Genomic DNA, 72,089 nt, shown 5'->3' with positions numbered 1-72,089 from the left:
TTTGGTCCTTAAATCAATTTTATTGACATTTTAACACCAAAACTTATTGAAATTGATATTTTTCAGCATATTTTTCAATGAAAACAATTTAAGTCCCTGAAATTTCAGTTTTCTCGGTTATAACCCTTCTTTTTCGCAATTTTGACAATTTTGGCCCAAATTGTAAAATTTTTGCAACTTTGGTCCTTTTTAAATTTAAAAAGCATTTTAAACTTTTGAAAAGGACTTGGAACACTTATAGTCCACTGTTTTGCAGAAAAACACAGTTTTGGCCCTCCAAAACAGAAAATTTCGCATAATGGGCCTTATTGGGCCGAAAATGTCATTTTTAGCCCATTAAGCTTGAAACTTATGTTTTTAATCCTCCAAATGAGTATATTTCCAGAAATTGTTTTATTGAAACTGTTTTAACACACCTCATCCATCAGAATTCGTGGTATGTCAATTTGGGCCCTTAATTTTGTATTTTTCACATTTTAGGTCCAAAAATTTGTGGTTTTAGCCCAAAGAAATTGTTACTAAACCATTTAGCCATTTTTCTAGAAATACTTTGTATGTAGAAATATATTTGATGCTAAAATCATTTAACATAGGGTATATCTCGGTTTTGAGGGGTTTCATGGCTAGATCCAACATTATAACACACAAAAGCATACATATAAGCATGGAAATCATACAAGGCATACAAAACACATATAGATCTACACTTTCACTTGTATTCCCCCCCCCCCCCCCCCACAAAACTCATAAAAACAGAAAATAGGGGGTATGAAGCTCACCTTGGTGTGTGATTTCGGTTTTTGAAGAAAATATGGAAGAAAACTTGGTGATTTTTGGCCTTAGCACTCTTTCCTTGAAGATCTCGAGTTTGGTATGCTTCTAAGATGTAAGATCACGATTTTTGCATGGATTAGGAAAAGATTTTGATGTCAAAAAGAATCTAAGTCATAGATCCAAACATAATCTTACCTTAGATGAAGAATTTGTGGGAATTTCCTCTTGAATGCTCCCTAAATTTCGTGATCTTTAAGTGGAGAGGGAGGAGTGTTCTTGAGAGAGTTTGAGAGATTTTTGTGAGTGTGTGTGTGTGTTTGAAGTGGCCGAGAGTGAGAGAGAGAGAAAGGAAGAAGAGATGACCTTTGAAGTGATATGCATGGAGATATGGACTAAATTGCATGGATATCCAAGAGACAATAATGAGGTGGCAAACCAAAGTCAACTCTCTTCCTTTTCTTGGGTTTGGGCCTTGGGCCGAGATTTTGGGAGGGAAAGGAAAAAAAAATTGGGCCTTTGCCCCTAAGCCCAATATTAGAGTTAATCTTGGGTATGTTTTAAGTCTAAAGGAATGTGGTAGGATTTTTATATTTTCATTGGACTAGTTTAGGTTATTCATGTATCAAGGCTTTTAATTTATTTCATTCTAGGTCCAACATGACCTAAAATGTTGAAATAAATTAGTGTGGGTCCAATTAGAGCCCAATTAGGGTTCTAAGCCCATGATAGTCTAATTGAAAGCTTATTGGTCCATTTGGATCCAATAAGGGAGTCCTAGTCCAAAATGGACTTAAACAAGGACTTCTAGGGTCTCCAATTGTTTGATGACTATTTGTAATACTTATATGATGTATTTGATTGAAGTTTTTGATGTTATAATAGTAGGTGTCAATCATGTTCTTAAGTTTTTGATTCACATTAGCTTGAATGTATAGGTTACATGACACAAAATTCCGGTTGTGACACGTATGTTTCTAGAAAATCCAATAATTTCTTATATATGAATTATAGTCTTAAACCCTAAGACCAAAATGTAGTAATGTTGTACTGAAAATAGTATGTAGTTTCATTTCGTTTATAACACCAACGAAGTCTAAGTTACTCTGTAAACCAAGTCGTTTTGTTAATCCCTATGTGAGTTATTATAATCATGCTTAATATGACTGATATGCATGAACGACATTCTTCAGGTGTCGAAGCTAGTAGACTTTTGTAACCCTAGACTTGCCGGTCTAACTATAGTGAACAACTGAGGTGTGGGGTTGTCAATCCCATATAGATCTACACACAACTATCTCGCTCTCCTTCAAGGAGACTCTGGTTATAATGTAGGAATTTAGGTGTACACTAGGTAACGATGAAGGAAACGTCTCACAAAAGCATCAACAGATTTACATGAACTATGACTTCTTTTTCTTGTAATATAATTATACCTTTGAAAAATTAAATGGTTCTTCTGTAACGAAAGTGTGGTTTTGTGACTCCCAAACTATACCAATTATAGTTTATCTTGTACGTTTGTTGAGACTATTTATATAATCTTTTATATAAATATAAGGATGCTATCTTGTCTAGTGTCAAAATATGAAAGTAAAACTTGGTATCTTTGGGTTGAAACCCACCAAAATAGTAAATGACTAATTTGTAACTATTTTTGCTAGAAAAACTATCTTTTAGTAAAAAGTTTCCAAAACCTTGTAGTTTTACAATCATATTTTCTTGATGATATTTGTAACATAATATAAGTTGTGTTTTTGGTTGACTTTGCATATCAAAACTAATTTATCACAAATATTGTATAAAAGTGGTGATAATCCTAACTTAAACAACTAATGGTCTATACTTCAACATGAAGAAGTAACAAGTATTTATGTAGTAAATCAATTTTGACTTGTATTCCCTCCCTAAAAACATGGAAAAGCTTGAAAATGTGGGGGTGTGAACTCACCTTGAGTGGATTTGTGGGTTGTGTTGAAGTGATGAAGTGAAGATTTCAAGCCTAAACTCTTGCTTGGAGTCGATGAACTACCTTGCAAATGGCTTTATCCTACGAGTTTAACATATTTTAATGTGTGTAAATAGAGTGAAATCAACAAAAAAAAATGTATAGATTCACTAGGAATCTCGAAAATAGTTACAAAGATCTAAGGATGACTTGAAGGATTATTGAACTTGAAAGCTTGGAATTTCCTCTTGAGAGGAAATGAAGTTTACTGGAAGTTTGAATTGAAAACGGGGAAGGTCCTAAGTGGTGATCTCGTCCTTAATAGAAGAAGGGAATGATATGATGTTTACTTGGTAATCTGGGGTTAATACATGGATATTTGGTGGGTAATACGTGAGATACCGTTATTATATTGGAAATGGGTGTGATATCAAGTCATAAAGTCAACTAACCCTATCTTTTTCCTTCCCTAGACCGAATCACATTGATAAGGGATCATAGGGATGATTTCGGCCAAAACCATGACCAGTTAAGGGTGATTTTGGCCAAAGTGTGGCCTATTAAGGTGATTTCGGTCCTAGTGCTTTGGATCTTGGGTGTTTTCGGCCTTAGTAGTGTTCTAGGTAGTGTTTTCGGTTTTGTAGTGCCTACTAGGAGATGATTTTGGCCTAGGCAAGCCGAAATCCCTTTCTTGGTGGGGTACTAGGCCATAAATCATAGAACAATGTTTTAATTCCATGATTTTATGTTCCAACCATTTAGCTTTTAATGGTTAATTACATCATGGCTTTCAAAGTTTACATATATAAATATCATTATATTTAATCTCGAAAATAATGTACCTTTAGCTTTCAAGCTTTATTGCATTAAAGTTACATAGCTATACATTGTGGGTACACTTCTACACAAGACCTCTTAGACCTTGTTTGACCCAAAATTTCCTAGTTGTCACATAACGTAACAAGGTCGCTTAAATAAAACCTTAAAAAATAGAGTTAATGTTATGGAATTAGGTAGGCATGCTGTTAAGCTATCATAAAAGAACCTAAAACATTATTTCATGTATAACAAGATGGGATAGGTTGAAATAGTATTGAGTGGAAACAAGTACTAAGATAAATCCATACTAGAGGATCAAGAGGCGACCTAGGAATCTATATTCAAAGCTATTATTGTTGTTTTATGATTCTGGGACGTAATCATCCTACGTGGGAGGTAAATATAATGCCATTAATTTAGAGCTAAATGATTAAGGTATGATAATAATAATTATACATTTCAACGAACAATTAAAATCTTTGATTAGGGTAATTGTTCTTCATATGTGTTACGAGCTATTAAATAGTTACTGTATACACAATATGTATGAAAATATTAAAATAATATAATATTTGTAGAAAACCTTAATATATGTATTATCTCCGAAACAATAAATTAGAGAATAAAAATTAAAGATTATTTAGGACAAATAATCTTAACGGAAGTTGTAGTAGTCGTGATGATGAGCACGTGGATATAAAGAACTCTTAAATATGACTTTGTATTATGAAGTTATGATTTATCTAAGTTTTACGTTCGATACGATACAATATATGTGTCATAAAAAGTGAATCGGAGATAGGTTGCTTATTAGCCTAAGTGATCTAAATGAAAGTTGTACTACGCATCAATAGGAACACGTCAATATAAAAAAATGCCAAAATATGACTACATATGAAGACGTCATGACTTTTCAAATTTCTGAGCACGAGCGACACAGTACAATAGTGTGCAAGATAAATAGAAATGAAAATCTATTGATTATTAGCCAAAAAATGTAAATGAGAGTTCAAGATCTCGTAAATACGAATCTGTCCATATAAAGATAGTCAAGAACGGAGCTCGAATACGAAAGATATGAGCGAAACTAGGTCCCTAAATTTCGAACACGATGAAATTTATACAGATTTCTAATATTGAAACAAAATGAGAATTAGCTAACTGAGTCTAAATGAAAGTTGTAGTACCCATCGATACAAAGTCAACGATATAAATTACGTTGAAAACTGAGTTCCTATGAAGAAGTTATAAAATACATAAGGAAAAGTAATGCTTGCATTTTTTTTAACTCTTTTACCTTAAAAAAGACATAAAAATCATGCCTTTCTATCTCCTATCCCTCTTGCTCTCTTTTGAAGCTAGTTGCAAGTTTTGGTGGTATAGAAGTGCTTATCCTTAAGTACTTAAGTGTGTTAAAGTACTTAATGGCTTAAGAAGTTCAAATACAAAAGAGGACTAGCATTCCATTGTGTCATAATCTTGTTGGTGGATATTTGTAAGAAAGATCAAGCTTCTTGTTATTGCCATCTACATCAACTCTTGAAATCCAAGTGTGATCAAAATCTCCAAAGGTTTTCGTTCTAAAAGACCATTTGGTTGATTTTAATATCACTCTAACCTATGTAATTGGATCCTTGATGGAAAGAAAAGTAAAGCACACAATATTTAACTTGTTTTACATGATCGTAATGTTTGACTAATCTACATGGGGAAGAGAGAGAGTATTTTAGTAATCACCAAGAACAAGTACACATACAAATCATTAAAAATGTACATCTAGTCTATGGTTTTCTGCACATGCAAGAGAAGAGGATGAGGAAACTATTTATAAGAGAAAGTTGACCTAAAAACTAAGAATAAGACCAAACCCTTAAATTCTGATAATTTTGGCTCATGAAGCATTTTGATGTTGAATCAGATAGAGGGGCTAGCCCTAGATTGGTCTAATTAGCAGCTATGAGGTTAAAAAGAAAATCAGACTCCACAAATCAACAAATACATAGAAATGGAACCCTATTATCCCACACACTTTGGTACAAGTATACACACACAAGGTACAAAGAAGCTTTAGAGTGTAGGCCGTGTTAAAGGAGACACACAAGAGTTCAAATTTAGCAGTATCGGTCATGGTGGGGCCATGTCCCCGAGGGTACTGTCCGATACTGAAGGCAAGCCAAAACTCATCCCACTCGATGCCGCCCCTAAGTGCCATGGGGGTAGCCACGTTATCCTTGAAAGCGCTTCTCCATCTCCATTCCATTAATGGTTTTTTGGACTTGTTTTTTGAATGTTAAGAGACTTCGAAAAACCCAAAAGAAGACCGATGACCAAATTAATAAGATTAAATGGTACTTAGTTGATGAATAATAGTATTTACTTTTTTTTAAAAGATTAACACATTAGCTAGATTTGTTTTTTCTCGCAATGTTTTCCACTCATGTGTCGTGTAAAGGACAATAGTGTCAATGTGAACAAAGTTTTTTAAGCGGCGTATGTGATTTTGTAGGTTTCGAATACGTTAAATTATCAAAAAGATCACTATTATACAACCTCATTTTAATGGTGGTGTGAACAAAGTTTACTAATTACTAGCTCATGATCAAACGATAAACTAGCCAAAAAGACTAAGGTGTTTTTATATTTTTAAACTATATAACTGATTAAAAAGGTTTGATAATTATGCATTTATATAACAGTTTTTATACAATTTATATCATTTCTTGATTCTTTTTTTAGTTGATGGTAACTTTCAAAATTTTGACAGGTAATTTGTTATTGAGGACGAGGTTAGCACTTAGCAGTGTACAGGGACACACTTATGTGCAAAAAAGTGTGAAATTATATAAGAATTGTTTGCCAAAATTCTAAAACATCGTCAAATATTCTAATATATTACAAGGTTTAATCACATAAAAGAAGTTAGGAACTTATCATCAAAAAGTATACAAATTAATAAGGTTTTGTAACCAACTCTTCACTTGAAAACGAATGTTAACTATTTCCCCCCTTTTCCTTTGTTCTAATTTAACACAATTCATACTAATGTATTTGGCAAATATACGTAATTATGAACACGAACTCTCAGTTTATTGGTTGAAGGACATCAAGAAATGCTTTAATACATAATTAAAAGAATTACAAGATATAACAAGTTTGTTATGAATCTTGTCATAAGAAAAAAGGACATTAATGACTATCGCACAACCAAACAAGTATATGATGGTCAAATGGTCCACTCTCATGTATTTTAATAATATTTCTAACAAGTTTGAAATAATGATACGTTTTACGTTTAAACATATGCCACCTACACAAAGAAGATGTCAAAAGTCAACCATATATATAAGTTGAAAAGAAACTTAAGATTATTGATGCTAATACTTGGAAGGTATACAAGTAATTTGTGTTACTTGCACAAGTGTCTAAGATTGTTGTCATTTTGGTCAATAGTTTATGCCAAAACTAGAATAACTTGTATCGTTTACTTAATTATATATTCCCCTTCTTGACACCACATGCTCGAAACACGAATTCAGTCTCAAGTTTGAAAGGCGTGCATGCACCCACTTTAATGTAATTTATATAACATCACTTAAAAGATGTTTAACAGAATCAGATAAAATTGTGGAGTATATATTTTAAAAGAACTATGATATTTAATATATTGTGATGTGTCATTTTTAATATATTGTGATGTGTCATTTTAATATGAAGATTGGATACCAAATAATTAAGTTTTAGTTAAGCATTTGGATACTAAAAGGATTTGATAAATAATTAAATATTTCAGATATCTTAAACGGATAATAACAAAACAAGACTTTACTTAAACGCAAGTTACGTGTCAAGGCAAAAGCCATTTAAAGCAATTAGGAGCACACCGTTACTTGTTCCATGTAGAGAACGTGGTCTTGGATCTGAACGTCAGTTTAAATCGAAGGGAATTTAAAAACTGAAAGTATGGATAATCACTTAAAATATCAATATGGGAAGGTATCGTATTTCAATGATTGTGCTTTCAATCCTTATCATAACATAATAAATTATTTTTAAAAATTAAAAGAAAAAATTAATTTACTATGTTACTTTTCTGGTGATGATTATAGTTATGTGAACGGTTTGTGATGCTCCTTTAATTTGCAATACTTTCTAATTTTATATAATTATAATTTGAAGTCTTTAAGATTTTTTTGTAATATTCATAAAAATAACTATCAAAACAGTCTGTAAATCTTTAATTGATCGTTTTTTAGATTTATCGACATGATCATGTATTCGGAATATACATCTTGACTTCCAACTCATCATCATTTCCGATTTTGGACATTCATTTTTTTCCTTACAAAATAATTAAGAACGTTGTTTTGATGTTGATATACAAATTCAATCCTCGGTTTGTATGTTTGTGCGACTAAAATAGTTGAAACGAGGACATTGATATTTAAATAAATTATATTCTTATATAACATTATAATTTATGAATACATCAATATCCCAATATCTTTAATGGAACACAACAATAGAACTAGGGGCTGAAATCAAAACTTCAAAACAAAACAAAATAAACAAGTTAAATTCAAGTTAAAGTCATTCAAGTCAAGATTGTTGGGGTGTACATGGTTTAGAACTGGATTCCTGATGGATCATGGAAGTTTATTTTTCGAACTAATATTTATATCATATGTTTGGTTTACAGAAACACGAGCTAGGGGATCTGCCCCTTGGACCACGCTAGGGGTGTTGCCCCTAGGACCCTATAACGGGACGTGCCCCCCTTGACCATCTGATATTCTGTCCTACCGACTAATAATTCAATCTTATATATGCACGTATTCACAAACATATAATATAAAGTACAAATAATAAGTCATTTAGCTTACATTTCAAGGTTATATGTCAGTTCCAATTACAAAAAATATCAAATAACACTAAAATCACCAACAAATATAAGCTTTTCGGGATTGGTTTTCGGTAATATAAACACCCGCTGTAGGAGTATTTGCATCCAAAACAATCATTGATGGTTTTTCAAGATTTTAGGAAAAACTTGCATGTTTTCTTTTAAAAACATTGTAAATAGTGGATTTTCTTTTTCAATTTAATTTATAACACATAACACAATTTACTAATTATAAAAAAAAAAAAACAACAAATAAACTAACAATTCACAATTGCATTTTTGACAAATAACTTATTCTGATTTTATTAAGACTATTTTATAAAAGCTATATTTATACTTTAATAACAATTAAAGAATAGCAAAATTAATTAAAATTTAATGAAAATTTAATAACTAACAAATACATTTAATTAATATCATACAATCCTAATATATATTAGAGAAAGAGAAATCATCAGAAAAGTCCTAAAATTTTAGTCTAATTTATGAAAAAATCTCAAACTAAATTTTATTTACAGAAAAGCACAGAATACTGGTTAAAACTTCGAAAAAACCCTTTTCAACCGGTTTTACAAATTTTGCCGGTATTTTATCTTTTTTCGTTAGTTTGCTCAAAATTTTGGGATTTTTCCAAAATTACATAATAACCAAAATATTGAGACTTTTTTTGAAAATTACTATAAAATTAATGGATATTATTATTAACAAATCATTTGTAAACATAAAAAAAATTATTATAAAAAAAGAAAATATATTTGATGTTAATTTCTATGAATAAATTGGTGGCCTAAGTACTATATTGCTTCCTGACCACTCAAACTCTCTACGTTCTTCCTATGCATTGTTGTGAGTATGATGGTAAGATGAACTTACTTAACATTCCTCTAATGTTGTTGTTCCTTTTATGTTGTTTAACCTAACTACCAACCAACATTCATATCTTACATGTTAACAACCATCAGCTAACACACATCTATAAAATGTGAAAAGTGAACCGTAAATGATAATTTATATGGAAACAAGTGAAGGTTTATTATCTATTTAAATTATCATTCAAAGTTTACTTTTCACTCTCGATAAATATGTGTAATTTTATGGTTGTTACTAGGTAATATTTGGAGGTTAGGTGGTAGTTAGGTTAAAGAACATAATGAAAGATCTATATGTTCGTGTAATGATATTTTCTGATAACATGTGATCATATAGCATCACCTGATATCAAGTAGAAACTTATTGATTGTGTATTAATAAATATTATCAATTCTTGTATTGGTCACGCCTAACAGAGTACTTATCACTATGACACCCACAACGATACATAGGAAGAACATAGAGACTTCGAAGTGGTCAACAAACAATAGAGAAGTATATTGTCGACCATTCTATTCCTAGAAATTAGCAACAAATGTATTTCCTTTGTTTATAATAAAAAAAATATATGTTTATAAATGATTTGTTAATAATACTATCCATTAATTTCATAGTAATTTTCAAAAAAGTCCTATTTTGGTTATCAGGTAATTTTTAGAAAAGTCCTAATATTTTGAGCAAACTAACGAAAAACGACAAAATACCGGCTAAATCTACGAAACCGACCAAAAAGGTTTTTTCGAAGTTTTAGCCGGTATTCTGTGCTTTTCTGTAAACAAAAAATAGTTCGGGACTTTTTCATAAATTAGACTAAAATTTTAGGACTTTTTTGGAGATTTCCCTTAGAGAAACCCACAAAAAAACCTTATGTATTATACACGAGTGCTTAAAAAACCCTTATATTAATTTTTTGTTGAATTAAACCATTATTATTTCTGAATCCATGTAACGTATCTAATTTATCCGATAACCCTAGCTTACATGTTCTTATCAGTCTACGTGGAATACCCTTTATCCGCTTTTACTATGATATCAATCATTCTATAAAATAAAATAAAAAAGGAAAGGGAAAGTTTCGTGGAGGAGGGAAAACTTTTTAGAAGTGGTGAGGGGGGAGGGGGGGGGGGGATCGATGCTTAATTACACGAAAAAAGGTAATTGATCATTTTATTCTGCTTAATTAGTACATTGACCCATCTTTTACCCATATTTCTTATTTTGCTGTATACATTGATTCTTTAAGGAAGCTTTAACTAACAATTATGACTTCTAATTCAAATGTATTATTCGAAGTTTATATAAATGGTTTGAATGGAACAGATGATGAGTATGATGATAAAGAATACATTGCTTCTTCAATGGACAAGACAATATGAGATCCTTTTTTGAATGACTTGGTACAGAGAGAAATGGAATTGCCCAAAATATCATTAAATGATGTTTAATTGACTCCTTCAGATGAAAATTTTGACAAAGGCGAGCACAAAGATCAAGAAAATGGGGATCAATTTCTTATAATAACCCTATGATATCTTGGAATAAAATAGAACCACACATGTGGGAAAAATGTGACATCCCCAATTTCATGGTTCGAAAAAGACCGATTTGTGTATGCTTATTTAAAATCAAAGTACCTTTTTTGAGGAATAATATTGTTGAATTTGTCCCAAAAAAAACATAATAATGATATTATCAATGCATTTATGAAGAAACGTACTTTATTAATATTAAAACATTGGGATGTCATCTTCAATATAAAAACATAAGCATAACAAAATATTACAAGCCTTACAGTAGTTAAACTAATGGCCTAATACTCCTCGAATCTCTCAGCATAATGTATCCTCTATATCGCTACATGTGATACAATAAACCGAGTAGGTCATGTTGGGAAACCTGGTGAGTACATACGGTTTTCAACCCACAATAGTATAATTCATATGTTGAATCATCAAACAATTAATCCAATTTCACATCCTCATTATCTTCGTTATTCTTAAGGATCTACCCTAAGGGTCATCTATGTTCTTAATACTAGTTCAGCGATTCCTCCATGATACTTGTTAGTAGGTTTTCTTCTATATTTATGCCTAAGGATTTGTCCTAATGAATATACACGAAGTCCATCGATTCCTGGTTTTATCTAATAAGCTCTAAGTCCATAGCTACCAGTGTTTATCTATTAGGCACTAAGTCTATAGCTTTCGGTGTTTATCTATTAGGCACTAAGTCCATGTCATCGTCTTCTTTATTGACAGTATTATTTTACGGACTCCAGCCACAATACATATCAATTGGTTTTCAGAGTATATCTGATGAACACATGGTTCATAAACACCTACAGGGTGTGAGTCTGGTAGCGTTCTACTGGACTGTCTAGAATAGTCTGTGGTTGTCATTAGGACTATTCACTATTCGGATAAAACCGAATTATCCAATTCGATAATTTGGATTGGACTATTTGGTTCGGATATTCGAATTTTTGGATTGGATTTTAACAAAACCGAATTACTATTTTGGATTTCGGATTGGTTTTGGTTTATAAAATAAGAACCGAATAATCCAAAAAAACCGAATAAACATTTATTATTTATCTATTTATAATATATATATATCCATAGTTATTTATTAATTTGGTAATTTATTTTTTCAAATAGGTTCAAAACGTTTCACCCGATAAAAAACACTAATATGTATTTCTCTCACAAGTTTTCTATCGATAAAATATTTAACTACAATATATCTTCTTAGTAGTTGTTTAAAAATTTCAAAACACAACTAAATAATTTATTTTTGGTTCTTGTGTAAAGTTGGGTAATATTATAATTATATATCGTTTTAAAATGTTTCATTTTTTGAAAACCGAATTATAAAAAACCGATCCAACTGAATTGTAATTGGATCGGATCGGATCGGATTTGAATTTAGATTGGACTATTCGGATCCATGTTTTGAAAACCGAAATCAAATTGGATTCACTTGATTGGATCGGATCAAACCGATCCATCCAAACGAACACCTCTAGTTGTCATATATATTTTACTAGATGATGTTATCTTTACAGTCAAGACCTCTCATCAGCTATTTCATCTTTTATCTCTTATCATATATATATATATATATATATATATATATATATATATATATATATATATATATATATATCATATTTCATCTCTCATCATATATATCTTCTTTCATCTACCCATCTTTACCCAATATATTTATATGTATAAAAATACATGTACAGTTTAAATCGAGTAAAACATATATAAATTGTTCATCTAGTATAGATATCAGGAACACATATAATAGGAACATATAACATGTAATTATCTTAAATACTTCATATATATATATATATATATATATATATATATATATATATATATATATATATATATATATATATATATAAAAGATGAAAGTAACTATGCACTCACTTGTTAAAGTGATGACTGGAAACTTGGACACAGCTTCGCTTCTAGCAATTGTTTTTTCCTTTGACGTAACCTAGTATCATTATCACTAAGTCTTAGTCTAATATTTATTGCGACTAATTTTTAGTCTATATTTGTTATTAATTCAAAGTATATAGATCTATATCTGATAAGGGACAACCAGTAAGATCATATCGGAGGTACGGTCTGTTTGGTACACAGAGTATACTGTTTGGAAAGCCCACTTTAAACACCTCAGTATCTAGCATTGTCATTATCCCCGTAAGTAGAACTTCTAAACCTAAATCTCTATTTCTCAGGGATTTCTGATGCTTAGGAGCTTTGCTACTAGCCCTTAGGAAGTGCTAGAACAAGGCCTAGGTACCATGGGGGTTTGGGAAAGATTGGAATGAAGAGGTGTGTAGAAATAGGTGAAATTCATGTTCTATTTATAGGCTGCCAGGAGGTCCAATACGTTTGGTGTACTCAAACATTGGGCGTACTAGGGGTTATGTGTCATCATTTGGTGGCAAGACGTGGGGAGAAAGGTGTGTGCCAGATCACAACACATGTCGCGCTCTTGTTAATCGAAAAATTAACTATCCTGTAAAATTCATAACTTTCGCATACAAGCTCTGTTTTTAACGTTCTTTATATCCACGCGTAGCTATCGACGAGATCCACAAATTTTGTTTATAATTTGTCGGCTAATTTTGACTTTATTTTTAAAGTTATATTTTAACAGGCTTAGACAAAGAAAGTCCGTTAAAAATTCATAACTTTGTCATCTGACGTCCGTTTTTTACTGTCTTTATATCGTTGAACTCCTATTAACTAGATCTTCAGTTCTCATTTATATTGTTTTGGATAAAAATCGACCGATCTAAAATTCAATTTCTGAGTTGTATATTGTTATGTTGAATCTTAAAAAAATTATAACTTCCTCTAATGAAGCCAGATTTCGACGTTCTCTATATGCACACTCTCGATTTGATAACTACAACGCCTTTCCTTTAGATCATTAAGTATCAAATGTATTTTATGAAAAAATTACTTTTTACGTTACGTAGAGTCGTACTGTTTAAATCGCGAAACTTCAACATGTCATAACTTCTTCGTTATAAGTCGGATTTCAGTGTTGTTTATAGGTACGGAATCCCTGTGATATATACTATAACTTTGTTTAAGCTTATTTATCCTAAATAATCTTCTATAAAAAAATTCATTTTTAACGCTTACTATCTCTAAAATAACTAACCCAAATCTATGGGCATTACAAAAAATACGAAAGCCCGAAACAATTCAAGCTTTGTCTAAAAAGTTATGCGGTGGTTAATCGATACCAATTGAGGTTTGACAAGTGTGATCGTTCTAGGATATTAGTACATTGTGGCAAAAAAAGTGACGAAAACAAGTATCTATTTAGATTTTGGGTGTTTTGGATGGGAAATGAACTAACTTGGCAAGTGAAATCCTTAGAAAAGAAACATGTTTATGCATGAAAATACAACCTCGAGTAATTGATAAGTTTGAGTTGGATTGTTAACCATTATCTCAACAACCTAATTTGCAAACCCAAATGAAATTCAAAGAAATGAAAGTTGATTTTTTACATAAATATTCATTAAAGCTTAGAAAAAGTCAGTTTGAAATGGAAAGGACATTAGCATTTACACTAATTGATGGCAAGTTAGTTGATAGCTATGCTCGAATAAGGGATTATGGTAATGAAGTTTTAAGATCAAACCACGAAGCAATATTGAAATTGGATTCAATTTTAATCTGGATGAAAATATTGATGGGTTTTATACAAAGGAACATCCTATGTGCTCATACAAACCCTAGATCTAAGACATGTAATTATACAAAAGAACATCCTATGTGCTTGGATCTAGGTTTCTCTATTGTACATGCAATTCATCTAAGACTTATGAACCCTAGATCTAGCATATATATTTTGAAATTATCATATAAGATCAGATCTACATAATTACCTCTTCAAGAATGGCTTGAATCTTCTTCTCTTAGAGCTTAAAGTCACAAATGTCACTCCTCTAATGGCTTACAAACACCACAAGCAAGAGGATGATATTGGAGAGAGGGGAGGAGGCACAATTTCGGCTATAAACTCTTCTAGGGTTTCCAGTGGCCGAAAACTAATGCCCTAGGGGTCTATTTATACTTGTGCTGCTAGGGTTTTAGTCAAAACCCTAATGGATAGCTTACGCCTTAAGCAGTCCAACGGACCTTCTAGAATAAGGCCTCTATGGCCGAAATTAAGATGGACACATCTTTAATTTTGTCCATGCCTAATATATAAGGCTTCTCAGCCCAATATTCAACTATCACACAATTGACAGTTCTAGTCCCCTTTATTTAACTAATGTCTTTTAGCCACATAATTAATTCTTAATTAATTCTTGTCTAATATTTATTAAATTATATAATTTCTCTTTTAATATATTATTCATATAATATATTAATAAACCATAATAACCTCTCTTTTTCCTTGAATCATCCTATCAAGTTGCTTTGGTGAAGGCAACCCAAAAAGACCATGCACAAGCGGGTCAAGTACATACCAAATATAGTTACGGGCTTAGATACTAATCCAACGGTCTCTTACTTGGATGAGTCTAGTAACTATAGTGTAAGTACAATCCGATTAACAATCGTAGCTCTCAAAGATGTTGTCGAACTCTGATCTTATCAGTAACTTGTCCTTTAGATCAGGGATCGTATAGTCCTCCGTTCTAAATATCGTGCGGACAATTAAATGGAACACAGTCATACTTATTGTCCAGCAGTTTGTTTCTCGATCTCTGATTCGTCTAACATAGAACTTAATTAAACTCATCAATTCAGTCCTGATCGGGACCGACACATAAGTCAAACCAAATCATCGAAGGGCCCGGATATCGCTTTTACCCTCTTAGGATAAAAGGGACCGATAAACTTCGACTTATATACATTTACCATTCACTCATCAAATCATGCACAACAATGCGTTTTATAACATCATGTTACTGATACGTTTACGCATTATCAATGCACAACTAATTTTCAAAAAATAAACCATATATCTAGGTTTTAAGACCATATGATATTATCGTCTTGCGATCACTCATGATAAATTCCATGAAGTGATGCCAGAAAGCACGGGTTTAATCTAGTACTCAAATCAAATTCATAAGCACTCATGAACGTTGCAGCAAACCTTTGCTATGTCTAATACACTTTAGACAATCTACAAACCAATTCATGACAATCTTCTTTCATACCTACTCCCAAAGTATAAGCGACTGTAGAACGTTAGAATAATCTTATTATTCAGGAAGTCAAAACATGCAAAGTGAAGCAATAGGAAAACAATTAACATAAGACAGTAACTTCACTTATAAATAATACTCCTTTATTTAATCATCAAATGTCAATTACATTTATCTATTACACGTTTCGAAGCTATCTAATCTAAACTAATACCGTCCTTCAGCCCGATGCTCCTAGCGTGCTGTAAGTGCTTAACCTTACTCAGTCCCTTCGTAAGGGGGTCTGTTGGGTTATCATCCGACGATACCCTCTTCACTACGAGGAGTCCCTCTTCTACCCAATGTCGAATAAAATGATATTTCCTGTCGATATGTCAAGATCTTCCATGATCCCTCGGTTCCTTGGTTAAGGCAACCACTCCTTCATTATTACAGAAAATTTCCATTGGCTCCTTTATGGCTGGCACAACTCCAAGGTCTCCAATGAAGTTAACCATATCTCCTCCTTTGACGCTTCGCTCGCCGTAATTTACTTTGATTCACACATTGAATCAGATACGATCTCTTGCTTAGAACTTTTCCATGTCACTGCTCCTCCATTTAGGGTAAAGACTCATCCCGACTGTGAACGGTAGTTGTCCCTGTCGGTCTGAAAACTGGCGTCACTATACCCTCGCACCCTTAAGTCATCACTCCCACCGAGGACTAGAAACCATTCCTTGGTCCTCCGAAGGTACTTAAGAATATTCTTGACTGCAATCCAATGTGATTTTCCAGGGTTCCCTTGATATCTGTTGACCATGCTCAAAGCGAAGGCCACATCAAGGCAAGTATAAGTCATCGCATACATGATCGATCCGACTACGGAAGCGTAAGGTACTCGGCTCATCTCTGCTATCTCGACTTCGATACTCGAGCTTTGAGTCTTACTCAACTTGACATTACTTTGGATTGGTAACTCCCCATTCTTAGAATTCTCCATACTAAAACGCTTTAGTACCTTGACCAAGTAAGTATTCTAACTAAGTTCTATTAGTCTTTTACTGTTGTTTCTCACTATCCTTATTCCCAGAATATAGACAAGCTCTCTGAGGTCCTTCATAACAAAACACTTCCCAAGCCAGGACTTGACTTCCTGCAGCGTCGGGATGTTGTTTCCTATGAGTAGTATGTCATCGATATACAGTATGAGCAAGCTTACTATACTCCCATTGGCTTTGACACACACACATGATTCATCATCGCTTCGCAGAAAACCAAACTCTTTGACTTTCTCATTGAAACAAAGATTCCATCTGTGAGATGCTTGTTTCAATCCATAAATGGACTTCTCAAGCTTACAGACTCTCTTGGGGTGCTTTGCATCGACAAAACCCTTTGGCTGACTCATGTAAACATCCTCAGCCAACTTCCCATTAAGGAAAGCGGCTGTGACATCCAATTGCCACATCTCATAGTCATGAAATGCATCAATGGCTAGCATCACCCTATAGACTTTATCTTTACAACTGGTGAGAAGGTCTCATCATAGTCAACTCCGGGAGTTTAAGTGAAACCCTTCACAACCAATCGCACCTTATAGGTGTGTACCTTTCCATACATGTCGGTCTTCTTCTTGAAGATCCACTTGCACCCGACCGTCTTATGACTTGGCACATTGTCAACCAAATTCCAAACTTGGTTGTCATACATGGAATGAATCTCACTGTCCATAGCCTCTTTCCATTTTATAGACTCCGGGCCTACCATGGTTTCCTTGTAGCTGTTAGGTTCATCCAAATTTATTAATGTACTATCACTAATAAACATATCACCCTCACTTGTTATATAAAACCATACAACACAGGTGGAACACTAACTCTACTGGAACGTCTAAGAGGTAAGGATTCGTCAATCGGTTCAACCGGAGTTTCCTTCTTGGGTTATGTGCCAGTGTTAGAGGTTCCTTGATCGCTCGACTCTTGAAGCTCTTCAAGATCGATTTGCCTCCCATTGTCCCCTTGGCTTATGAGTTCTCACTCTCGGACAACCCTTCTCCTCACAACGAAGACAGCAATGTCACCCGGTCTATAGAAGAGATATCCAAAGGACTTATGCGAGTAGTCGATGAAAATACACCACTCACTATGGGGTTTGAGCTTGTCGTGAGTCTCTCGTCTTACGAAAGCCTCGCAACCCCAAACCTTGATATGTGCCAACGAGAGAGCTTTCCCTGTCCACATCTCGTGAGGTGTTTTAGCAACCTTCTTTATAGGGACTAAGTGAAGGATATGGGTGGCAGTGTCTAAGGCATACCACCAAAATGAGATAGGTAGCAAAACACGCCACATCATGGAACGAACCATGTCTAGCAAGGTTCGATTATGCCTCTCAGCCATACCATTCAACTACGGTGTCCTAGGTGGCATCAATTGCGAAACGATTATGCATTCCTTGAGGTAGTCGTGGAATTGAAGACTTAGGTACTCTCCTCCTCGATCGGATCAAAGCATCTTATTTTCCTGCCCAACTGATTCTCCACTTCTTTTTTAAACTATTTGAACTTTTCAAAGGTTTCCAACTTATGCTTGATTAAGTAGATATATTCATATCTGTTATAATCACTGGTGAAAGTCACATAGAAGCGGCTCGCATCCCTTATGGTGGATCTAAAGGGACTACACACATTGGTGTGTATGAGATCCAATACCCCCTCACCCCTTTCACAAGTGTTAGTGAAGGGTGACTTGGTCATCTTTCCAAGAAAACAAGACTCGCACACGTCATCGTCCCTAAGGTCGAATGACTCCAACACTCCATCCTTTTAAAGTTGGGCTATGTGCTTCAAGTTGACATGTACAGGACGACAATGCCACAAGCATGCTTTATGTAAACCATTGGAAGAATCAATACATAACACATCATTTCCTAAATTGTCTACACCCATCACAGTTTCATATATCCCATTACAAGGTAATGCTTCAAAATAGAAAACACCATTAAGATAAGCGTTAATTGAACCCTTTTCATCATCAAATGAATATCTAAATCATTGTATATACAAACCATGAAAAGAAATGATATTTTTCCATATCTGGCGAATAGCAACAATTATTTAAATCTAGTCCTAATCCATTACTAAGCACTGAAGAGTAAACTCCAATCTTGGTGACAGGCGACGATCTTCTGTTCCCCATGATCAAGTTTATCTTCCCATGCTCCACATACCTATTTATTCATAGGCCCTGCAAATCAGAACAAATGTGAAAACCACATCCTATATCAAGTACCCAAGAAATAGCATGTGATGAATCATTAGATTTAATAGTGTTAATACCTACATAGGATGGCTTGATCTTTTCATCCTTGATGTTTTGCAGATATTTCGAGCAGCTTCGTTTCCAATGCCCTATTTCGTGGCAGTGATGAAACTCTGCATCCTTGGGGTTGGAGTTAGGTTTAGCAGAACCAGCCTTAGTTCCACTAGAAGAGGTGCCATCATGGGACTTTCCCTTATGGTGGCTCTTTGAGAGAGCCTTCCTCTTCTTACCCTTTCCTTGCCCAATAGCCAAGACTAGGGAAACAGTAGGAGTAGGAGTTTGTGCAACGGACTTATCCTTTGACCAAGAGTGTGGCTGGTAAAATGGTGGGGAAAGTACTCTTGAATGACCACGTATGGTGGAAGGACAATGGTTGGTCATGGAGTGGGCATGGGGTGGTTGCTTGTGTCATACACTAAGGCAAAGTCAACACTCCACCACAAGATCTTACTTAATAGATTTTTACTCTTAAATAAGGATTTCCCTAAAAAAAATATGCTTAATTTATGAATATATGTGGTCTTATATGTTAAAATATAAGTTTGGGTGAAAATCCCTTGTTAAAATAATTAAAAACGGGCTTAAAACGGAGTCGTGGTCGAAACCCGGGTGAAAAATGGGAAAATCCGAAGTCAGGGCGAGGGTTCCGGTCTTAGCAGCCTTAGGTCCACAGGGAAGGTTTGGCTAGTGAGTTGGGTCCAAAGTGGAAGGGACTGTGGTCCGAGCAGGTACCGCAGGCGGCTCGTCAAGAAGGACCGAAGGCGAGGTCATGTGCGGTGCTCCAGCTGCAGGTGTGGTTCAGCGCTGCGATCTTCAGCACCCTCGGTCCTCAGCAGTTCCGGTCTTATGGTTGCGGTTCCTTAAGAGGCCTTCGGATTTGGTCCTTGGAGCTTCGGCTCAAGGAGGGTTTGGCCCCTATAGAGAGACTTCGACCCTAAAAGGCTATTTTCCAATGAATCTTCCCGTTTCGAATGGTTTTTCACCAAATCAAGTGTCGGGATGCCCCAAATGATTAAAATAAATCAAAAGGGGTTTTGAGAGAGATTTGGGAGAGATTTGACATACTTGGAGAGATTTGGGAGAGATTTGACATACTTGGAGAGATTTGGGAGAGATTTCACATTCATGGAGAGATTTCTCATACAGAGAGAGATTTGGGAGAGATTTCACATTCTTGGAGAGATTTCTCATACAGAGAGAGATTTGGGAGAGATTTCACATTCTTGGAGAGATTTGGGAAAGATTTCACATTCTTGGAGAGATTTCTCATACAGAGAGATTTGGGAGAGATTTCGCATTCTTGGAGAGATTTCTAATACAGAGAGAGATTTGGGAGAGATTTCACGTTCTTGGAGAGATTTGGTAGAGATTTCGCATTCTTGGAGAGATTTCTCATACAGAGAGAGATTTGGGAGAGTTAGAGTGAAAGAGATTGAGAGAGACTTCTTTTGAGACCTTTTTGAGTGTTTGACTCTGTAATTCAAGGTTTGTAAACATCGTTAACTCTTGTTATGATTGTCATATGCCCCCGAGGGTTATGGAATAATGTTTTATCGAGTAGTTTCATCACTTGCCCTGATTAGGGTTTAGAGTTTTCGAACATGTGAAAACTCTAAGTGATACTTTGTATTAAGATTACGAGTTGTTCAATAAGAAACATAATGAAAACCCTAATATACAAGGGTTAGATGAGTTGACCGGTTTGACTTGTTGACTTTAGTTGACTTTGACTTGACTGGAAATTGACGGTTGTCACATAACTTCAGTAGGCGGTCAACATACCTTTGCATTTTCTGCAGATGAGCAGTGACAGACTCTCCATCTCTCATTTTGGTCGTGATCATCAAAGTGATGATCTCGTACCTCTCCTGCCTCGCACTTTGGTGATACCTTTCCACCAATTTATGATGCATTTCGTAGGGATAGAAGACCTCGTAGGACATTTTGCAGTTCAACAGTCATTGTCACTAGCATGATGCAATGGACTTTCATGGAATCACGCTCAGGGGCCTCGAAGGCAGCGATCTCTTTAGGAGTGGCAATGTTCATATCCACCTCTTTCAGATCCTTATCGAGGACATATTCTTTGTCCTCGTAGCGGGTGACCATTCTTATGTTACGGATCCAATCATTGAAATTGTTTCCTTCAAAGATCACCCTCCCACACAAGTTCATGATTGAGAATGAGCCGGAGGCGTTTGAGCCAGAAGCGTTGTTGTTCAAGTTCGACATCTGAAAAAGAAAAGAGACAAAGTTTGATTAGATAACAATCCCCAACTAAAACCCCCAAATGAAAAATTAGGGCTAGGATCCAACAACATTATTTACAATTTAGAAGAGGGATGCCATCTAAACAGCACATAATTTGAAGGTAAGTGAATGACGATTCACTAGTTTCCACCATGAAAAACAAACTAAAATTAAGTTTTAAATGTATTGAAAACTCCTAGATCTTTTGAGATTCATTGAAATTTTCAATGGCATGTTTAAATCTCGATATGCCCCTCAAGTTTGTGCTGGGATGCCGAGGATCACAAAGCGGGTGTGAATAACCATGCAAATGCACATGGTGCCCTCAATGTTACAGTCACATATTTGACGTGTCAGTTAACCACACATGCTCCATAGAACTATGAAAAACATCGAGTCACCCTTTGCCACCTTTTCTTAGAGCCCAATTAGTGTGCCAGTTAACCAAACACGCTCCACTAACGTCTTAGCAAGGGTACAAAGTGTAATTTCATGGAATTGCATCAATTCACTTTTGCCTAAAGTAACTAAGATTGAGAATTTTGAAAAAAAACATTTAGTTACTTTATAAATTCCTTAATAATTTCAAATTAAACTTTTAATTAAAAAATTTTAATTCTAGGAGTTTATAAATTCCTTATAATATTATAATAGTATATGGTGAATTTTAAACTTGTAAAATTCTAGGGTTTGAAATTTAATAATTTCAAATTAAACTTTTAATTAAAAATTTTTAATTCCAAAACTTGAAGGCAAGTTATGAACTTTTCAAAACACATAGGATCAAATAGAAAATAATTTAAATTAAACATTTCATTTAATGATTATTTAAATTTGACCTATTCCATTTTATTCACAAGATAATTCATCAAATAATTCAAATAATCAAATTTTATCATATAAGGAATTTATTATTCAATTAATTGGTAATTATCTTTGGTTTTGGTAAGGATAATCACATAATAATAATAAAATTCGGATTTTATTAGTCAAAAACAGTTTTGGCAATTATCCTTCAGCAAAACATTAAGAAATCCTGAGTTTCCCTCTGTTTGACTCCCCGACTCGCCGAGTCACTCGCTGGACTAGCCGAGTTGTGTCGACGCGCCAAGTCCCGCATGTGAGTCACCGAGTCAGGTCGGCCAGAGGGAAAAAACGATTTTTAGCAAGATGAACATATAAGGCATCAATACAATAGAAACCAATCATGGCTCTGATACCACTGATGAGTTTTATACAAAAGAACATCGTATGTGCTCATGCAAACCTTAAAGCTTTGATCTAGCTTTCTTTATTGTACATACAATTCATCCAATACTTATGAACCCTAGATCTAGCATACATATTTTGAAATTATCATATAGGATCAGATCTAGATGATTACCTCTTCAAGAATGGCTTGAATCTTCTTCTCTTGGAGCTTAGAGTCACAAATGTCACTCCTCTAATGGCGTACAAACACCACAAGCAAGATGATGATATTGGAGAGAGGGGAGGAGGCACAATTTCGGCTATGAACTCTTCTAGGGTTTCTAGTGGCCAAAAACTGATGCCCTAGGGGTCTATTTATACTTGTGCTGCTAGGGTTTCAGTCAAAACCCAAATGGACAGCTTAGGCCTTAAGCAGTCCAAGGAACCTTCTGGAATAAGGCCTCTATTGCCGAAATTAAGATGGACACATACTTAATTTTGTCCATGCCTAGTCCATAAGGCTTCTCAGCCAAATATTCAACTATCACACAATTGACAGTTCTAGTCTCCTTTATTTAATTAATGTCTTTTATCCACAGAAATTAATTCTTGTCTAATATTAATTTTATTATATAGTTTCTCTTTTAATATATTATTCATATAATATATTAATAAACCATAATAACCTTTCGTTCTCCTTGAATCATCCTATCAAGTTGCTTTGGTGAAGGCAACCCAAAAGGACCATGCCTAACCGGGTCAAGTACATACCAAATATAGCTACGGGCTTAGACACTAATACAACAAATATTTCAAAAGAGTATATATATATATATATATATATATATATATATATATATATATATATATATATATATATATATATATGCTTGAAGGCTTTAAAAGAATGATGGTTGAAAGGATGCCACAAGGTGATTGATTTAGATGGATGTCTCTTGAAAGGGAAGGCTAGCTGCAATTGGTCGAGACGAAAACAACCAAATGTACCACATTGCGTAGGTGGTTATGAATGTAGAAAACAAAGATAATTTGAAGTCGTTCATCGAGGTACTATACTCGGATATTGTAACAGTTCAAGGAAATGGACTTGCTTTTATATATGATCGACATAAGGTGTTTTTCGACCTAATAATGCTTATTTTGACTAGTATGGAAATATGTGGACAACCCTTATGTCAAAACATCCCTTATGGACATTTGGTACACTTTTTAACAAATTTGATATATTTGAAATGAAAAAACAAGCTCTATATCAAAACAACCCCTATAAACATTTGTGGACACTTTTAACAAATTTTAAGATATATGAAATGAAAAAACAACCCCTATTTCAAAAACATCCCCTATAGACATTTGTGGACACTTTTTAACAAATTTTAACACATTTGAAGTGAAAAAATAGGTCGTATATCAAAACAACCCCTATTGACATTTGTGGTGGTGTTTATCCAAAACAAAAGTGTTATGCAAAAAAATCTTACATGTATCTAGTTTTCTTGGAATTATCAATTAATTGATGCCAAAAAAAATGTTAAATGGAAGTTCTGTTTAATGGATATTGCGTTTGGCAACTTTCTATTAGTGTGTGTGCACAAAAAGTGTTATACAGAAAGTATGACCTACATATAATTACCAACTAATTCTAGTCAAAGCAAAAAGTACATTACTTAAACGGGGAAATGCAACTGATTTATACCCCAATATAATTATAAACTGATTCCATAAATCAAAATGCAGGCTAGGATTGAAACCAACAAAAACTGAAACTAGCAAAAATGAACTCCATAATGAGATAATCTTTGAGCAAAAGGGTAAAATCATCCCACTGATTTATACCCCAAAGTACATTTTTAAAACATTGTTTCAAATTTGCAAAAGTGCATAATACCAAACAACACTACCCTATCACATAATTAGCAATTTTACATTAACCTAACTTGCCTTCTTACATTATTACAAACAAACTAAATATACGACCTAGAACAATACCAAACAACATCACGCTAACCATGTATATATCAGTCTCCTTTTTGTCAATCACTTCAAAGTTCATTAATTTCTTCTACAGACCCATGTTCTACTTCTCCAATTCCATATTCTTCTTAGAAAGGATCATATTATCCATGAACATATATGTATTCTCCCTATGCAAGCCATTAACTTTACTCTTATACCAATGAAGACCCAAATCCTCATGTAATCATACAAAAAATTTACAATCTTTTGAAGTATCCTACAAAAAAAAATAAAGTATTTGAGTAACATTAGAAAAACGATATCAGTACTAAAAGAATTTCATATACCCAAGAATTAAGGCATCAAATTAAATGTCGGCCTGGGTTCTTCCTGTTTGTTGAAGTCCACATCTTTGGTTTCTCACCAAATTTACACAATACATTTTTATAGCTTGAAGTTGAGGAAGAAGAAGAAGATCCATTAGATTGGTCGCTTATTTCTGTAACATGAATGTAAAGGAAGAGGAATTGGAATGAGATCATAATTGTTGAAGAAACAGAAATAAATGCACCATTTTAACCTAAATTTGTTTTCCTACTGTAACATCCCGAAATTCAGGTACATCTATTTAACCCTTCTCTTTTCTCAAGTTGTCAAGATTAGCCCTTGAGTGGAAATTGTAGGAAATAAGTACGTTGGGCGTACTGGAGAGTACGTTGCACGTACTCATGCCCTTAAATTGGACGCGACCTCACCTAGGTACGCTGGGCGTACCCAGGGTTACGTTGGGCGTAGTGGGCCAAGATGAAAACCCTAATATTTGGGTTGTGCACTATATAAGGAATGCTAAGGCTTTATCCTCAGCCACCATATTAGAGAGTGAAACCCTAAGAAAGCATTTCCTTTGTCCTAAAGCTTGTGTTGGAGTGTTTAGAGCTAAAAGTGCCTTTATGTGTTAGTGAAGAAGAAGGAGAGGAGCTTGTGGAGGCTAGGGCTTGAAGTTCAAGTTTGGATCTGAGTTCTTCAGAGGGAGAAACTTCATTTAGAGGTAAAAAGCTCAGAACTTTCCTCTTTATTTTGGTTTGGTGTTTCATGGACCATTTCTAGGGTTAAAGTCCCAAAGGTGGAGACTTTATGAGCATAAGAGACTCCATGGACCTAGATCTATCCCATTTCAGTGATATATGTGTTGTAGATCCATAAAAATCCCAACTTGGTCGTGTTTATTGGGTCATTCTTGAGTTATGAGCTTTTTCTAAGATTGGAAATGGAATGTTACGGGTGTTGGTGACTTTTACAGCCATGCAAAGGCTTAAAGTCACCAACTATATGGATTAAGAGGCTTAGGGATGGTCAAAACTAAATGTTGGACGTGTGTCTTAACTGTTTAAGACCCCAAAAGCTAAGGAGTCTGAAACTGGGAGTTACGCGGGGCGTAATCCCAGTACGCGTGGCGTAGGGGGTCGCATTCCCCGTTTTTGTGAGGCCGCCAGGTATGCTCAACGTACAGAGTTGGTACGTGCAGGGTAACCCAGAGAGTTGACTTTTGTTGACTTTTAGCATTTGTTTAATGTTAGGGTCTTTGAGTCATAAGAGGGGTAAAATGGTCTTTTACCCTTCTGAGAGTGCTAAGAGAGGGAATAGTCTAGCCTTGAGAGTTGTATTGATAAGAGTGCTTATTCCATGTGATTAGGCGGAGGCTAGACCAGATTTTACCGAGTTCGAGATTACCGAGTTACCCGAGGTGAGTCTTCTCACTATACTTTACATAGAGTGGTAATTAGAGTTATAGGACAAAGTCTCTTGTATGTTATTTATGTGATTGTGATGCACTGCATTATTTCTATGTGATCTATGTCGTGTATGTTCCAGAGTTTACAGAGTTGGAATCGGAAGGTTCACAGAGTTAGAACCGGAAGGTTCACAAAGTTAGGAATAGAGGGTCCACAAAGTTAGGACCGGAAGGTCCATAGAGTTATAGCCCCGAGCGGCCATTATTTGTTATATGTGGTATTTTGGGGAACTCATTAAGCATTTATGCTTACAATTATGTGTTATGTGTTTCAGGTACCAGTGAGGATCACGGGAAGGCGTTGGCATGATCAGTACACACATGAGGAGTTTTATACATTATGATCTTGGGTTGTGTTTCTATGGATTGATATGTGATACAATGACATTTTTATAATATTTATGAATGAAAGTATGTTTTTGAAAATGTGAAAAATTGTTTGAAATTTTTAGGTGTTAAAAGTTGCTATCAGAGCCTTGGTTTGAGGGATTTGGGTGCACCCTCGAGCATATCTGAACTCAAACTGAGGATTTGAGAGATTTTCAAAATAAAATCACAAAATTTCCTCAAGGAGTAAAAAGTTTTTGAAAAGAGCAGAGCAGAGCAGTGTGTACGATCAGCCAGCGCCGAATGGTGATTTCCCAAAATACCTTACATTATGTGTTATGAGATATGAGATAATATGTTATGCATGCTATAGTAGGCTAGGTATTCTTATTAGGACTAGAGTGGCCTGATTTGTGATGCCTTAGCCTAGGGGTTTTGCTGCTAGGAGATGCTTGAGAACGAGTAGCTAGCAGCGAGGAGCTTATAAGAGATCTACTAAAGAGTAGACTATGCATAGAGAGAGTAGAGTACTTGGGACTTAGGATCCTAGGAGGAGGACTTGCGGTGAATACTGATGCGGTGTAGACGGTAGTATTGGGCCCATACTACCAAAGGCATCGGATCAGTGCGCAGCCCAAGTAAAGAATCCTTAGGGTACTAGGGATCGAGTAGGAATGGGATATCGAGTGTGTGTACACTCGAGCAAGTCTCTGATATTTTGTGTTGTATTTTAGAGAGACATCATGGTTGGGACATGCCACACACCTGAGAGCAGTGGTGTTAGTGATGAGGAGATCTGCAGGTTGATTCACGAGGAGGTGGCTGCTGCCATCTGAGCCGGCATACCAGAGATGTTTGGGTCTATCAAGACCACCATAATCGAGACTTTTGACGAGCAGTACGCTGCTCTTACTGATGTTGCTGTTGTTACGGCCACCACAGCCGTCGCTGCTGCGAGGCCACAGGGGGTGACTCGTTGTTGTACCGAGAGTTCAGCAACACGAAGCCACCAGAGTTTGATGGGATGCAGGATCCGATTGCTACGATGAGATGGATTTCCGATATTGAGGAATGCTTCTATACGTGCTCTTGTTCGGAGCATCTGAGAGTTCGGTTCACGCTGAACCAACTTCGCTTGGGAGCAATGGACTGCTGAAAGTTTGTGACAGCGCACTATTCTTCTGCAGAGCTTGCCACGGTGACCTGGGAGAGGTTCACCGCTATGTTTCTTGATGAGTACGTTCCCCCGGTGGAAAGGGAAAGTTTGGCCCAGGAGTTCTTGACCCTCAACCAGGGTATCAAGTCTATTACAGTGATCACCAGGATGTTCCATGAGAGGGCAATGTTCTGCCCTGAGCACGTGTCTTCCGAGTAGGCGTGCATGAGTCGATATTTGAGCATTTTGAGGAGAGACATCCGCGAGTTTGTGATGAATTCGTCGTACCGGACATTTTCCGAGCTTCAGGGAAATGCCCGAAAGAGGGAGATTGAGCTCGAGACCCAGGCTAGGGAGGAGGTGGAGTCTTAGGGGAGGGATCGGCGACCGGCACAGTCCCAGCCGGCTGCCAAGTGGGCCAAGCCCGCCGATTCGAGATCTGGGAACCAGAAGGGCCGCACTTGTGGCAAGTGCGGCAAGAGTCATGAGGGGGTTTGTAGAGCAGGGTCTTGCTACAAGTGTGGCAAGGAGGGGCACATGGGCAACGATTGCCCCAAGGGGTTTGCAGTCTATTTTCACTACAACCAGACCAGACACTGGAAGGCCGAGTGTCCACAGTTGTGGGGGTCAGCACAGGGAGCATCATAGGGATCTGCCCCTGCTGCCGTATGAGCTACGTAAAGTCGGCCAGTGAAGGCCGAGGCGCCAAAGGCTCGCAGGAGAGCCTTCCAGTTGACAGCGGAGGAGGTCCACGCAGCGCCCGCTGTTGTGGCTGGTACATTTCTTCTGAGTTCTGTACCTGATTTGGTGTTATTTGACTCGGGTGCGAGTCGGTCTTTCGTGTCGTTAGCCTTTAGTCAGCACATCAGTATCTGTCGAGAGGCGTTGAGTCGACCTTTGCAAGTTTCCATAGCTGACGAGAGAGCGGTGTATGCCACTGATGTGATTCGAGGATGTGTACTCGAGATCTTCGGCGTTGAGTTTCCGATTGATTTGGTCCCGATATTGATGGGAGATCTCTGTGTCATCGTGGGCATGGACTGGTTGAGCAGATTTGGAGCGGTTATCGACTGCGAGCGACAGCTGTTGACCATACAAGACCTTAGTGGGGGAGTTCTTATGGTTTATGGCGAGGGTACCTATTCTGGGTCAGCATTTTGTTCGGCTGCTAGAGCGAGGCAGAGCCTACAGCAGGGCTGTAGCGGGTTTGTGGCTTATGTGGTGGATACGAAAGTAGATGCAGAGAGACCGAGGTCGGTCGATGAGGTCCTGATAGTGCGTGAGTTCCCAGACGTCTTTCCTGAGGAGTTGCCAGGAGTGCCTCTCAAGAGGCAGGTAAAGTTCCGTATCGATTTGGTCCCGGGGGCAGCGCCTATCGCCAAGGCGCCCTATCGCCTTGAGCCACCAGAGATGCAGGAGTTATCCTCACAGCAGCATGAGCTACCGGGGAAGGGTTTATTCGGCCGAGTACCTCGTCGTGGGGAGCGTGGGTCCTATTTGTCAAGAAAAAGGATGGTTCACACCGGATGTGCATTGATTACTGGGAGTTGAACAAGCAGACGGTCAAGAACCGTTACCCTTTACCGAGGATCGACGATTTGTTCGATCAGTTGCAGGGAGCGTCTTGGTTCTCCAAGATTGATATGAGGTATGGATATCATCAGATGAGAGTGCGTGATGAGGATATCCAGAAGACTGCGTTCAGGACTCGTTATGGACATTACGAATTCGTGGTGATGCCTTTCGGGCTCACCAATGCACCGGAGGCGTTCATGGATCTCATGAACAGGGTGTGCAGGACGATGTTGGATCATTCGGTGATCGTGTTCATTGATGATATATTAGTGTATTCGAGATCCAGAGAGCAGCATGTGGAGCATTTGAGGGAGATCCTCGGAGTTCTGAGATCGGAGAGGCTTTACGCCAAATTCTCCAAGTGCGATTTCTGGTTACGGGAGGTCCAGTTCCTGGGACACCTCATCAACCAGAATGGGATATTGGTCGATCCGGCCAAGATTGAGGCGGTGATGAGTTGGGAGGTGCCGAGATGCCCATCAGAGATTAGGAGTTTTCTGGGGTTAGCCGATATATCGGAGATTTATCAAGGATTTCTACAGGATTGTTGTTCCTCTCACCAGGCTGACCCGGAAGGGTGTGGTTTTCAATTGGGGCCCAGAACAGCAGGCCTCATTTGAGACACTTCGCCAGAGATTATGCGAAGCCCCAGTGTTGGCCCTTCCAGAGGGGATGGAGGATTTTATGGTATATTGTGTCGCGTCGATATCGGGATTGGGTTCAGTGTTGATGCAGAGAGGGCATGTGATAGCATACGCATCGAGGCAGTTGAAGCCTCATGAGACGAGGTATCCTACTCACGATCTGGAGTTGGGGGCTGTGGTGTTCGCCCTCAAGAGCTGGCTTCACTATTTGTATAAGGTTCGGTATACCATATACACGGACCACAAGAGCTTGAAGTGTCTGATGGATCAGGCCAACCTAAACATGCGCCAGAGGAGATGGTTGGATGTGGTAAAGGATTATGAGTGTGAGATCCTGTACCACCCGGGCAAGGCTAACGTTGTAGCCGACGCCTTGAGTCGTAGGGCAGAGAGTGCCCCGATACGGAATGTTTGTATGAGGATGAAAGTGATGACTCCAGTTTTAGACACCATTCGGGAGGCCCAGGTAGAGGCCATGAGACCGGAGAACCGTAAGAGAGAACGGGTGATCGGGCAAGTATCTAAGTTCATTGCCGATATCCGAGGCCTTATGACCTTCTAGGGCCAGATTTGGGTGCCATTTGAGGGCGGGGTACGCACCATTTTGATGGAGGAGGCGCACAGGTCGAGGTTTTCGATCCATCCCGGGGCCACTAAGATCTATTTGGACTTGAAGAGAGACTATTGGTGGCCCTATATGAAGAGGGATGTGGCGTGGTTTGTAGAGAGGTGCTTGACCTGTTGTAGGGTTAAGACCGAGCACCAGTGTCTACATGGAAAGTTGCAGCCACTTGAGGTTCCCCAGTGGAAGTGAGAACAGATTTCCATGGATTTTATCACCAAATTACCAAGGACTGTGAGAGGTGCCGATGCAATTTGGGTGATCGTTGACCGGCTGACAAAGAGCGCTCATTTTCTGGCTATCAGTGAGAGCTCTTCTGCAGAGAGGCTGACAGAGGTATATGTGAGGGAGTTGTTATCGCGACATGGTGTACCGATCTCGATTGTGTCAAATCGATATGTACGTTTCACTTCTAGGTTCTGGAAGAATTTCCATGAGGAGTTGGGTACTAGGCTGCATTTCAGTACCACTTACCATCCACAGACGGATTCAGACGCTTGAGGACATGCTTCGAGCATACGTGTTGGACTTCGGAGGGAGTTGGGACACGTATTTGCCTCTGGCTGAGTTTTCCTATAACAACAGTCACCATTCGAGCATTGGTATTCCTCCTTTCGAGCTGTTGTATGGGAGGAGGTGTCGGACTCCCATCTGTTGGGGAGAGGTAGGGCAGCGAGTGATGGGCAACACTCAGATAGTGCTTCTGACGATAGAGCAGATACAGCAGGTTAGACTGAGGTTGTTGACGGCTCAGAGTCGCCAGAAGAGTTATGCAGATAGGAGACGATCCGAGCTTGAGTTCCAGGTGGGAGACCTCGTACTCCTCAAAGTGTCTCCTTGGAAAGGAGTGATTCGATTCAGGAAGAGGGGCAAGTTGGGGCCCCGGTATATTATGTCGTTTAGGGTGATTGCGAGGGTGGGCAGGGTAGCATATCGTTTGGAGCTACCTGCGGAGTTGATCCAGATTCATGATACCTTCGACGTGTCTCAGCAGACGAAGTGTATAGCCGATGAGTTGGCAGTGGTGCCGTTGGAGGATATCCATGTGGACGTGAGTCTGAATTATGTTGAGAGCCAGATCACAATCTTTGATCAGAAGACCAAGGTTCTGAGGAACAAGGAGGTGCCTCTGGTTCAGGTCCAATGGCGGCATCAGAGGGGGTCCGAGCTGACTTGGGAGCTGGAGTCAGAGATGCGGGAGCAGCATCCGGAGTTGTTTCCAGCATGAGACTTCGAGGGCAAAGTATGGTTCTAGTGGGGGAGAATTGTAACATCCCAAAATTTAGGTACAGCTATTTAACCCTTCGCTTTTGTCAAGTTGTCAAGATTAGCCCTTGAGTGGAAATTGTAGCAAATGATTATGTTGGGCGTTCTGGAGAGTACGTTGCGCGTACTCATGCACTGAAATTAGACGCGGACTTGCCTAGGTATGCTGGGTGTACCGGGCCCAGATGCAAACCCTAATATTTGGCTTGTGCACTATATAAGGAATGCTAAGGCTTTATCCTCAGCCACCATATTAGAGAATGAAACCCTAAGAGAGCATTTCCTTCATCTTAAAGCTTGTGTGTGAGTGTTAGCACCATTATGTGTTATATGTGGTTATAGCCCCGAGTGGCCATTATGTGTTATATGTGGTATTTTGGGGAACTCACTAAGCATTTATGCTTACAGTGTTGTGTTATGTGTTTCAGGTACCAGTGAGGATCGCGGGAAGGCGCCGTCATGATCAGTACACACATGAGGAGTTTTATACATTATGATCTTGGGTTGTGTTTCTATGTATTGATATGTGATACAATGACATTTTTATAATATTTATTAATGAAAGTATGTTTTTGAAAATGTGAAAAAATTGTTTGAAAATTTTGGGTGTTACACCTACATATCACCCAATGTATAACTATGTCATCTATTTAGAAGCCACATCATTTATGTCACCACTTGCTTAAAGCTAAATGCTTATAAAGCATTAATACAATAAAGGTAAGAAATAATAGTGGTTAAATTGTACAAAAATATAATATGAGGGTTTTTTTAAGCATCCGTATATAATAAATATGGTTTTTTTGTGGTTTTCCTATTTAGACTTTTCACTTTTTAACCTACGAGGGTACACTCAAACTAAAACTAAATTTAATACACTAAATAACTAATAAAAAAAAACTTTGTTGCAACCTTGAATACTTTTATAGTTTTACTGCTACACTACTTCCATTTTCTTTTAAAGTTCATCACGTCACATTCTAGCGAGTGAAAGAAAAAGAGAGGACATGAGGTAAGAGAGAAAGATAGAGACTTACAAGTCTGACAATGAGAGTAACAGCCATTATAGTGGAGAGCCAGAGATCACGAACATCAGCACAAGTTCGTTGGAGAGGAAGCACTGGTCACAGAGGTTGTTGGCCGGAATATCAATCATTAAACCGTGGGGAGGGATGAGGAGTGACAATAACTGCACAAAGTTTAGTTAATAGACAGAAAGAGGAATTAAAAGCGGATTTCAGGGAAAGGAATGATAGAGTGATGAGCACTTCAGTAACGACGTTATTGAAACATCCCAAAATAGAGATAAAATTTTTCATTTTAAAAATCATCAATCCATACATCAGATGTCTCAAAATCAATCATAATACATCTTATCAAAATCCTTAATGTAAAATAGTAGTCAATGAGAAATCATAAGTCGGATGTTATGTGATCATGCTAGGCCCTTCCCTTTTGAACCGAAAGTACCTTAAACATAAACATGAAACCTTAAGCACAAATCTTAGTGAGTTCCGTAAAATACCACATGCCATACTAATAAGTTGACCTAGCCTTGGGGTATACTCCAACCCAACATATAATCATGGGTCTAGCCTTAGGGTGTATTTCAACCCGAACATGAAATAATGGGCCTAGCCCTAGGGTATATTTCGACTCAATAAATATCAATGGGCCCAGCCCTAGGGTATCTTTCAACCCAATACATATCAATGGGCCCAACCTAAGGTATCATTCAACCCAAAACATACATGAAAAAGTCATAAATACAAATAGCATCCAACATAACGCAATCTAGTGGACCGACATTCGTGCCTTTGACCCGCAAGTAAAGCAAGAAGTCTCACTTCAAACTAAAGACAAATGAATCTCACACCGGACCTATCGAAACTAGAACTCCCACACTAAAAAATACATCATAAATCCCTAATTAGAAATTAACATAATAATTCACACTCAAAGGTCTAATCCTAAAATCACTCTCTATCTCTTTCTGGGTAAAAGACCATTTTACCCTTCCATGACCATGACCACTCAACTTGACCCAAAGTCAATTTTGACCAAAATTCAACATCTAGGGGGTGCGACATGTGTACCAGGCTCTACGCCCAGAGTAGAGTCTTGGATGGGAATATGGACTAAATCAGGCTACGCCCTACATAGCATAAATTATGCCCTGACATACCAACGTTCTTTCCCAACATTCTCAATAAGTCCTAAATACCTTAAGAACAAATGTCCAATTCCTAGATCTAATCCTAAATGTCATCCTAAGCAATAAATTCTTCAACTTTATGCATTTACATGGCTTAATGGAGCGTAACACTAAATGTAACACCCTGGTTATTAAATAAATAAATAGGAAAATTAATATGAATAGTAGCCCTAAAATCCATATTTAGTGGGATGTTGGTTTTCGGAAGCCAAATGTAATAAGTTAGATTATTCGGGGGTTAAAATATAAATTCGAGATTTATTTTGTAAAGATTTTAGAAGACACGGGGATATTTGGTAAGTATTAGACTTAATTTGTAAAGGATTTCAGGAGGCAAGGTTAGAAAGGTAAAATATGGATTCACTTTGAAAGAAAAAGGGAAGGGAGGGCCAAAAGGTATTATGGAAATTAGTTAAGGGGACCGGGTATACAACCCGTCAGCCATTCAGGAAAATTGAAAACAGCCACTAATGTGGCTGGGGTGCATTTTGCAAATTAGGAGCGTGTGTTTTTGTTGTGTGTGGATTTATTTGGCCAGAAAATTGAGAACAACCACCACCACCACCATGAGGTGCTGGCTGCCACCATGTACCACCACCGGTCACCACTAGTGTGCCCGTGTTTTTGTGTTTATGTTAGTGAGTGAGTGTGTATGTGTTATTGCGATTTGTGTTGTAAATTGCAATCATGTCAGAATAATGAAAAGAAAACTCGTAACCACGGCCGTGAGGTAGTGGCTACTACCACCAGCCGCCATGTTGGGTGGCGGTGTGCTTAGTTTGTGTTCGGATTGCTTTTGGAGTGTTTGGATACGATTGGACTAGAGCCATAACCACTACCGTGAGGTGGTAGCCGCCGTTGACCACCACTACCCGAGGTGGTGGTGGGTGGTGTGTGACTTAAGAAAACCCTAATTGTTCTAATGAAACCCTAACGGGTCTAAGGACTTAGCCTTTTGTCCTAATTGGGTTGTGATGGGTGGGAAACCCTAATTTGGGTTTAAAAAACCCTAATTTTGGATATATGGGCCTTGGACTTATCGGGACCCACATTTGGGCCATTGGAATGGAAGTGTGAATTACACCCCATCATACCATATGATTTATCTAGTAGAGTGATGAACTTAATGGATTATGTCCTTAATGGGTGAAGTGAGAAACACTTAATCCTAATCGTCATTTTATGTAAAAACCCTAATTTCACTTGGGCCTTAAGTTGGGCCTTTCTTTTGGGATTTGGTGATTGGGCCAATAATGGGTCATTCAAGAACAATCATATGGACTAGAATAACTACATGTGCTTTATGATAAGGCCCATATGAGGGGTTCGACCCAATTTGGAAAATTACGCCATAAATGGGCAATAATTTTTGGCCTTGATGATTATGAGATATTGGGCTATTTGAATGCCAAATGTTTGGACTGGAATGAATACTTGGGCCTTAGGGTATGACCAAGTAAGGGTTGGGCCTAATTTGGAAAATTGGGCCATATATTGGGCTTTGACTCATAGTTGACTTTTGGGCCTTTGGACTACGCCTTTGGCTTGAGTCAAGCTAAGTTGGGGGTAAAGTAGCCTTTTACCCTAAGCATGGACTTATGGGTATATGTTGGAACCCAATTATTGATTGGGTATTATTTTGATGATTAACAGTTCGAGAACCTGCCATCCAGCAGCTAGAGTTTTGTCTACGGGACTTTAGCAGTGTGAGGTCAGTTACCTTTCAGTAGAAGTGGGTCGAAGGCACCAATGTCGGCCCAATAGTACTTGATTATAGTTGAGATGATTGTCTTTGTGAAAATAGTTTGGTATGCCACCATTTTTTATCTGTTATGTGCTAGTATGCTATGTTTTATGGGATAATGTAGGATGGGTAGGATAGACCCCGGTATCAGTTGTAGGGACCGACAGGGTAGGTCGGGCACCCCAGATATGCCTGACAGTATGTTTATGATATGTTGTTATGTGATAGTGGTAGTAGGAGGGGAATAGTCCCCGTGTTACAGTCATAAGGACTGAAGGGTAGGTCGGGAACCCTAGATATGCCTGACAGTAAGTATATGGTATGCTATTATGTAGTAGTAGTAGGGGTCAAAATAGTCCCCGTAGCCGGTTGAGATAAATGGAGGGTAGGCCGGCGCCCCACAACTGCCAGACAAGGTAGGCAGGCACCCCAAAATGGCCTGACAGGGTAGGTCGAGCACCCCAGAAATGCTTGACATGGGTAGGTCGGGCACCCCAGAATTGCCTGGCAGGGTAGGTCGGGCACCCCATAATTGTCTGGCAGCATGCGTTTGGTATAGTATGTGGTATGATGGGGTAACTCACTAAGCTTTGTGCTTACGGTTTACTGTTTTGGTTTCAGGTAGTTCATTTTCAAAGGAAAGGAGTCAGCTCGATCGCAACACATCACACTATGATTTTTCCGCACATGAGATCTTTGGGATTACACTATGATATTATTTTATGATAACATGTTTTGATTACTGACACTTTGGTCTTCACATGTGATGTTATTATGAATGTTTTCACACTGTTGGTTTTACAATAACTTAATTAAAAACAAAAATTTTGGTCTTGAATTTTGAGATGTTCCAAGTTGGTATCACAGCCTTGGTTTGAGGGATTCAGACACACTATCGGGTGTGTCTGGACTCCATCTGAGGACTTGGTATGAAAATTTTCAAAAGAAAATAGTTTTCATCAAAAGAATTTGAAAAAGAAGTTGAAAAATGAAAAGAACTTTGAAAAGAACAATGTGTGTGATGCGTGCAATCAGTCGAGATCAAGTAACTTTTCCCCAAAATACCCATACATGTTATGTGTGTCATGTTATGATATGAATTGAGAATATGTGAACTGCAAGCTATATTAGGGCTAAGGATCTAGGAAGGATGCCTTATACACCTATTATATGTGCTTGTAGACCTGCATGCTAGTACTGATCAGTCAGTGATAGGATGACATATTTAGGTTATAGATGATTGTATGAGCCTTTGAATTGTACGTACATATTCCTGATTTGAGGATATAATGGTTTGATTGGAGTATGATGGTTAGATTTTCCATTGTCTAATTGTTGTTTGCGTTGTGCTTTGTGGGAGTCTTAGTGATGTAAATTAGCTACTAAGAGAATATGCTAAGCCACATGGGACATAGGCCGGATAATCTCAGAGTGATGGACTTGACCCTACTACGCAGTCTTGTCTGAGCCAACCGTTATAGGGATGGGTCTTTTACTCAAAGGATTATCTGATCTCTATTGCATGTGGCTATATTCATGAGGTAGCTAGTTGACATTTATGGGAATCTTTAAGCAGCTGAGGCCTTGGTGGGTTCGGGAACCTAGGAAATCCTAGGAAATGATTTAGTGAACTTGGTTGCGTTGTTAGCAAGCATTCGGGGTATCAGTTTGAGAAGGTGACTTGGAGGATTCAGGATGATTCTTGAGGAAAGTATGGATAGGTGTGGAAGGTAGTATTGAGCCCGTACTACTAAAAGCACAGGATTCATACTCGAATCCGGGAGAGTAGAATCCAGGAAGCCTTTGGGATAAGGATTCTTGGGTATATGCGGATCTCTTGAATGTCAGTTCGGTATTGGGTAGAGCACTCAAGAATGGGATTCATATTCTGGTTACGACTCAGGAGCAGGAGTTGGACCAATCGATGTGTGATCGTAGGAGTTCATCTCGTCGAATATTACTTGTAGATTTTTGGGAATGGACCTCGGTGGTCTTTCGTTCATCCAAGGAAGGTATTTTGGAGCCCTCGTTAGTCATCTCGGGGCCTTTCGGACCATATTTGTCGCAGGGAAGTTAGGGGTTCATCTGAAACCCAGAGTCTGTGGATCCTTAGATTCCTTCAGGAAGGAGGATCCTATTGTTAGTCCTTGTCATCGGGATTAGAAGGGAGTTTTGCACCATGATCTCAGAAGGGTCGAAGTATCTCTAGAGAAGGTGATAAGGATTCCTCTAGATGTTGCGGGTATGTCATATTCTACTGTTGCTAGGTGGATGTCGGGAATCTATATCCCTTTGGAATTATGAGTAAGTTTGGATAAGTCAGATCTTGGTTCAGTTCTTTGCTATTTTCTGGGTTATCAAGGATTGTTATATGCCATTCCGCATGTCGAAAAGTCCTTGAAGAACCTACAGAGGGACGTATCTTGTGGAGTGGGTTCCATGAGTACTGTTATCATCCCTGATCTTTATCGGGATCTGAGATAGAGTATTATTTGGAGGATATTTGGGTGGGGTTAGAGCGATAGTTCCCCAGTGAAGTCATAGTTCAATTGTCCCATCATTGTTCAGGTATGGTCGACGATTGTCTGTGGAAGAACTTCGGAGTTCAAGGCACTACTGTTGCTAGGATAGGACTGGTAGTATGAAAATGGTAGTGTCAGTCACGGGTGTTAGATGCATGGATGTTTTGGTCATTGGATGTTCGAGCGAATTACATTTTTCGCATGGGTTGTGTTCGGTTAGAGCTCAGTGGTGCCGCGAGAGTGGAAGTGAGAATGAGGTTTCGTCAGCCAGGGTGAAGATTAAGGTCTCTAGTTGTCAGCATGCTAGGCGGAGTGAGGCGTCAGTGTGGTCTAGATTTCAAGAGTACTCTTCAGGATTTTAGAGGATGGGCAATCTTAGGGTTTAACCGATGATTGATCGCTAGAATTGGCAAGCATAGGTTTTCATCAATGGGATATTAGAAAGCGAGAAGGATTGGGAATCCTTCAATTCTCACATGCCGTGAAGACTTAGTCGAATCTAAGTGGGGGTGAATTGATCAAGTACTCAAGAACAAAAATAGGTGTGAAACTAGGATGAGTTTCGCATCCCCTTTAGGAAGAAAGGTGGTCAAGTGTCCGTCTAGGTTGAGTATTGGATGAGTCGGGAGTTCAGAAAATGTTTAAACTTTTGGTTCACACTTTTTTCCTTGGAATTGGATAACAGGTTTAGGGAACCGGGTTAAAGCTTCAGTTAGGACTCAAGTTCAGTTGGGTGTTAGGTTGAGTCCATGTTCAACCCGGTATGGACAATGTTGTAAGACTACAGGGGTAGCGTAGCATTCACTAACAGTCAGATAGCATGGAAAGTGTTGTAAGACTACGGGGGTAGCCTTAGTATTCACTAATAGTCAGATAGTATGGAAAATGTTGTAAGACTGCGGGGGTAGTCGTAGCATTCACTAACAGTCAGATAGTATGGAAAGTGTTGTAAGACTGTTGGGGTAGTCGTAGCATTAACTAACTGTCAGATAGTGTTAGAATGATGTAAGTCTGCGGGTATAGTCGTAGCATTCATGAGGTTGGCAGATAGTGATAGAGTGTTGTAAGTCTACGGGTGTAGCCGTAGCATTCACGAGATTGGTAGATAGCTTAGGTGCGTTGTTAGGATGCGGAAGGAACAGGAGTACCCACCAGTTCGGTGTAGCGGTGAGGATATGGAAATCCACCGGATTGGATTTTGGAATTACCTAGATGGATTAGATCTGGTTAATCCAGTGATAAGACTATAGGAGTGCCACTATAGTTATTGGATCAGGGAAGCAATGTATCATATAAGACTGCTTGTGATATAAGGCTACCATTGGTCAGGTAGCAATCACTTTTAGCTTTCGATTGGTGACGTCAGGGCTCGAAGTATGGACCCGATGAGTTAGATCAGAAGGTCGTTAGAGCCACAGTGGTAAGATAACTAGTGGTAACTACTGACAGAAGAGGATTTTGTTTGAAAGTCGTGTGGAGACGACTGTTTGGGAGTCCTTTTAGCTCAGCAACCGGGTCGGGACCTGGTATTTCAGATGATTTGCGAACGAATTGAGACCAGGGAGGTCTCGGTAGAGTTTGTAAAGCATCCATGTGGCAGCATGCTATTTTAGGTAATTCATTGTTTTAGGCATTTTCAGTGTTTTGGGTAGTATTAGTATTTGTGTTTTGGGTTGCAAGTATTGATAGAGTAACAGATTGCTTGGGTTATGTTAAGTCACTCACAGTGGGATTAAATAATCTTAGAGTGGTCGATTTGATCCTGTTTCATAGCTCTCGTCTGAGTCTAACCAATGCCGGGATGGATCTTCTGCTCGAAGGATTATTTGAGCTTTCTGTCAAGAATAAGTGTTCTATAGTTGTCTATGGTCTGTGATTTTGTTTCTAATGGTAGCATTGAGATAATCAAGTCAGAAAGCGTGCATTGGGTCAGTCACTCGAGCAAGATTAATCTTGGTAAAGCTCAGTAGGGGTGGTCTACCAGGGAGTCAGTCCATCTCGAGACTACAGGTTTCAGACTGAGTAGATGCGATCATGTTGCAAGGGGTTCACTTATTTTCGGATCATGTTGCAAGGGGTTCACTTATTGCCTTGGAAAGGCTAGGTTATGCTCGGGATTGTGGCCACATCGTTCAAGTTGTCTGGTGTGTAAGGGATGGAAAGGAATGATTTCGAGGACGAAATATAATTTAAGTGATGGAAAGTTGTAACACCCTAGTTATTAAATAAATAAATAGGCAAATTAATATAAATAGTAGCCCTAAAATCCATAGTATTTAGTGGGGTGTTGATTTTAGGAAGCCAAAAGTCATAAGTTGGATTATTCTGGGGTGAAAATGTAAATTCGAGATTTATTTTGTAAAGATTTTAGAAGATAGGGGATATTTGGAAAGTATTTGACTTAATTTGTAAAGGATTTCAGGTGGCAGGGTTAAAAAGGTAAAATATGGACTCACTTTGAAAGAAAAAGGGGAAGGGAGGGATCAAAGATGGTATTATGGAAATTATTTAAGGGGACCAGGTATATAACCCGTCACCCATTCTGGAACCCTAACCCTAAGGTGGAGCTACAGCTGCCACTCCCACTTACTCGGCCTCCGTTGTGGTCGCCAATCACCAAAGCCGCCCTCGAGCATCGTCCTTTCCGGCGAGAACAGGTCGACGACATGGATGATGGGTGCGTCTGCCACTTACCTTCTCTTCTTCTTCTTCTTTTTCCTTCTGCCGCCATCCACAAACGCCTCTCGACGGTCAACGGTGCTACTCCGAGCACCTTTCGCCAATTGTTAACGTGTCGTCGCCGTTGTATGGCTCGTTTTTGTTGCTCAGGTCAGCGTTAGTATCTTGATGGGCTATCGGTTCGTGTGTACTTCTACTTGGGTATGTTGACATGTTGCGGGGCAGAAGACCAAAAGAAAGCATCGCCACCACCGGAAGGTGGTTGCTGTCAACGCAATACGCTGTTGTTTCCGCTAGCAATGTTGCTACTGTCGCCAAACGCCACCAGGTGGGTGGTTGGGGTGCATTTTGCAAATTAGGAGCATGTTTTTGTGTTGTGTCTGGATTCGTTTGGCCAGAAAATCGAGAACTGTCATCACCACCACCGTGAAGTCGTGGCTGCCGCCATGTACCACCGCCGGCCACCACTAGGGTGGATGTGTGTGTGTTTATGTTAGTGAGTGTGTGTGTGTGTGTGTTATTGGGATTTGTGTTGTAAATTGTAATCATGTCGGAATAATGAAAAGAAAACTCATAACCACCACCATGAGGTGGTGGTTGCCGCCACTAGCCATTGTGTTGGGTGACGGTGTGGTTAGTTTGTGTTTGGATTGCTTTTGGAGTGCTTGGACACGATTGGACAAGAACCATAACCACCGCCGTGATATGGTAGCCGTTGTCGTGAGCCGTCGTTGACAACCACTACCCAAGGTAGTAGTGGGTGGTGCCCGACTTAGGAAAACTCTACTTGTCCTAATGAAACCCTAATAGGCCTAAGGACTTAGCTTTTGGGCCTAATTGGGTTGTGATGGTTGGGAAACCCTAATTAGGGTTTAGAAAACCCTAATTTTCGATATATAGACTTTGGACTTATCGGGAGCGACATTTGGGCCATTGGAATGGAATTATCAATTACACCCCATCACACCATATGATTTATCTAGTAGAGTAATGGACTTAATTGATTAAGTCCTTAATGGGTGAAGTGAGAAACACTTAACCCTAATCGTCATTTTATGTGAAAACCCTAATTTCACTTGGGCCTTAAGCTGGGCCTTTCTTTTGGGCTTTGGTGATTGGGCCAATAATGGGCCATTCAAGAACAATCATATAGACTAGAATAATTGGATGGGATTTCAGGTAAGTCCCATATGAAGGGTTGGGCCCAATTTGGAAAATTAGGCCATAGATGGGCCATAATTTGGGCCTTTGATGATTATGAGATATTGGGCCATTTGAATGCTAAATTTCTGGACTAGAATGAATGGTTGGGCCTTAGAGTAAGGCCAAGTAAAGGTTGGGCCTAATTTGGAAAATTGGGCCATATGTTGGGCTTTGACTCATAGTTGACTTTTGGGCCTTTGGATTGCGCTTTTGGCTTGAGTCAAGCTAATTTGGGGGTGAAGTAGCCTTTTACCCCAAGCATGGACTTATGGGTATATGTTAGAACCCAATTACTGATTGGGTGTTATTTTGATGTTTGACAGTTCAAGAACCTGTCGTCTAGCAGCTAGAGTTTTGTTTGCAGGACTTCAACAATGTGAGGTGATTTACCTTCCAGTAGAAGTGGGTCGAAGGCACCAATGTCGGCCCACTCGTTGTTGATTATAGTTGATATGATTGTCTTTGTGATAATTGTTTGGTATGCCACTATTTGTTATGTGTTATGTGATGGGTTTTGAGTATTCTAACACTCCTAAGTGTACATGCAACCCTAAATACCTTGGATCTATGTTTTCTCTATTATAGATGCAAATATGAACTTTCCAAGGTATTCATCCTAACTATCATAATAACATTGATTCAAATGAATATATGAAGTTAGAATTGCATACCTCTTTGATGTAGATTGTCTTCATGAAGCTTGAGTGCCTAGTGCCCCAAGTTTGACACCTTAAATGGTTCACACAACATCATATGCACTTAGAAATTAATCCAACAGCCTCCCACTTGGATAAGTCTAAAACTATTATTGCGTATGACTTCAAGAACCGATTGCCAATCGTAGCTCTCAAAAGCTTTTGTCGAACTCTGACCTTGTCGATGAACTCTGACCTTTGTCAATGACTTGTCCATTAGATAAGGGATCACATATTCCTCCATTCTAGATATCATATGGACTGAGACATGGATTATAATCATTCTCTCTATCCATTTGTTGTTTTTCGATTTCCGATTTATGACGACTGACTAATTGAACAAATCAAATCAGTCCTGGACCGGCCGAGCACTTCCATTTGTCATCATCAAATCATCGAGGGGCCCACAGATATCGCTTTTATCCCGAAGGTAAAAGGAATGGATAGACTTCGACTCATATGGCTTGTTCTACTACTTGTTGAATCATACACAAACACACGTTTTATAACACCGAGTTACCAAATGCGTTTTCATGCAATCAATGTACAACCAACTCATAGTAACAATTCATATCTCTAGGTTTGAAGAATATAAGATATTATCATCTCATGATCACTCGTGATAAAATCCATGAAGTGATTCTAATGAGCCCGGGTTGAATCCAATACTCAGAACTTATGAGCACTCATGAGTGTTGTAGCCCTTTGTCCAACATCTTAGACCTCTACAAGCCAACCCATGACAGTCTTAATTCATATCTACTTCCAACATATGACCGACTGTGGATGGTTTGAATAACTTATTCTTTCCGGAAGAATAACCTAGTTTATTCTGGAAGTCAAAACATGCAAAGTGAAACACAATAATAATCCAATCCAATATGGTCTCAGAACTTATGAATATAAATAAAACACCTTTTATTTATCACCATATGATTACACATTATTCATTGTATAATGTTTTAGCTATCAACTTTATTCTTGAATTAAAAACAATAGTTGTCCCATGCTCCAAGCATGTACACTATGTTTTCTAAACACTAGTCATGCCACACACCAAGTATGCATACTATGTTTGTCTATGATCTTTACTTTGTGAAATAGATCAATTGAACATAACTCCAATGATCCTCTTTTCACAGTCCCAAATCCTTACTTCAAATGCAAGAATTCCAAATTCATGCCATTTACTGAAATCTGTTAGATTCAAAACTTATATGCATTGATCCTCTTGTAATGATTATGCACAAAGTCAAAAAGACTTGACAACAACCATTACAGAGCATTCCAAAGGAGGTCAGCTCCTTGGAAACATCCTTCTTGCATTAAGTTTCCTAATTTACACAGATTGAATAATTTCTAACTTTGAAACATTTCCAGTTTCCATTTTGACTATCACTTCTGAACAAGAGTTGCCTCTTTTCAGAATATGTCAACATGGTCCTTCCAACAATTAACACTATACTTCCAACTGTCCCTGAGCAACCAATCTTTGGTAAACCTTAGATTGTCCTCGACTATTGCTTAATCGTTTTAGTCATATCCAGTTCTAGACCTTTTCCCTTCTTAATGCCCCAGACATTTGGAAAATTTTAGAAAGGATGAATATAGCACATATAATCGATCCTATATCCGAAGCATATGGGACACGATTCATGATGTCTCACATAAAGGCTAAACCAGTCTTTTGCTATAACATTTCCATTTCTATTTTCCAAGTTCTCATAATCCAGATTATGAAAAGGGATGCTGTAATCATAATCGAATTTTAGAACACAAATAATGGACCCATATACAGAATTTCCTTATGTTGAGCCATTCCAACATGAAATTCATATATATATATATATATATATATATATATATATATATATATATATATATATATATATATATATATATATATATATATATATATGCTTGACTAAATACGATTAAAACCTCAATCTAAGCTCTTAGATTTGATATGAAGTATAATTTCCTCTCCCTTAATTATAGCAAAACAACTCTTTCCCAATTGAAACTTTTGTTTTCTATAATTAACATTGCTAACTTGCAACTTTTATCATAATTATCATGGTCCCACTAACATGATGATTATTAGCATAACACTTATGCTCCCACTAGCTTTGACATGTACTCAAAAATTACTTGGACTTCTAGAAATCAATACTTTATTGACTTTCTTACCAAAGTTTAGATTTCTGATACTAGATTGCTTTGATAAAACTTTATCATAATCATACACCTTATCATAGATAGCTCACAGGTGTGTCTAAACAATTTTAAGAACTATGAAAAGGGATTCCGTAATCATAGTCTTCATTGTTTAGACCTTTTCCACTTCTCACAAGTCCGTGTTAGTGTGCCGGTAAACCACACATGCTCCACTAACGACTTTGAGAATGCAAATATCACAATTGCTATCTAGCTAAAATCTACTTAGTGAAAGTGTTTCCTTACCATCATTTTCATGAATCGGAGAGAAACCTTATGACACTTAGATTTAATGGTGTATGTGTTCTTATCCATGTGAATTGTCAAAACCATAGTCACAAGACAAGGATAATGACAAATCCAAACTCATATGGACTGAACTCAATCTTAATTTCTTGCCACATGGCAGTTCAAGGGCCTGCCATTGTTTCCAAGTTGTTGTGCAACCAATTGAGAACTCTAAGAACTCATATGCAAAGCCAACTTTAATTGGAATGGGCACAGAATATGTCAACACGATAGGTTATGAACCTCAAGTTGTGTGCTAGTGAAGAACTTCAATATTTATTCTTGATTAGTTCTTAAGATTTTCAAGACCTTTAAGACTCCCACTGTCCTCTTGACACATACGACTTTCTTGTCAGATATTCAAGAGATAGTGTGGATTCTAATCAAGACAAACACTTCACACAATTGGCCTTAGTTGGTCTTTGTTGTATCCAAAACATCACAACTTACCAATTTCAAATGTACAAGAGTAGAAAACTTTTACTCTTACATTTGACAAGTGTTTTAAACCTTCTTTAAGACATGTCACTCAAGTTACATTCTTAGAGTATAACTCTAAGAATTATTTTTGGAATGAAGTATGAATCATCTTCTTGATTTAAGCACTTCAACAATTCAAGATTCCTCTTCCTTAGAGAACTAATTGTGATATGGTTTCTAAATCATTAAGATGATCACTAAAATTGATACTAAAGTACTCTCCCATCTTTTCAGATTTGAGACACTTTTATCTTTCTGCCTAATTTGACACTTCTTATTCGTTCTGCCTTACATTGAAACTTTTCCAATGTTTCAGAATTATACTTAAACTTGTAAGTATAACCATATTTACTGAACTTAAGTAAATCATGACAAATAGTCTTATCGATCTTTTGTGGTGAACTTGACCAGTGCACAAGAATGTGTACCCGATCCCTTAGTCCGTTACTTGACTCACACATCCATGTGAACAAGTAGTTAGTCTTAATTTTTCCAATGCTTGAAAGTTCTCATTTCATCATGCTATACAACTTGCATGATTCCAAGTTCCGGTCTAATTGAAACTTGGGTGATGAGGATCTTTCCTTATTTGGTAAATTTAGACATTACCACAAATGAAAGAATCAATTTCATATTTCCACTCTTGCTATTAATGGAATCATATAAGAAACAAATATTTTTCCACAACTCGCATTGTAAGGATATTTTTAAAATAAATAAAGTCAAATTTATCCTTTTATTTTAAAAACTTTGCGGAAAAACTATCCTTACAATGCAAAAGAGCATGAAAACTTTGTTGTTATCTATTCCTAAGCAATATATCATAACTCCTAAGAAGTAGCTCAAGAATCCGATCTTCAAACTATGCGATAGAAATCCATCTATGCGATCAGATTCAACATATTCTTTCTTTAAGTTTCTTCACTTTTCTTTGATTCTTAAAACATCAACATGTTACCTAGTCACATCATGTATCAAGAATCTCAGAATAGAAACTTAGCAGGGTGAGATAGTGGACTTTACCTGAAGTAAAGTCAAACTTATTGACTTTAACATCCTTAGGTAAACTTGGTAGCTTCGCAACCAATGCCCCTTTCTTTGGCAATATAAACATATGGACCCTTTGGTGATGGGACTATCTCAGACTTAGCTTTTCTCTTTACCATTTGGTCAACCGAGTTGACTATGGCCGACCCCTTTTCATTAGGAAGAGAGAGCTTTACCGGATATCCATTGTCATCATTGTTAATTTCCATAAAGTTGTAGGAAGTTGATCTTAGCAAATAGATAAGATCATTAAGGGTCCTGTCATAGTCTGCTTCATAGGAGTCCCAAAGGAGCTCACTATGTGACTTAGAGAATGATTGAACCACCAACTTTCTCAAGACTTTGACACCCAGCTCTCCCGGCTTGTCAATATGTGACTACATCTCCAAGATGTGACCACACATAGACCTTTATTTTCCAATAGGGCTTGAGTGACCTTAAAATTTTCCAGAACTTGTGGGTTAGGGAGAATAACTGGAGGAGGTGAAAGAAGTATGATTTCCATGGGACATCATCTTCATTTAGGAAAGCTTGTTTCAAGAGATTTGGGAAGATCATAAATGTCTAAACCAGACATCTTTTTGGGAGATATTCAAGATAGTTGATTTAAAGTCCTTAATATGACACCCAATATGAAATATTAAGGCTAGGACCCAACAAACTATTTTATAACTTAGAAGAGGGTTGCCATAATCCAAGCTATAAAATATTTGAAGGTAGGTGAATGACGATTCACCAATTTCCACCAAGATAAACGAAATGTATTATTGGGTTTTAATTGAATTTGAAACTCCTAGATCTTTTGAGATTCATTGAACTTTTCAATGGCATGTTTCAATCTTGAGTGTGCCCTTTAGGTTTTGTGACTGGGATGCCGAGGATCAAAAAACAAGGTGTGAAGTAACCATGCAAATATATTGGGTACCCTTAATATTTACCCCTTAATCGATGTGCTGGTTAACCACGCGCGCTCCACCGATACTATGATAAATATTAAGTTACCCTTTTCCTACCTTGTTAAGTCCAAGTAAGTGTGCCGGTTAACCACACACGCTCCACTAACTGACTTACACAAAGTGCAAAGTGTAATTTCATGGATTAGCACCTTATTCACTTTTTCTTAAGTAACTAAGATTGGGTATTTATAAAAGGTTTACTTACTTAGTATTTATCATTAATACTTTTAATGAAGGGAGAATTATAGTCCTTGTACTACCCGTTCGGCTAACGACCCTCCACCAGTCAAGGAAGCGGTGGGTGAGAGTGGACACCCATTAAACTGCCATTTTATAGGCAGTAACCTTATACCCCCTTATAGACCGGCTTCGTGAATGAGGCCTACTAACAGTAAGACTGACTTGCTCTTATACATATATATATATATATATATATATATATATATATATATATATATATATATATATATATATATTATTATTAACTTATAATATTATAAAGTATAAGGGTTGAATTTTAACTTTTAAAATTCTAAGGGCTAACTTGGAATTAAAGTACTCAGAAGTGAAAACTATTCAAATTCCAAAACTTGAGGGCAAGTTTTGAAACTATTCAAAACTAATTAATTCCATAACTTATGTGTTTAAAGTAGTTTTAATCACAACTAGAAAAATAGCCTTTTACGACACTCAATGCACGTCGTAAAAGGCTCGGACGACGCGTAAATGCGCATCAAGGAAGGCCGTGTCATAAAGAGAGACGACGCACTTTTGTGTGTCGTCTATACATGACGCGCATTTACGACGCTCATTTTCGACACGCTGTTACGACATGCGTTTACGACACGCAATGCGTATCAAGGAAGGCCATGTCATAATGGAAGACGACGCGCATTCGCGTGTCGTAACCTTACGACGCGCGTGTTAATGACACGCAATGCGTATCAAGAAAGCCCCTGTCAAGAAAGGTCATGTCATAAATGAAGATGACACACATTTTTGCGTATCATAATTTTAAATGTTTAAAAAAATATATTTTTTATAGATTTACTATTTTTCAAATTAAATTTGCATTTAATGCCTCATAATAGAAAATAAAATATCATATACAAAAAATATAATCCATTTCATAAAATTTAATGTCATACAAAATATCATATACAAAAAATAGAATTCATTGCATAATATTTTATTACACTAGTCAAATGTGTTATCTATGGAACTCCAGTATAACAAATTTTCTACAATGTAACAATAAATAAACCTATTCAATTAGTGAAATAATGGATCTGTGTTAAAGGAGATTCACTTTAGCAATATTAATATTAAACAAAAATAATACATTGCTAACATGGGTTATACATTCCTATAAAACTAACATGTGACCTTGTTCTAGATCGAGGTCGAATTGGATCGATGGCGACGATTCAATTTTAGATATACAACATGATTACTAACCTAAGACCTTATGCAACAAGTGCATCCCATGCCCTATTTCCAGCAACCACCACATGTTTTAGTGTCTCAAGGGCTAGTATATACAACATGATTACTTTCTCCTTGCCATCCTATAGCTTTCATTAACAATGGAACCATCTGTAATTTATTTAAAAAAAACAATGTCAAAACTGGAAACTAAGTATGCCCTTGCTCCAAGTGTCTTTGTGCATTTCTATTTCAAAAAAAAATGTGTTTGTGTGCATTTAATAACCCAATAGTAAATAAAAAGATAAAAAATAGATATAAATATGAATATATAGTTATGTAGTTATATACCTCGTATCCTGGAACCAGAAATGCAAACACTACATTCACTAGGAAAATGCCAAACAGAAAAAATGATAAGATAAATCTTCTTTTAACTTGAGGTTTATAAGGAATTTTATAACTTTGTAATACATATACAAGCTACATACAATAACTTATGGTTTCTGTGCAAAGTATTCTAGAAATGATGTTGAATAAGAAATGTCTATTTATTTCAAAACTGATAATGAAATGACATAGTAAATGAAAAAATATAAAAAGAAATTAAATTTACTAAAAATAAAACCTAACATACCTCCACCCCTAAGCGCCGGATGAAGAAAGAAACCCATTGTTTCAACTGAAGCATCAAATTAAGAAATCTTAGAAACGTTGACTTACTAGTCCAATGCATTGACCAACCCATGGACAGTGATGGTCAAATATTTGAAAACAATTGTTGCAGACAGAGCAATATGACGCTATTGGAGGATGATAGAGCATACTAGTATCATAGTATTTGGCATTAACTGTGTGACCATTCACAAGTTACATTGTAGTTCAAATTACTGCGATTTTACTATGAAAGGCAACAAAAGAAACATGACATCAGATGTTGATATGGAAACATATCCTGCAAATTTAGCAAATACAAAAATTAAAAACCCCCTGAAAATAAAACTGCACAAAGTTGCTCAACGCCCAGACTAACCTTGAACCCATCCACTGACACATTGGCTCAATCCGGAAAGACCTGATACCAAGAACCACCTGCCCAATACTTATTATGGTCAGACAAATGATTATAAATATGAATTTAGTGATTATTTAGAATTTGAAAAAGGAAATAAAAATGCAAAACCCTTGTGCTTACTGAATTCAATAGCAAACCAAAAGCACCTTCTCTAACACCTTCATCATAAGCTTGAACTTTGTTAGCATCTCCTTTTGGGTCCCCATGATAAACCTCTCTCCCCATCCAATCCGTATCAAAAAGAAAAAAGGGAACCATCACAACTGCACATGTGATGTGAATATATAAAAAAAGTAAGCAAAAGCAAAATGACCATTTTACCCTTAGTTTCATTTTAAAAACTTACCCATGTAAGAGCCATGACAATAAGCACTGAATGCATCCCTACTGGTAAATGGCGTAAGCTGGTCAACAAGTTGACCAAAACTGCCCCTAGATTATCATTAAAAGTTTCAACTTGATCTTCTTCTTCAACCTCAGATGATTTACTAGAATTTGTCAGGGGTTTTGAGTCTGAATTTTCAGACCCAGTCTGCTGATGATTGTTAAGAAGAGGAGCAAAATCTAATAATTTTTATGTTGTTTTGGCGCTAAAGGGATCTCTTTTGCAAAGTAGAGTGTTACCAGTGTGCAAAATGTATAAAAAAATCTGCAACATGCCAACATGTTTTGTATTATTTAATATTCTAATTTTCCTTTTGTCAGTTAGAAACATCAGAAGGCTTTTTGGTTGTCAATTTATCAATTTTAAGATATAGTTATATTTAGCTATTAAAAACTCACCACTGCAACTAAAAAAGATGCCTTCAGATTTCCACATGCCTCACACCAAGCTATACTTTTCAAGAAAGGAAACCACCTGCCAAGGAGAATGATCAAATTAATTAGAAAAAAAATGAAAAAAAAGTCAAATAAAACCATATAATATAATAAGAAGACTTCCAATAGATAGTTTACCTGTGCCAATTTCCACTAGAACCAGATAGAAACCCTAAGATGTTTCCAATCGCCATCCATGAACAAAATATAACATTTGCTGAGTTCCTATGATCAGGGCCTATCAATAAATGAATAAATATTATTATTAGCATTTATAGAGACATAACACAAACATCATAAGGTGAAACTATTAACAGATTTGGGTTTAGGGTTTTGATCTAAATTAAGATTGAGGAATTTAGAAAACTTGGTACATACCTGCTAAATCAGCCAGGAGAGCTCGAGCGGGGCCCTGAAATTATTAAACTTGTTACTTGAATTTAAAATAATGGTTTAAAACACAAGTTTTTTTTTAAAAAAAAAAGGAAATTTTTTTATAAATTCTTACCTGAACAGTGTTATTAGCAAGATCCAGCATCCAGAAACCTATGATGAAAATAAAAGTTGTCCTTGTTCGTGTATCTTTATACACACAGAATTATGGAATTATGTTATATACAATCAATTACTATGAAATATAATGAGAGATATAAACTAAAAAGAAGAAACTGGAAACCTGCAATGTTCCTTTGTATCTCCAATCAAGTATCCAATGTCTGCAAAAAAACCCAATAGTTATAACCTAAAGTGCAAAATGTAGTTCAGTGGATACAAAATATAGTAAAATAAATTGAATGTGTAGTAATCCTTTTCATTGAGGCTTTTGGATAGATTGAAACATAGTTTAGTGTTGTGTTTTCCTTCAGCCTATCGCACATAGACATTTTGTCAAATTGCTATCATGAGTAAAAACAAGTACATTTCTCATATCAGTAAAAGAAAAAGAAAAAGGAAAAGTGCCTCTCTTTCAAATGGAGGATATCTCCCAAGTCCTGGTGTAGCATTAGCTGAAGCTGAAACTATGTCCGCAAGTACACGATGAACCTGTACTCATTACAAATGATTACATAAATGAAATTAAAAGAATAATAATATTAATAAGAGAAAAGGGGAATTAATTAAAAATGAAAAAAACAAAATAATGTGTAGTTTTTTTACCTCGTCAACACAGAGACATGAGGGCTCTTAATCTGATACATAGCAGAAATCACAGGGACCATTTTGTAATATATTCTTAATCTGATACATAGCAACACAAATTACATAAACCAAGTAATAGCAAAATAATCGATCACAGGCATACCCTTGGTCCTTGACCCAACAGAAGTGCCTGAACAGCAGCAAGAACTTTGGGATCGGAAGATGCTTGATCGATTTTACTGATCACACCAATGGTTCTTGTTGCTACATTAAAAAAAATATTTTAATAATTCATGAAGCCTTGACTGGATTGCAATTTGGGGAAACAAAGATTAGTTGTCCCAGATTATTTACCTTTCCTTGAACACTACTTGGAACAACTTATCACCATGACAAGCTAAATCAACTAGAAACTTTCCCTGTTTACATTTTACAACAATACCTGTTAATAAATGAAACAATTATACTAGATTTCTTAAAAAAAATGCATAAAATTAGAATAAAATAATGAAATAGATGAAGAGAAGTTAAAAAATCACGCATATTATAGAACAGATCCATATCTAATGCCTGAAGCATTCCAATTTAATCAACTAGGGTAAATATCCAGCAATGTGATTACATTGCAGAAATTTCATGAAGATTATTTATATAGCTTTGTTGTTTTGTATAAGGAAATACAATTACCTTCCCAACTAGTATCTCATTAGCATGCTGAACCCCATATACATTTGCAGTATCAAAGAATGTAACTCCTCTATTAAAAGCTTCCTTGAGCACTTTGTTGCCTTCTTCCTCAAGGAGAGGATTGTTACAGATACTTGTAAGCCCCATGCAGCCATACCCTAATATTGAGACCTGTAGAAAAGGAAAATGAGGTTGAATGTATAACAGATCCATATCTAATTTGCAATTTATAAAAATCTTTTCTATCCCTAATCATACAACTTTTTGTCCCAGAATTCAACTACTTAATGCATCAAACCCCCAAATTGGAAGTAGAATATAAACCTAGGTAGAATTAAAGAGATGATTTAGGGAGAAAGGTTTTAACAGAAAAGGTAATTGTATCACATACATACACATATGAATCTAATTACTCCATAGAAGGCTAAATAATTACCGTATATTCTTTCAGAGACATCGACAAGTCCGTAGAGCGACTTCTTATAAAACAATTTCTGTAACAACGTCATTCAAATTGACCGAATTTGGAAATCCTCAAAACAATTTTAAAAATCCCCCGACAGGCCGACCTAGGTAAAACAGATATACATGCACGATGTTTTGGTGAGGATGAAGTCTGGAATAAAGTCGTCATCCTTGGGAGGCGCTGGAGTGAAGTCCGATGATCGATTGCGTGAGAACCGGTGGTGGTAGAAGGAGAATTTATGCGTTGGTTTGAAGGAGAACCAAGGTTCGACATACGAACTACAAAGAAGGAAGCGGGGAAGAGGATATACATGAGAACGACACACAACAACTCGGTCAGCAGGTATTTTTCCTTAGACCGAATCGACACAGAAATAGGGACTGGATCCTTGATTTGGATCGAGTCCAAAGGTGTAGAAAGGAAAACAAACAAGCTGACTTTGGATTGAGGACCGGGTCCTAACTTCGGACCCAGTTAGAAAGAAAATTGAACGGACCCTTAGAAGAAATGAGGATGAAGAAGAAGAAAACCTGGTAGTTCATGGTATGTTTAAGCAAAATTTTGAAATGTTGTTGCAGTTTCTGTAGGATGTGATTGCGTGGCATATGATGTTGATGGACATCATTAAGGATCTGCCAATGTTGGAAGAGGTATCCATTACTAATTCAAGGAGAAGAGGGAGGCTTTCTTTGAGTGGGGAAAAGCTCATTAAGGTGAAGGAATGGGTAAACTCAGCCAAGATGTAAGCCTGAAGTGAGATCGTCAATTGATGCAGAGGCCTAGGAGAACCGATCGAGAATTGGAGAGCTTTTTCAATTTTCTTGAAAAAGCCCTAGGTAGAATGGTTCATGAAAAAGAACTAGGAATGAGTGAATGAAGGGAGATACAGAGGAGAGACTGAAGAAGCGGGCACTTCAAAATTTTAGAATTCTAGAGGATTTCATTTTTTCCTTTTAAAAACGCGCGTTTGATTAAAAAAATATAAAGCGACATTTCTAGAGGACACACATTTAAAACAAGTGCCCTCCGTGTTTGTATTTTTTTTTTGTTGGATATTAATTTTAAGGCGCGCAAACATGCGTGTCCTTCATTCTTCAAATTTTGGAAGGCTGACATTATTTTTAAGGGTACACAAAAATGTGTATCTTAAATCAGCGAGTGTCATTGTTTGCGCGTCATTAAAGGGTATTTTTCTTGTAGTGAATTAAAAAAAGTCTTCAAGTTCCATAACTTGAGGACAAGTTATGGAAGACTTCAAACTAATAAAAGAATGTAACTTTTCTTTATTTTGTAACTTATGGAATTAATTAAGGTTACACATTTTATTACTTAATGAAGAGACTCTTGAACCTCCATAACTTGAGGACAAGACTCTTCATTTTTTGTAACCATTGCCAGCTTTTATGAATTTTATGAAAATTAAATGTGACTTTTCATATAACTTGAGGAAAAGTTACAAAAACACATTTTATAATCAACTATTAGATTAAAATGGATTGAAAACACATAATCAATTAACTTTTCTATTAATCTAAGCAACTCATAAGAACAAGATAATTCAAATCAATATTTTTCATGTAATTAGTCTAAACCTTAAACTAATACAAAACATGAATCTATTGACAATTATCTTTGAAATTGGATTAGCATGAACATTACGACATCAAAAACAAGTTTATAAGTCCAAAAACATCTTAGGGTAATGTTCCTAGTCCAATTCCAGCCAAAAAAGTCAAATATATGCTGTCTGGGGGTCCAACTCGTTGAGTGCACGAACAAACTCGGCGAGTTGGATGCATTTTTCCTTGGACTCGGTGAGTCCATCAGTGGACTCGGCGAGTCTGCTGAGCAGACAGCATAAAAACTCGATTTTTCAGCCAATTTTGCAAGTATAACAAGAAAACAAGCCTAGGATATGATACCACTGATGGGTTTTGAGCATTCTAACACTCCTAAGTGTACATTCAACCCAAAATACCTTGGATCTATGTTTTCTCTATTATACATGAAAATATGAACTTTCCAAGGTATTCATCCTAACTAGCATAATAACATTGATTCAAATGAATATATCAAGTTAGAATTACATAACTCTTTGATGTAGATTGTTTTCATGAAGCTTGAGTGCCTAGTGCCCCAAGTGTGACACCTCAAATGGTTCACACAACATCATATGCACTTGGAAAGACTTGAGAGAATTCTACACTTCATGAAAATCGGCTAGCCCTTCATATTCATACATAGTAGTCGATTTTCTCCAAGAATAAGATCATTATATAGTTAGGGTTACACCATGTAAAACCCTAATTATCATGGCCTTTCATTTCCATGATCCATGGGTACAAATACACCATGGAGCATCCATGGAGCATGTTATGGGTTTTAGCCCAACTTGACAATCCATGGAGCATTAGCCCACTATATAAGTATGGATGATTTACACAATCAACTCATATATTTAATTCGTCTTCTTTTGATCACTTAATTAATCCTAGATTAGTTCTTGATCAATACTAATTAAATAATCTTATCAATATATTAGGACTTATAATATAACAAACCTTAAGTGTTATTTCTCTTATTATAGTTTATCCAAATGCATGATGCCATGCAACCCAAATGGACCATGCCAAACTGGGTCAAGTACATACCAGAAATAGTTATGGACTTAGACACCTTATCCAACAGTCACCCACTTGGATAAGTCTAATAACTATAACTGCAAGTATGACTTCATTCGTACGAGTAGTTCTTTGTGGTGAGCGTCGATTCTCTTCGTCAGGAAGAAGGATGGTTCACACCGGATGCGCATTGATTACCGGGAGTTGAAAAACTGAACGGTGAAGAACTGTTATCCACTCCCAAGGATAGATGATCTTTTCGATCAGTTACAGGGAGCATATTGGTTATCCAAGATAGACCTAAGGTCCAGGTACCATCAGGTCAGGGTTCGGGAGGATGGCATGGAAAAGACCATGTTATGGACTCATTGTAGACATTACGAGTTTGTGGTGATGTCATTTGGGCCCACCAACACGCTGATAGTATTTATGGACCTGATGAATCAGGTCTGCATACCGATGCTCAATCGCTCGGTCATCATGTTCATAGTTGATATCATGGTGTACTCCAAGACCAGGGAGCAACATGAGGAGCATCTTCATGAGCTACTGGGAGTTTTGAGACGAGAGTGGCTATATGCCAAGTTCTCGAAGTGAGACTTTTGGTTACGGGAGGTTCAGTTTCTTGGACATCTTGTTAACCAAGAGGGGATTTTGGTCGATCCGTCCAAGATCAAGGCAGTCATGCGGTGGGAGGTTATGAAATCTCCCTCAGACATCAGGAGCTTTGTGCGATTGGTAGGGTACTACTGGAGATTCATACAGGATTTCTCCAAAATTGTGGTACCTCTCACTAGTCTTACGAGGAAGGGGGTGGTTTTCTGGTGGGGCCCATAGCAACAGACTGCATTCGATACGTTGAGACGACAACTTTGCGAGGTGCCAGTGTTGACACTTCCTGAGATAGTCGAGGATTTTGTGGTGCTTTGTGATGCATCGATCACCGTATTGGGAGTTCTCCTAATGCAGAGAGCACAGGTGATAGCATATGCATCGTGGCAGCTGAATCCGCACAAGACAAGATATCCCATATGCGATATGGAGTTGGGAGCGGTGGTATTTTCTCTCAAGATTTGGAGACATTACCCCTATGGGGTCCGCTGTACCATATACACGAACCACAAGAATCTGAGACACATCATGGATCTGCCAAACATGAACATGATATAGCCCAGGTGGTTGGATGTAATTAAGGATTATGACTGCGAGATCCTTTACCATCCAGGTAAAGCGAACGTGGTTGCAGACGCTCTGAGCCGCAGGTCGGTGGGATCTTCTGTCTCAGCAGCATGCATGAGGATATCTGTGGATACTCCACTCGTGGGCTTGATTAGGGAAGCTTGGGCTGAGGGTATACGGTAGGAGAACTGGAAGCTTGAGAGGATTAGGGGCGAGATCACCCAATTTGTGCAGGATAAGCGGGGATTGTTGACCGTTTATGGCCGAGTATGTGTTCCGATTTCTGGTGGGGACAGAAAGATTGTACTAGGGGAGGCTCATAAGTCTCTCTTCTCTAATCACTCGGGGCCACCAAGATGTACCGGGATCTGAGTTTGAGCTACTGGTAGTCGTGCATGAAAGGAGAGATTGCTTGTTATGTCGAGAGATGCTTGATTTGCAGGATGCTCAAGGCTAAACACCAGAGGCCACATGGCAAGCTGCAGTCTATGGAGATTCCCATGTGGAAATGGGAGCAGATCATGATGGATTTTATCACCAAGCTACCGAGGACGACAAGGGATATGATGCAATATGGGTCGTCATGGATCCACTGACCAAGAGTGCCCATTTTACGCCCATCTAAGAGATCTCATTGTCCAAGAAGCTGGCCGACGTGTATATCTACGACATCATTGCTTGCCATGGATTTTCAATCTCTATCGTGTCAGACCGTGATGTTCGGTTCACCTCCCGTTTTCGGTAGAAATCCGATGAGGAATTGGGCACTCGGCTGCATTTTAGCACAACTATCATCCGCTGACTGACGGTCAGAGTGAGCGGACTATACAGACCCTCGAGGATATGCTAAGATCTTGATTTATTGACTTCGTTGGGAGCTGGGACTCCTACCTACCCCTTGCAGAGTTCTCCTATAACAACAACTTTCACTCCAACATTGGTGCTCCACCTTACAAGCTGTTGTATAGACGGAGATGTCGCACCCCGGTCTGTTGGGGTGAGGTTGGCCATAGAGTGATAGGACGGACAGAGGTAGTTTTGCAGAATACTGAGAGGATTTAGTAGATCAGGCAGCGACTGCAAACTACTTAGAGTCGGCAGAAGAGTTACGCCGACCGACACCGATCTGAGTTGGAGTTTCAGGTCGGTGATATGGAGCTACTGAAGGTCTCACCCTGGAAAGACGTGATTCACTTCAGGAAGAGGGAAAATACATTGGTCCATTCAGGTTTATTGCCAGGGTTGGCAAGGTGGCGTATAGACTGGATCTTTTGGAGGAGCTTAGTCAGATCCACAACCCTATTCACGTTTCGCAATTGCGGAAGTGTATACTAGATGAGGAGGCGGTGGTGTCATTAGATGATATTCAGGTCGATGAGCGCCTACATTATGTAGAGAGGCCAGTGGCCATTCTGGAGAGGAAAGTGAATGTTCTACGGAATAAGGAGGTGCATTTGGTAAAGGTGCAATGGGAGCATCGGAGGGGATTCAAGTGGAGTTGGGAGCCGGAGGCAGAGATGCGGGAGCATTACCCGAAATTGTTCCCCGCAGTAGACTTCGAGGACGAATTCTAGTTCAAGTGGGGGAGAATTGTAACACCCCAACCCCCAAGTATAATTTTTAAAGCTTTATATTTATGTTTTTAGACCTACTCGACGATTTGGATGCCTCAATTCGTCATGTAGAGAAGGTTAAAGTCGCATGGATTCTAGGACCTACTTGACGAGTTTGAGGACCCAACTCGACGAGTAGAGGTTGTGTTTGAAAAACCTAATTTTTAGGGTTTGCACCCTATTTAAAGGACCTTGAGTCCATTCCCCCTGCCACTTTGCCATGTTTCACGTCTAGAAGCGAACCCTAATCGATCTAACCCTATTTTGAGTGTGTGAGGCCAAAAGTGTGTGTTTGATGCATTTCTTGAAGAGGCTTGAAGATTTAGAGGCTTGGAACGAGGAGAAGCTTGTAGATCTAGTATCTACATCGTGTTGGCATCCAGTTGAAGGTAAAAAGTCCATACCTTGGCTGTCCATTTCTTAGATCTCTTCTTATGTTAGTATATGGGCATTTTGGTGCAAAAATGGAGTCACTTTCGGATTTGAGCTTGCCACAAGGGCATGGTTTTAGATCTGGACTTCTCTAGGCCTTATAGACATAAAGCCTCAAGCTTTATGAAGCTTTGCCCCTCCTCCATGTCCAAGACCTCTTCCTAAGGCTAGTATTGAGTGTTTTAGCTTCATGGAGCCTTGTATGCACGTAAAGTTTCAACTTTACGTGGTGACTACACCCTAGGAGGCTATATCTACAGTTTGGAGCCATGGTTTCACTTAAAAGCGTCTGGATGAGAAAATGACTGACGGAACTCGACGAGTTGGATGAGGGTTACCCGCTTTCTGGATTCTGCATGAACTCAGCGAGTTAAGTAGATAACTCGACGAGTTGGTTAGGGTTTTCCCGACATTTTGGACACTGCATAGACTCGACGAGTTGTCTTGAAATTCGACGAGTCAACTGGGGTATTCACAATTCTTTGAGTTATAAAGGAACTTGACGAGTCAATAAGCAACACTCGACGAATTGGGTCAACATGGACTGTTGACCTTGACCGTTGACTTCGACTTTGACCAAGGGTTGACTAGTTGGACTTTTGAGGGTATCTTGGTAATTTGGGGTTTTGATGGACTTGGTCCTATGGAGTTTATAGGTGGTGAAGTTCGTGGCTGTGATTTGGGAGTTTGATTTTATCACTACAGATCGACATTGTGAGGTGAGTTGTCCTTACTATACTAATAGGGTTGAAGGCACCAATGCCGACCCTTTTCAGATTTGTATACGGGTTTATTGAATGTTGATATGCTTAATTACCTGTTAGGTTGGTATCCTAGTATATAGGATGATGCTATGTTAGTGACATGTTTGGTTGGTATCCCGGTATATAGGATGATGCTATGATTAGTGATCTGTTAGATCTCTCTAACTGTTTGTTTATGCTAGCATTTGATACTTATGAGTTGATTGTGTGATTGGGGATGGGTTGAGGCGGTCTCTGCTTTGTACTCTAGGCCAACATACCTAGGGCGGCCCGGATAGACTACAGACCCGTTAAGGGCACACTAGTCAGACTGGAGGCCCAGCAAGCAGTTCGTATAGGCTGAAGGCTCGTGAGACGGTCCAGATGTGTTAATGGCTCAGAGAGCGGTCCAGATAGATTGATGGCCCTACGAAGCGTTCCGTTCAGGTTGATGGATCAGTATGTATGATGTTTATTTGCTATGATATGGTTATGTTATATGGTGTTGGTATTTTAGGGGAACTCACTAAGCCTCGGGCTTACAGTTTTGGATTTTGTTTCAGGTACTTTAGATGATCGCGGGAAGGCAAAGGCGTGATCATGCTCCTCATATTTTATGATTTTGATTTTCGGGATACTCTAATATGAATTATTTTGATAACATTTTGTAATAAATAGTGGTTTTTGAATGATTGAAAAAGTTTTAAATTTTCATGAATTTTATGGTTGTTACACAAGCACATATAGATTTTTGTTTGTTATGCTCAAAACTCATCAGTGGTATTAAAGCCTTGGCTTGTTTTCTATTGAATCGATTACAATTGTTTGAATTGATCAGTTAGGGTATAGGGCAATTAAACCATTTTGGTCATAGGGATTTATGATGCTAGGGTTTCTTGAACCCTAACATTCGGAAATTTGGAAAGGGTTTAACGCTTTCCCTTTCCCTAGAAATTTCGAAATTAGGGTTTCCTTAACCGTCCAGAATTTCGAAAATGGCAAGGATAATTTGGAAAGAATTTAACCCTTTCCCTTGCCCTACAAATTTCGAAATTAGGGTTTCCTTAACCGTCCAGAATTTCGAAAATGGCAAGGATTGAAATCCTTGCCTTCCTGCCCAAGATAAGCCAATTTTTGAAAATTAGGTTTTCTGGTAGGGTTATCTTATTTTTGGTAATTACCTCCTTATTTGATTAGTTGGATAATTATAAATTTTGATTTATCACTCCCATGATTTTAGAAATTTTGGGGAGAGGATTAGGTTAAATTATCTTGATTAATTTAATTGGATAATCCTCAACTTATTTAATAAATTAATTAACTGTTTAGTTGAGATAATTATTAAATCATTTGGTTTAATTTTAAATTTAAATTAAATGTTTTAGTTTTCGAAATTTAATAATTAAACCTAGTATTTTGAAATGTTTAAAATACACCTTATACTATATGTAAAATTAAATGTTAAATATTTTCTATATGTATAAGTCTAAGTCAGTCGAACCGCTAGTACGTCTCATTCACGAAGCCGATCTATAAGGGGAGTTTAAGGAAGCGGGCTATAAAATGACCGCCATTGGGTATCCAGCCACCGCTCCCTTGATTGGTGGAGGGTCGTTACCTGAACAGGTTTAATCAAACAAATAATTCTCATTAATAAGTATAATGAATTATAAAGTAACTAATTCCTTTTATAAAATTTCCAATCTTAGTTACTTTAGGAAAAATGTGAATTTGATGCCAATCCATGAAATTGCACATTGCACTTTATAAGTCGTTAGCAGAGCGTGTGTGGTTAACCGGCACACTAATATGGACTAATACAGAGTGGAAATGAGTGTCTCGTAAATTATCATTGATTAATGGAGCGTGTATGGCTAACAAGCACATTAAATTGAGATGATAAATTACATAGAGAGTACCAAGCGAATTTGCATAGTTATTCACATCATGTTTGTGATCCTCGGTATCCTGGTCACAAATAAAAGAGCATAATCCAGATTAAACATGCCATTGAATAGTTCAGTGAATCTTAAAAGCTATAGTAATTTCATTAAAAACCTAATTTGTTAAAAAAAAAAAATTGTTTTGGTGGTGAAATTGGTAAATCGTCATTTACCTACCTTTATTTATTTCACAATTAGATTGTGACATCCCTTTTCTAAGTTGTGAATTATCTAGTTGGATCCTAGCCTTAATATTTCATTTGGGTGTTATATTGAGGAATGTTCTTATCTAAACAAAACTATCTTTCTTCTTTTTCAGATGTCTACTCACAATGATGCTTCTTGCTCCTTCTCCAACAACAACAAATTCTCGCTCTTGAACATCTGCTCGAGGGTTACTTTTGATGTCACCAATTACAATGATTGGATGTGAAACATCAAAATGGCTCTATGTTTCGAGGAAAAAGAGTGTGTGCTCAAAAAGGAACTTCTCGAGATTGATGAAAACAAATCTATTGTCGCAGAACTAGCTGAGTATAGGAAACAATGTAATGAAGCAACCAAAGTGGCATGCAACATGGTGGCGACTATGACTCCTGAGCTACAAAGGTTCTACAAGGATTACTTTCCACACGAGATGAACAAGGACTTGATGGAAAAGTACCATGAACGAGCTCATTAAGAAAAGTATGAGGTAGTAAAGTCCCTCATCAAAAGCAAGATGAAAGACGGAGAGTCGGTCAGTAGCCACGTGCAAAGAATGCAACGATACATGGAGCGCTTGCTTAAACTCAATGTGATCTTTGATGAGGAATTGGCAATTGATATAGTCTTCCACTCATTGCCCAGTTTTTATGATCAGTTTATCTGAACTTATCATCTGAACAACCAAGAGACCACATTGGCTCAACTTCAGAACCTCCTGTGAACTGCTGAAGTAGAAATGAAGGGAAAGGGTATTTCCTCCACCCCTGTTACTACTCCTGTCTTGACCATTGGGCAAGGAAAAGGGAAGAAGAATAAAGTTTCTCCTAAAAATAATTGGAACGGAAAGTCCCAAGTTGGGTCGTCAAGCAATGGACCTAAAGGAAAGGCCAGTTCGGACGCTCCTCCTGCCTTTGATCCCAAAGAGGCTACTTGCTTTTACTGCCATGAGAAATGGAATTGGAAATGAAATTTCCTAAGTACTTGCAATATATAAAGGATGGCAAAGTAAAGCTAACCTCGACAGGTATTTACAATATCTTATCTAAAAACTCATCATATTCTCATTTTTGGGTCCTTAATACAAGATGTGGTTTTCACATTTGTTCTGATTTGCAGGGGCTAAGAAAAAGTAAGGATGTAGCGCATGATAGAATGAACTTGATCATGAGCAATAGGTGGTCTTCACCTGTTACCAAGATTGGAGTTTATATCTTAGTGCTTACTAGTGGGTTAGGATTGGATTTATTAAATTATTGCTACTCGTCAGAGATGACACGAAACATCATTTCATTTCATGCTTTATATAAACAAGGTTTTCGATATTCTTTCAATGATGAGAATGGATCTATTTTTGCTTTTAAAAATGGTGTATTTAATTTTGAAGATTTAACTTGTGATGGTGTGTATGAAATTGTGATGGTTGTAGACAACTTAGGTAATAGTGTGTTACAAATTGATTTGTATAATGGTATAGACAAAGCATGTTTGTGGCATTGCCGTCTTAGATATGTCAACAAGAAACGCATCTCCCAACTCTAAAAGGATGGATTGTAACCATTTAACTTAGGTCCAGATGACACGTGCAAGTCTTGTTTACTAGGAAAGATGACGAAATCACCTTTCACTGGTTCTTGTGAAAGAGATGAAGGATTGTCGGATCTCATAGACAAAGATGTGTCTGGGCCCTTCAAATCCACTACAAGTTATGCAAATCGATTCTATGTGACTTTTACTTATGATTATAGCAGATATTCCTATATCTACTTAATTAAGCATATGTCAAAAACCTTTGAAAAGTTAAAAGAGTTCAAACGAGAATTCGAGAAACAATTGGGCAGGAAGATCAAAATGCTCAGATCCGATAGAGGTGGTGAGTATCTTAGTGGTGTGGCTGAGAGGCGTAATCAAACCTTGTTGGACATGGTTCGTTCCATTATGAGTCGAGCTTCACTTCCAATCTTATTCTGGGGGTATTCCTTAGAGATTGATGCCCACATTCTTAATCTTGTCCTAACTTATAAGGTTGTCAAAACACCTCACAAGTTGTGGACAGGGAAGGTTCCCTCGTTAGCACATATCAAGGTTTGGGGTTGTGAAGCTTTTGTTAGACTAGACATTTATGAAAATCTTGAACCTCAAAGTAAGAGATGTATTTTCATCGGCTACCAACAAAAGTCCTTTGGATATTTTTTCTACAGACCTAGTGACAATGTGGTCTTTGTAGCACGAAGGGGAGTCTTTCATGAGAGAGAGCTCATATGCAAAGAGGACAGTGGGAGCACATTTGATCTTGTAGAAATTCAAGAGTCAAAAAATGAAGGAACCTCGCAAAATGCTAGGGCTCAACTTGAGGAAGAAACTTTGAGAGAAATGTCACACTACTTGAAAAAGGCTACCCCTCTTTTTCTTTCTTAAGTGTCAATTTTGGTGAACATAAGGGTCCTTATATAGTGTGTTACAATTAGGGTTACACCATGTAAACACTAATTTTCATGACCTTTCATTTCCATGACCCATGGGTTCTATAACCACCATGGAGCATCCTATGGGTTTTAGCCCAACTTGATAATCAATGGAGCATTAGCACACTATACAAGTATGGATGATTTACACAATCAACCCATATTTTTAATTAGTCACCTTTTGATCACTTAATTAATTTTTGATCAATACTAATTAAATAATATTATTAATATATTAGAACTTATAATATATTAATAAACCATAAGTATTATTTCTCTCATTTTAGTCTATCCAAATGCATGATGCCATGCAACCCAAATGGACCATGCCAAACTGGGTCAAGTACATACCAGAAATAGTTATGGACTTAGACACCCTATCCAACAGTCACCCACTTGGATAAGTCTAATAACTATAACTGCAAGTATGACTTCAGGAACCGATCAACAATCATAGCTCTTTCAAGGTCTCTCAAAACTGAGATGATGATACGCCATTTAAGATAAGTGATCATATAATCCTATGTTCTAGATATCAGCCGGACAAATACATGGAACAATGTCTTACTTATTATCCAGCAGTTTGTTTCTCAATTTCCGATTTGTTTGACAAAGAACTTAATTGAACACATCAATTTAGTTCTGACTGGGCCCGGTACATAGGTCAAAACAAAATCATCGAGGGGCCCAGATATCGCTTCTAATCCAAGAAGGAACAGATAAACTTCGACTCATATGCTTGTTCTACTACTTTTTGAATCACACACAAAAGCACATTTTATAACATCGAGTTACCAATGCGTTTTCGTACGATCAATGCATAACCAACTCATAGGAATCAAGTCATATCTCTAGGTTTGAAGACTTGACTGATATTACCGTCTCACGATCACTCGAGATAAATTCCATGAAGTGATACCAGTGAGCATGGGGTGAATCCAATACTTAGAACTTATGAGCACTCATGAGTGTTGTAGCTATGTCCGACATCTTAGACCTCTACAAGCCAACCCATGACAATATTAATTCATGCCTACTTCCGACATATGACTGACTATGGAGAATTTGAATGATATGTAATACCAAACATAATTATTCTGGAAGTCAAACATGTAAAAGAAATAATAGTAAACGATTAACAAAAGATAGCAACACTTTACTCATAAATAAACACAACTTTTATTCATCATCAAATGTCAATTACACTTTACAAATTTTATAGCTATCTAACTACTAAAACTAATATCATCCTTCAGCCCTATGCGCCTCGCATGCTGGAGATGCTTAACCCTACTCAGGCCCTTCATGAGCGGATCTGCTGGGTTCTCATCCGATGATACCCTCTATGCCACGAGGAGTCCTTATTATATTCGATGTCTGATGAAATGGTATTTTATGTTGATGTGTCTGGATCTCCCATGATCCCTTGGTTCTTTCGCTAAGGCAACTGTGCTTTCACTATCACAGAAAATTTCCATAGGCTCCTTTATAGCTGTTACAACTCCAAGGTCTCTAATGAAGTTCTTCAGCCATATTGCCTCCTTTGCTGCCTCGCTTGCTGCTATATACTCTGATTCGCAAGTTGAATCAGCCACTATCTCCTGCTTGGAACTTTTCCAGGTAATTGCTCCTCCATTTAAGGTAAAGACCCAGCCTGACTAAGAGCAGAAATTATCGCTATCAGTCTGCAAGCTAGCATCACTATACCCTACAACTCTCAAGTCATTGCTCCCACCGAGGGTAAGGATCCAGTCCTTAGTCCTCCGCAGGTACTTGAGGATATTCTTTACCATAGTCTAATGAGCCTTGCCAGGATTCCCCTGATATCTGCTGACCATGCTCAAAGCAAAGGCTACATCAGGACGAGTACAAGTCATAGCATACATGATTGAGCCTACAACAGAAGCATAAGGTACTCGACTCAATTCTGCTATCTCAGCCTCGATACTCAGGCTCTGAAACATACTCAATATGGCGTTACTCTGGATGGGTAACTCTCCTTTCTTGGAATCTTGCATGCTAAACCTCTTCGGAACCTTATCTAAGTAGGTACTCTGACTAAGTCCAATTAGTCTTTTACTCTGGTCTCTCAGAATCCTTATCCCTAGAATATAGGCAGCTTCTCCTAGGTCTTTCATAGCGAAACATTTCCCAAGCCAGGACTTCACTTCCTGCAAGGTTGGGATGTCATTTCCTATGAGTAGTATGTCAACTACATACAGTACCAAAAAGCTAACTATACTCCCACTAGCCTTGACATATACACAAGATTCATCTTCACTCCTCGAAAAGCCAAAATCTTTGACTTTCTCATCAAAACAAAGATTCCATCTGCGAGGTGCTTGTTTAAATCCATATATGGATTTCTCAAGCTTACACACTCTATTAGGGTATTCTATACTGACAAAGCCCTCTGGATGACACATGTAAACATCCTCAGCCAACATTCCATTAAGGAAAGCGGTTTTGACATCCATTTGCAATATTTCATAATCATGAAACGCAGCAATGGCTAACAGGACCCTAATGGACTTAATCTTTTCTACTGGTCAAAAGGTCTCCTCATAATCAACTCCCGGAGTTTGAGAAAAGTCCTTTGCAACGAGTCGCGCCTTATACGTGTGTACATTACCATCCATGTCGGTCTTCTTCTTGAAGATCCATTTGCACCCAACTGTCTTACGACCTGGTACATTGTCAACCAAGTTCCAAACTTGATTGTCACACATGGACTGTATCTCGCTGTCCATTGTCTCTTTCCATTTAGCAGACTCGGGGCCTGCCATGGCTTCCGCATAGCTATTAGGTTCATCCAGACTTACCAGTGTCTCATCACTAATAAGTGTCTCACCTTCGGCAGTAATATGGAAACCATAGTAATGCTCAGGTGCATTCCTAACTCTCGTGGAACGCCTCAGAGGTACAAACTCGTAAATTGGATCAATAGGAGTTTCCTCCTCAGGTCGACTGCTAGGATCTGAAGTTTCTTCACCACTTTACTTTTGAATTTCTTCGAGGTCAATTTTCCTCCCAATGTTTCCTTGGCTTATGAACTCTCCCTCTCGAAAGAAACCCCTCCTTTCTACAGAGACCACATTCCTACGAGGTCTATAGAAGAGGAAATCAAAGGATTTCTATGGGTAGCCAATGAAAATACACCTCTCACTTCGAGGTTCGAGCTTATCATGAGTCTCACGCCTCACGAAATCCTCGCAACCGCAAATCTTGATGTGGTCTAGATTAGGTACTTTTCCAGTCCACATCTCATGAGGAGTTTTGGCGACTTTCTTTGTACGGACTAGATTAAGAATATGGACGGCTGTCTCTAATTCATACCCCCAGAATGAGATTAGTAGCGAAGATTGACTCATCATGGAACGAACCATATCCAACAAGGTTTGATTACACCTCTCAGCCACACCATTCAATTGTAGTGTCCTGGGAGGTGTAAATTGTGAGACAATCCCACATTCCTTAAGATAGTCGAGGAACTTTATACTAAGATACTCACCACCACGATTGGATTGAAGCATCTTAATGTTCCTGCCCAATTGATTCTCGACTTCTTGTTTAAACTCATTGAACCTTTCAAAAGTCTCTGACTTATGCTTAATTAAGTAGACATAACCATATCTACTATAATCATCTGTAAAAGTCACATAATAACGATTAGCATCCCTTGTGGTAGTTTTGAAGGGTCCACACACATCTGTGTGCACTAGATCCAACAAACCTTCACCCCTTGCACAAGAACCAGTAAAGGGTGACCTTGTCATTTTTCCAAGTAAGCATGATTCACAACTATCATCTGAATTTAGGTCAAATGACTCCAAGACTTCATCCTTTTGGAGTTGGCCTATGCGTTTCTTGCTTACATGTCCAAGATGAAAATGTCACAATGATGCTTTATCCAAGCTATTATTATTAGAATAATCAATACATAACACATTATTTCCTAGGTTGTCTACAAAAGACACAGCTTCATACACACCATCACAAGGTAATGCTTTAAAATAAAGAACATTATTAAAGAAAGCATTTATTCCACCAACTTCATTATCAAAAGAAAAGGTAAACCCTTGTTTGTACAAAGCATGAAAGGAAATAATATTTCTTTCCATTTCAGGCAAGTAACAACATTTATTCAAATCTAATGTAAATCCACTACTTAGCAACAAAGAATAAACTTCAATCTTGGTGACAGGTGAAGCTTTCCTATTCCCCATGATCAAGTTTATCTTTCCATGCTCCACATTCTCACTTCTTCTTAGTCCCTGCAAATCAGAACATATGTGAATTCCACATCATGTATCAAGGACCCAAGAGTTAGAATAGGGTGAGTTATTAGACAATACTGTGTAGATACCTGCATGGGTGGCTTTCACTTTCCCATCTTTTATGTCTTGCTGGTACTTTGGGCAGTTCCGTTTCCAATGTGACTTTTCATGGCAATAGAAGCATTCAGCCTCTTTTGGGTCAGAAGAAGGAGTCATGAAACCTTTCTTAGTTCCACTTGAAGAGGATACATCAAGGGTCTTACCCTTGGTACCCTTCGAAGGATTCTTCCTCTTTTTCCCTCTACCTTTCCCGATTGCCAGGACAGGGGCGGAGTTTGGAGTAGGAGTAGGAGTGGTAACAACCGACCTAGCTTTAAGACCTGTTTCAACGGTCTTTAGGAGTCCTTGAAGCTTGCTAAGGGTAACTTCCTCCCTGTTCATGTGGTATGTCATGCGAAATTGATCATAACACGATGGTAAGGAGTGCAAAATGATATCTATTGCTAACTCCTCAAGGAAGTTCACATTTAGCTTTAGAAAACGGTCCACATACCTTTGCATTTTCTACATGTGGCCTGTGATGGGTTCACCATCCTTCATTCGGGTTGTTATCATGGAGGATATGATTTCATATCACTCTTGACGAGCACTCTGATGGTAGCGGTCCATCAAATCGTGGTGCATCTCAAAAGGAAAGTAGTCCTCATAGGACTTTGGAGCTTGGCTGTCATAGTGGCCAACATGATGCATGCCACTTTGGTCGCATCTCTTTCATATGCCTCATATTCAGCGACCTCCTTAGGAGAAGCAGACGGCTCGGGGACCATAACCTCCTTGTCGAGGACATATTCCTTGTCCTCATATCGAGTGACCATCCTGATATTCCTGATCCAATCCATAAAGTTGGATTCATCAAATATGACTCTCCCACAAAGGTTCATGAGAGAGAAGGAGCCGGTAGGGTTTGAGCCAGAAGCGGCATTATTGGTTGACATCTGAAAAGAAGAAAACAAGTTTAGTTTAGATAAAAGGATAGTCCTTAATAAAACACCCAAATGTAATATTAAGGCTAGGATCCACTCATAATATATCATAACTTAGAAGAGGGATGTCGTAATCTAAGTTATAACATATTTGAAAGGTAGGTGAACGACGATTCACTAATTTCCACTATGAAAAACGAAATATAAATTATTAAGTTTTAATTGGTTTTTAGAAACTCCTAGATTCTTTTGAGATTCATTGAACTTTTCAACGACATGTTTCAATCTCGAGTGTGCCCTTCATGTTTTGCGACTGGGATGTTGAGGATCACGAAACAAGGTGTGAAGTAACCATGCAAATTACTTGGTACCCTTAATGTTTTTCACTCAATCGATGTGTGGGTTAACCACACGCACTCCATCGACATATGAAAAACCTTAAGTCACCCTCTGCCTACCTTGTTAAGTCCAAGTTAGTGTGCCAGGTAACCACACGCGCTCCACTAACGACTTAATCAAAATGCAAAGTGTAATTTCATCGGTTAGCACCTTATTCACATTTCCTAAAGTAACTAAGATTGGGAATTTATAAAAAAACATTTAGTTACTTTATAATAATCATTATACTTTTAATGAGAATTTTTAAGTCATTGTCCTACCCATTCGGCTAACGACCCTCCACCGATCAAGGAAGCGGTGGGTGAGAGTAGACACCCATTAAGCTGCCATTTTGTAGGCAGCAACCTTATACCCCCCCCCCCCCCCCCCCCCCGCCCTTATAGACGGGCTTCGAGAATGAGGCCTACTAACGGTAATACAACTTGATCTTATACATATATATATATATATATATATATATATATATATATATATATATATATATATATATATATATATATATATATATATATATATATTATTAACTTATAATATTACAAAGTATAAGGGTTGAATTTTAACTTTTAAAATTCTAGGGGTTGGAACTAAAGTTTACTAGATGACTTTACATGTTCCAAAACCTGAGGCAAGTTTTGTAACTTTACAAAACCTTTCAATTCATAACTTATGAGTTATTGTTTATTAAAAATGAAGACTCTTCATTTTTTTGTAACTTATTTGTTCTTTTAATGGTTTTATTACCAATCAATAGCACATAATTCCTATGATTTTGCAAGAACTCATAAGAACATGAATATTCATATCAAAATTTCAAGAACATATGAACACATATAAGCATGGAATTTTGATATTAGCCATTGTAAATGGATTAGAACAACATTACACCACCTAAAACAAGTTTTAAAACACCAACAAAGTTTAGGGTAATGTTTCTAGACCATTTCCAGCAGCAAAAATCAAAAACCTGCACTCTGCCTGACCAACTCATTGAGTGCAAGAACTGAATCGTCGAGTTGGTTGAAGATATGCTTGGACTCGTCGAGTCCCCCCATTGACTCGGAGAGTCCCCTGTGCAGACAGCAACAATTTTGACTTTTTCAACTATTTTGCATCAAGTATCAAACAAACAAGCCTAGTCACTGATACCACTGAAGGGTTTTGAGCATTCTAACACTCATAAGGTGTTCATAAAACCTTAGAAACCTTGGATCTATGTTTGACTAAGATATATGAAAATTTGATTTTTAAGGTTCATAATCCTATCTAGCATACATGGGGAACTTTTCAATATAAAAGTTAGCTAGAAAGCATACCTTGTAGTAGTTTGGATTCCTTGAAAACCTTGAGAGCCTAGAACCCCAAGTGTGATGCCTCAAATGTCTCACACAACACCAAATACACTTGGAATAAACTTTGAGAGAAATGTCACACTATTTGAAATCGGCTAGCCCTTTTT

The 72,089-nt window shown here is 37.7% G+C and overlaps 1 pseudogene; it reads right to left on the bottom strand.

The window, feature by feature from the left end:
* Positions 1-50,518: 50,518 nt before the first annotated feature.
* LOC111899355 (sucrose transport protein SUC3-like) lies at positions 50,519-53,455 on the bottom strand (annotated as a pseudogene).
* Between the last annotated feature and the right edge of the window lie 18,634 nt (positions 53,456-72,089).

The sequence above is a fragment of the Lactuca sativa genome, chromosome 1, assembly GCF_002870075.4.
Source record: "Lactuca sativa cultivar Salinas chromosome 1, Lsat_Salinas_v11, whole genome shotgun sequence".
In the NCBI taxonomy this organism is placed as follows: Eukaryota; Viridiplantae; Streptophyta; class Magnoliopsida; order Asterales; family Asteraceae; genus Lactuca; species Lactuca sativa.
The sequence above is the reverse complement of the archived record's forward strand: the minus strand, read 5'-3'. Positions and strand labels throughout refer to the sequence as shown.